The sequence below is a fragment of the Bos grunniens genome, chromosome 9, assembly GCF_055505025.1.
Source record: "Bos grunniens cultivar Pamir isolate PY7600 chromosome 9, Bosgru_T2T1.0, whole genome shotgun sequence".
Classification (NCBI taxonomy): domain Eukaryota; kingdom Metazoa; phylum Chordata; class Mammalia; order Artiodactyla; family Bovidae; genus Bos; species Bos grunniens.
In genome coordinates this window covers 11,270,669-11,342,757 of record NC_141173.1, presented here as the reverse complement: position 1 = coordinate 11,342,757, position 72,089 = coordinate 11,270,669, and the positions used below count along the sequence as shown (strand labels likewise).

The 72,089-nt window shown below is 42.8% G+C and overlaps 1 protein-coding gene across 3 annotated transcripts; it reads right to left on the bottom strand.

Annotated features, from left to right (window-relative positions):
- Positions 1-17,685: 17,685 nt before the first annotated feature.
- On the bottom strand, positions 17,686-40,270 carry OGFRL1 (opioid growth factor receptor like 1). 3 transcript variants are annotated; one of them, XM_086316219.1, is made up of 7 exons: positions 38,946-40,270; positions 33,721-33,807; positions 33,488-33,569; positions 30,542-30,620; positions 30,380-30,446; positions 30,127-30,272; positions 17,686-24,703 (listed from the first exon to the last, which is right to left on the bottom strand). In XM_086316219.1, exons 1-7 carry the CDS (start codon positions 39,192-39,194, stop codon positions 24,040-24,042), a joined length of 1,374 nt encoding a protein of 457 aa, XP_086172345.1. In that variant the 5' UTR covers positions 39,195-40,270; the 3' UTR covers positions 17,686-24,039. The 3 variants fall into 3 exon arrangements, with proteins under 3 accessions (XP_086172345.1, XP_086172346.1, XP_086172347.1); XM_086316220.1 differs by having other exon boundaries at positions 33,488-33,566; XM_086316221.1 differs by lacking the exon at positions 38,946-40,270 and adding an exon at positions 36,416-38,296 and having other exon boundaries at positions 33,488-33,566.
- Positions 40,271-72,089: the final 31,819 nt, after the last annotated feature.

Sequence of the window (72,089 nt, the reverse complement as noted above, 5' to 3'; positions counted from 1 at the left end):
GGAGTTGGGGTAGGTTTCAGTTCAGTTCAGTTCAGTCTCTCAGTTGTGTCTGTCTCTTTGCAAAACCCTGGACTACAGCACGCCAGGCTTCCCTGTCCATCACCAACACTCAGAACTTCCACAAACTCATGTCCATTGAGTCGATGATGCCATCCAACCAGCTCATCCTCTGTCGTCCCCTTCTTCTCCTGCCTTCAATCTCCTGTGTATTCTTCCCACCTTTTCCTCTGCTTCTGTTAGGTCCATACCATTTCTGTCCTTTATTGAGCTCATCTTTGCATGAAATGTTCCCTTGGTATCTCAAATTTTCTTGAAGAGATCTCTAGTCTTTCCCATTCTATTCTTTTCCTCTATTTCTTTGCATTGATCACTGAGGAAGGCTTTCTTATCTCTCCTTGCTATTCTTTGGAACTCTACATTCAGATGGGTATATCTTTCCTTTTCTCCTTTGCCTTTAGCTTCTCTTCTTTTCTCAGCTATTTGTAAGGCCCCCTCAGACAACCATTTTGCATCTCTTTTTTCTTGGGGATGGTTTTAATCACTGCCTACTGTACAATGTTATGAACCTCCATCCACAGTTCTTCAGGCCTGCTGTACAATCATAAGGGATATGATTCAGGTTATACCTGAATGGTCTCATGGTTTTCCCTATTTTTCTTCCATTTAAGTCTGAATTTGGCAATAAGGAGTTCATGATCTGAGCCACAGTCAGCTCCGGGTCTTGTTTTTGCTGACTGTGTAGAGCTTCTCCATCTTTGGCTGCAAAGAACATAATCAATCTGATTTCAGCATTGACCATCTGGTGATGTCCATGTGTTGGGTCTTCTCTTGTCTTGTTGGAATAGGGTGTTTTCTGTGACCAGTGTAGTCTCCTGGCAAAACTCTGTTAGCCTTTGCCCTGCTTCATTTTGTACTCCAAGACCAAATTTGCCTGTTACTTCGGTTATCTCTTGACTTCCTTCCTACTTTTGCATTCCAGGTCCTATGATGGAAAGGGTATCTTTTTTTGGTGCTAGTTCTAGAAGGTCTTGTAGGTCTCATAGAACCATTCAACTTCAGCTTCTTGAGCATTACTGGTTGGGGCATAGACTTGGATTACTGTGATATTGAATGGTTTGCCTTGGAAATGAACAGAGATCATTCTGTCATTTTGAGCTTGCATCCAAGTACTGCATTTAGATTCTTTTGTTGACTGCAAATGGATTATTCCAGTTCTTTTAAAGGATTCTTGCCCACAGTTGTAGATATAATGGTCATCTGAATTAAATTCACCCATTCCAGTCCATTTCAGTTCACTGATTCCTATAATGTCGATGTTCACTCTTGCCATCCCCTGTTTGACCATTTCTAACTTATCTTGATTCATGGACCTAACATTCCAAGTTCTTATGCAGTATTTCTCTATGTAGCATCAGACTTTACTTCCATCACCAGTCACATCCACAACTGGGTGTTTTCCCTTTGGCTCTGTCTCTTCATTCTTTCTGGAGTTATTTCTCCACTCTCCTCCAGTAGCATATTGGGCACCTACTGACGGGCAGTTCATCTTTCAGCGTCATATCTTTTTGCCTTTTCATACTGTTCATTGGATTCTCAAGGAAAGAATAGTGAAGTGGTTTGCCATTCCCTTCTCCAGTGGAACACATTTTGTCAGAATTCTCCACCATGACTCATCCATCTTGGGTGGTCCTACACAGCATGGCTCATAGTTTCATTGAGTTAGACAAGGCTATGGTCCATGTGATCAGTTTGACTAGTTTTCTGTGATTGTGGTTTTCATTCTGTCAGCCCTCTGACAGATAAGGATAAAAGGCTGATGGAAGCTTCTTGACAGACTGACTGTGGGGGAAACTGGGCCATGCTCAGTAAATCTTTAATCCAATTTTCTGTTGATGGGTGGGGCTGTGTTCCCTCCATTGTTTGACCTGAGACCAAACCGTGGTGGAGGTAATGAAGATAACAGGGACCTCCTTCAAAAGGTCCTGTGCAGTCATTGCAGCACTCAGTACCCCCGACCCTGCAGCAGGCCACTGCAGACCCACGCCTCCACAGAGACTCCTGGGCACTCACAGGCAAGTCTGGCTCAGTCTCTTGTGGGGTCACTGCTCCTTTCTCCTGAGTCCTGGTGTGCACAAGGTTTTGTTTGTGCCCCTCAAGAATCCGTTTCCCTGTGTAAGTTAGTTCTGTAATCAAATCCCACTGGCCTCCAAAGTCAAATTCCCTGGGAGTTCTCAGTTCCTTTGCCAGATCCCCAGGTTGGAAAATCTGTTGTGGGTCCTAGAACTTTCTTAACAGTGCGAGAATTTCTTTGGTATAATTGTTCTGCAGTCTGTGGGCTGTCTGCTCGGTGGCTCTATGGAGGGCTTAATGGCAACCTCCTCCAAGAGGGCTTATGCCACAGGCTCCATGACTCAGGTAACTTCACCCAGAGCCCCTGTCCCTATAGCTGGCCACTGCTGACCCATACCTCCACAGGAGACTCAAATAGGTCTGGCTCAGTAGTGGGGTCTCTGGGTCCTGGTGCACAGTTTTTGTTTGAGCCCTCCAAGCGTCTCTAGCAGGTATGGGGTTTAATTCTAAACACGATTTTGCCCCTCCTACCATCTTGCTGGGGCTTCTACTTTGCCCTTGGATGTGGGGTATCTTTTTTTGGTGGGCTCCAGCATTCTTCTGTTGATAGTTGTTCAGTAGCAAGTTGTAATTCTGGAGTTCTTGCAGGAGAAGGTTAAATCCCACTAGCCTTCAAAATGGAGAAGGCATTGGCACCCCACTCCAGTACTCTTGCCTGGAAAATCCCATGGACAGAGGAGCCTGGTAGGCTGCAGTCCATGGGGTCTCGAAGAGTCGGACACGACTGAGCGACTTCACTTTCACTTTCACTTTTCACTTTCATGCATTGGAGAAGGAAATGGCAACCCACTCCAGTGTTCTTGCCTTGAGAATCCCAGGGACAGGGGAGCCTGGTGGGCTGCCGTCTACGGGGTCGCAAAGGGTCGGACATGACTGAAGCGACGCAGCAGCAGCAGCAGCCTTCAAAGTCAAATTCCCTAATGGCTCTCAGTCCCTTTGCTGATTCCCAGGTTGGGAAATCTGTTATGGGCCCTAGAACTTTTGCAAAAGTGCAAGAACTTCTTTGGTATAATTGTTCTCCAGTTTGTGGGGGTAGGAATACTAGTTAGAAACTAGTTAGGAAGCTAGGACAAGACAGACATGAAAGAAATGATCAAAAAGCAAATTCAAGAAATTCTTTGCCTTATGTTGAACATGATCCAGTCATTTATATTGAAAATGCCATTAAAAAATGATGAAGCCAAAAATGTAACACTTTCGAAGACAGAACAAAAAACATTTGAAATTGAAAATAACAAGAAATACATTTGAATTTTAGCCATTTGATTTGATGTTTTTAAAGATGTTTAACTATTTTGTAAGCTACGACAGGCAGTAAATCTGAAACCCTGGGAAGGGTGCAGAAGTGTCCCGGATATGAAGAGGATACTGATGGAGAGAAAATTACTATCCCCTTCACTTCCTTGATGGATCAGATGGCAAAGAATCTGTCTGCAATGCAGGAGCCATAGGAGACTCGATTCGATCCTTGGGTTGGAAGATCCCCTGGAGGAAGGTACGGCAACTCACTTCAATATTCTTGCCTGGAGAATACCTGGGAAAGAGGAGCCTGGAGGGCTGAGGTCCATGGGATGGCAAGGAGTTGGACTTGACTGAAGTGACTTAGCATGCACTCACCACTCCTTAATTAAGGATAATTGCTTTACAATATTGTGTTGGTTTCTGCCATACATCAGCAAGAACCAGCCATAGATTATACATATGATCCCTCCCTCTTAAGACTCCCTCCCACCTCCCACCCTTTCCCACCCCTCTAGGTTGTCACAGAGCACCAGTTTTGACTCCCTGGAGTCAGACAGCAAATTTCCACTGGCTATCTATTTTACATATGGTAGTGTATATATTCCCACGCTACTCTCTCCATTCATCCTACCCTCTCCTTCGCCCATTGTGTTCACAAGTCTGTTCTCTATGTCAACGTCTCCACTGCTACCCTGCAAATAGGTTCATCAGTACCATCTTTCTAGATTCCATATTTGCACATTAATCCATGTATTTGTTTTTTTTCTTTCTGACTTACTTCAGTCTCTATAATAGGCTCCAGGTTCATCCATCCCACTAGAACTGACGCAAATGAATTCCTTCTTATGGCTAAGTAAAATTCCATTGTATCTATGTACCACAGCTTCTTTATCGATTCATCTGTCAGTGGACATCTAGGTTGCATCCACGTCTTGCATGTGTGCATGCTAAATGGTTCCAGTCATGTCTGACTCTCTGCAGCCCTATGAACTGTGGCACCCCATGATTTTCTGTCCATGAAATCCTCAAGGAAAGAATACTGGAGTGAGTTGCCATGTCCTCCTCCAGGGGATCCTCCTGACCCAAGGATCAAACCTGTGTCTCCTGTGGCTCTTGCATTGCAAGCAGATTCTTAAACACTGAAACACCAGAGGAGCACCTTCCATGTCCTAATTATTATAAACAGTGTTGCAATGAACACTGGGGTACATATGTCTCTTTCAATTATGGTTTTCTCAGGCACAGTATGTGATTGTTGGGTCATATGGTGGTCTTCTTCCTAGTTTAAGGAATCTCCACACCGTCTTGCATAGTGGCTGTATCAATTTACATTCCCACCAACAGTGCAGAGTTCCCTCCCTCTCCATCATTTATTATTTGTAGATATGTTGATGGCGGCCCTTCTGAACAGTGTGAGGTGACACCTCCTTGTAGTTTTGATTTGCATTTCTCTAATAATGAGTGATGTTGAGCATCTTTTCATGTGTTAGCCATCTCTGTGTCTTCTTTGGAGAAATTTCTATTTAGGTCTTCAGCCAACTTTTTGATTGGGTTGTTTGTTTTTCTGGTATTGAGTACATGAGCTGCTTGTATATTTTGGAGACTAACCCTAGGATTCTTTCCTGGAGAATTCCAAAGGAGCCTGACAGGCTACAGTCCATGGGGTCACAAAGAATTGGACATGACTGAGTGACTAACACTTCCGTTTCTGACTTTTTTTTCAGTCCTTCAAACTTAAAATAGGTTAGAGGGGCTTCTAGGCTGGGAAGGTAGTCTATTTCATTTATTTATTTTACCTTATCAAACTACTTTTTGCATATAATAAGATGCACCAATTTTAAGTTTGGTAAATTTAATACACACAAATTTAGTAAATTTAATAAATGCAAATTATACATCTGTACAGTCATCACCAAAATTAAGATACAGACTATTCCTGTCACCATCTTGCCCCAAAGTCCCTCCTAACTCTGCAGTCAACTCCAATCTCTACTCAAGCGGCTGCTGACTGGACCCCTGACATTATGGGTTTAGTTTCACCTGTTGTAAAACTTCATGGAAATGCAATCATACTCATATATCCTTTTCTGCCTGGTTTCTTTTGCTCAGAATGTTTTTGAGATTCATCATTGTTGTTGCATATATAGTTTTTTTTCTTTTTAAATTACTGAATATGATCTCTGAATATTCCACATGTTGTTTGTCCATTCATCTGTACGTAAGTGGATGCTTGGTTTTTTCCATCTTGGTGCTATTACAAATAAAGCTGTTTGAACATAGTTTACAGACTCTTTGTGGGCATAGATTTTCACTTCTCTTGAGTAAACACCTAAGCCTGACTTATATGGAAATTTATGTTTACATTTACAGGAAAATGAAAAACTGTTTTCCAAAGTTGTTGTAGTATTTAACATTCCAGCAGCAGTGTGAGAGAGTTCCAGTTGCTTTGCACCCTTTCCAACACTTGATATTGTCAATCTTTTCCAATATTAACATTCTGGTAGACCTGGGTTCACTTCCTGTGTCAGGAAGATCCCCTGGAGAAAGGAGTGGCAACCCACTCCAGTATTCTTGCCTGGAGAATTCCATGGACAGAGAAGCCTAGCAGCCTCCAATCCATGGGGTCGCAAAGAGTCAGACGTGACTGAGTGACTAATACACACTCAGGTTTGTAGTAGTGTTTCACTGCAGCTTTAATTTGCATTTTACTAATAATTAATGATATGTTCATGTCTTTATCTTCCTGTCCTCACTATATATACATATGTGTATATACATATATATATATATACACACACACATATACATATATAGTGTATATTCAAAAAACTAAGATCATGGCATCTGGTCCCATCACTTCATGGCAAATAGATGGGGAAAAAATGGACACGGTCATAGACTTTATTTTCTTGGGCTCCAGAATCACTGTGGACAGTGACTGCAACCATGAAATTAAAAGACACTTGCTCCTTGGAAGAAAAATTATGACAAACGTAGATAGCATATTAAAAAGCAGAGACATTATTTTGCCATCAAAGGTCCATATAGTCAAAGTCAAAAACCAAAAGACTATGGTTTTTCCAGTAGTCATGTATGGATCTGAGAGTTGGACCATAAAGAAGGCTGAGCACCGAAGAAGTGATGCTTTCAAACTATGATGTTGAAGACTTTTGAGAGTCCCTTGGACTGCAAGGAGATGAAACCAGTCAATGCTAAAGGAAATCCTGAATATTCATTGGAAGGACTGATGCTGAAGCTGAAGCTCCAATACTTTGGCCACCTGATCTGAAGAGTCAACTCTTTGGAAAAGACCCGGGTGCTGGGAAAGATTGAGGGTAGGAGGAGAAGGGGATGACAGAGGATGAGATGCTTGGATGGCATCATTGACTCAATGGACATGAGTTTGAACAAACTCCAGAAAATAGTGAAGGACAGGGAAGCCTGGTGTGCTGCAGTCCATGGGCTCGCAAAGATTTGGACACAACTGAGTGACTGAACAACAACATGGTGTGTGTGTGTGTGTGTGTGTGTGTGTGTGAAGTGTATATTCAAATCTTGCCCACATTTTATTGCCATTTGTCTTATTTTTAAGTTGCAAGAGTTCTTCAGCTCTCTGCAAATTCTGGATATGTCCTTTTTTGGGTGTATGTGTTGGAGATATTTTCTCCTGATATGTGTCTTGTATTTTCATTTTCTTAGTGGTTCCTTTGTAAGTTCAGAAAGTTTTGATTTTAACAAATTCCAATTTATAAGTTTTTATGGATGGGGTTATGGTCTCTCTACAAAATTTTGGCCTGCCCTCAAATCTCGAAAAATCCCTACATTTTCTTCTAGAAGTTTTACAAGTTTAGATTTTACTCTAGGCCACTGACCCACTTTGAGTTTATTTTTGTGTACAGTCTGAGTAGTGTCCAAGATTCTTTTTTTCCCTCTATTTCAATATCCAGGTGTCCCAGCACTACCTAATGACAGTTCTGTTATTTCCTCATCAAATTACCTTGACACTTTTGTCAAAGATCAATGGATTCTGTAAATGTTGGCCTATTTCCTGTCCTAACTCCCTTTTTCATTCCACCAACCTATTTGTTTATCCTTATACCAAGGTCACAATCTTGATTATTTAGCTCTGATGTAATGCTTTAAAATCAGGAAATGGAAGCCCTCCAAATTTATTTTTCTTTTTAAGCATTATTTTGTCAATTCTAGGACAAATGTATTTCCGTATATCCATTAGAATCACTTTCAGGTGATTCTACAAAGAGTCCTGGGGCTTCCATTGTATCTAGAGATCAGTTTGGGGAGAAATGACATCTTAACAATATGAGTTTTCTAGTTCAAGAATATCCTTTTTTTTTTTTATTCTCTAAATCTTTTACAGTTTTCAATGTATGTATTTTACACATGTTTTGTTAAATTTATCCCCCAATATTTCAAACAGCCTGCCTTAGAAGTTGTCTACTGGAGAAGGCAAGCTTCCATTACTTATTAATTTTATTAGCTTAATGCCCAGAATAACAATTTCTCCAAATTGATGGTAGTGGGGGAGGGGTGGTACTGGGGGAAAGGTCATTCCCATGGGAAGCATTTTTCTGTTACAAGATAATTCCCTGCCTGTATGAGAAAAAGAGATCTCTGGGTGAAAGCTCACTCCACCCACTTATCAGAAGGTCAATACACACACATCAAGGGAGACTGCAGATGTGAGCAAGTGTAGATGTCAATATTGAAGCTACTTGCTAAAGTAATTAGGTCTTTAAAGCTGAAAGCAGCTCTTTTATGGATTACCCAGGCTACAGATCTAATGGGAGTTACCACTAAAAAAATTATCTGATTTGGACACTTGGAACTTTTTTTTCCTAGGGCTAGATATTTCTTTTTGCAAAATTTCCATATTTCAGTTTGAATTGGTGATAGCATTTGTGCAATTAAAGAACACTTGTAGAAGACTAAAGATGAAGAGAAATGTTTATCAGCAGAACTTTACCTCAATGCACAAAATTCCCTTGAAAACACTTTCAGGAAATGTAACCACCTCACTCATCTTTTTGCTTTCCACAGAAAAATACTGATGATAAAGAGGAAACAATGATAAAGAGGAACCATCAGATATTGTATTATTCCTCTCACCAAATTCCCTGATGGGAAATTTATAGATTTTCCTTCATTTAAAAAGTAGATTATTCAAGATTCTTGAAAGAATTATATTACAAATATAACAATATCACATTAACTTACACAGTGCTTCTTCTGTAATATCAATGATTTCCTCAACTATCAAATTAGATAAAGAAGGATTAGGTGTTATTATCAAATCATGAAACCAACCCAACAGACAATGCAGAGAGCAATCTGAAATGTTATACAGAGACCTGGTTATGTGGTTTTCTTTTTTTTCCTTCCCTTTCTTCTTTCCTTCCTTCTTTCTCTCTTTTAAATTTTGGGCTTTCAAAGAAAAACCCAGAAGCCACAAATATTTAAGAAATACCAACAACAATTATATTAACTGCTCTGTTTCAGGAATAAACATTGCAATTCTATAACTTCATACTTCTCCAAGGTCAATATTACTGTCCCCATCTTACAAAGAAACGGGAGCTCATGGAGCCTAGTGGCATGCCCAAGGTCACATGGCCAACTGTGGAAACGGGACTCAAATCACGCTCTCTCACACATAGCTGCCTCTAAATGCAAAATATTTAATTAACTCAACCAAGTGAAAAAGTTGGTTTAAAACTCAACATTAAAAAAATGGAGGGACGTGGGAGGGGGGTTCAGGATGGGGAACATGTGTCCACCCATGGCGGATGCATGTTGATGTACGGCAAAACCAATACAATATTGTAAAGTAAAAAAAAAAAAGTAATTAATTTTTTTTTAAAAAAATGAAGATCATGGCATCCAGTCCCATCACTTCATGGCAAATAGATGGGGAAGCAATGGAAACAGTGAGAGACTTTATTTTGGGGGGATCCAAAATCACTGCAGATGGTGAGTGCAGCCATGAAATTAAAAGACGCTTGCTCCTTGGAAGCAAAGTTATGACCAACCTAGACAGCACATTAAAAAGCAGAGACATTACTTTGCTGACAAAGTCCATCCAGTCAAAGCTATGGCTTTTCCAATAGTCATGGGATGTGAGAGTTAGACTATAAAGAAAGCTGAGCACTGAAGAATTGATGCTTTTGAACTGTGGTGTTGGAGAATCCTCATGAGAGTCACTTGGGCTGCAAAAGGCTTAAACCAGTCCATCCTGAAGGAAATCAGTCCTGACTATTCATTGGAAGGACTGATGCTGAAGCTGAAACTCCAATACTTTGGCCACCTGATGGAAGCAACTGACTCATCTGAAAAGACCCTGATGCTGGGAAAGATCGAAGGCAAGACGAGAAGGGAATGACAGAGGATGAGGCGGTTGGATGGCATCACCGACTTGATGGATTTGAGCAAGCTCCGGGAGTTGGTGATGGACAGGGAAGCCTGGTGCTCTGCAGTTCATGGGGTAGCAAAGAGTCGGACATGACTGAGTGACTGAACTGAATTCAACCATAGGGTGAATAAAAAGGGAGACTCTAGCCTGGAGAATCCCAGGGACGGGGGAGCCTGGTGGGCTGCCATCTATGGGGTCGCACAGAGTTGGACATGACTGAAGTGACTTAGCAACAGCAGCATGTAGTTTCACAAGTCTTCCAACCTGCATCTATTTAGGAACCCACACATACAGAAAAGGCAGCCGTGCGTCACGAAAGTGCACAGAACTGCGGCAGGGAGTTACCAAATCAGATTGTCACAAAATCAAAGGAAAATCTTTAAACCTGTTCCTTTCTTTCTTTTTTCTTAAAAAAAAAAAAAAAAAAAAAAACACCTGTTTTTTATAAGTAAATGCAGATACTGGACTTCATGCTTATAAAGTCTATTCCAACTCTAGATTTTACCCCCAAAAAATGTGCCTATAATTAATTACAGGGGTAATATTCTTTCCTCTTTTGAGTCTTACATGAGTAATATTTTCAACTCATATCAGAGTTTTTGGAAACATCAGAGACGTATAAAGAAGCTGGAGTCCAGGCAGGTTCCCCTCTTTCCTGGGTGACCTCTGTGGGCTGAGCCTCCAGGAGATGCTCCCAGCGGCTGCTTCCACCGAGGCTGAGATGACCACAGAAGGTGGGCAGGAAAGCGGCCCCCATCAGTACTTCTGGTTTCCTGTTGACCAGGAGAGCCCAGGGGAGAGGACATATCCACAGCCCGAGGAGGTTTGGAACCTAAATGGTGTGGCTGCTGCTCCACACTGAAGCCTATCACCTCCATCACCAGCACCCCTGACCTAAGTTCAAATCCCCAGCTGAGACCATGAACACCAGTGGTTACCAACTCAGTAGCAGCCTAGCCTGCCACTCCACAGGGGCACCCAGAGGATACCCCAGGCATCTTCTCACCTGTTCTCTGCTGTCAAAAATTTCCAGTGAGACCACCTCAAGATCCCCCATAGCTTTCTTGAGCAAGAAAAGAGAGGGGGGTATAAAAAACAAATGACTAGTGCTTAACCAAAACAAATAGGGTCATTCCAAAGAGGCTGTCACTCCGTCTACGATCCAGATTTTGAAGAGTTGGAATGTTTAAACCAAAAGTACAATCCATAGGGTTGCAAAGAGTCGGACACAACTGAAGTGACTTGGCAGAACACACAGAAATGTGAACAACAGTGACAAAGATAGCTCCAGTTGGCAAGCCTACCACACCCCCATCAATCAGTGAGGTGGGACTCATGAAGAAGTTCAGATAAGCTAGGAAGAAATCAATGCTCCATCTTCTCTACACATCTGATTGTACTGCGAATGATTTTGTGACTTCATAACAATTTCAGAATTCGAGTTTCATTATAAAAAGCTGCTGCTGCTAAGTCACTTCAGTCATGTCTGACTCTGTGCAACCCCATAGACGGCAGCCCACCAGGCTCCCCCGTCCTTGGGATTCTCCAGGCAAGAACACTGGAGTGGGTTGCCATTTCCTTCTCCAATGCATGAAAGTGAAAAGTGAAAGTGAAGTCGCTCATTCGTGTCTGACTCCTAGCGACCCCATGGACTGCAGCCTACCAGGCTCCTCAGTCCATGGGATTTTCAAAGCAAGAGTACTGGAGTGGGGTGCCATTGCCTTCTCCATAATTAGCTTAAAAAGGACAAACAAAGCAAGGAACCACCCTCTTCGCAAAGTCAAGTTCAGCTCAGATGCTTTTCTGAGTATATTACATACTCAAGCCTTTCTTAGGCTTGTAAACACATGTTCTGAAGGTTAAAGGAATTTGGGTGACAACTTACTCCACCCCTGAGGAGTTCCATAACATTTTCATTTAATGAAATCTTTAGATAAGTGAGTTCTTAGTTTCAGTTTGGTTGTTAACATGAAGGAAAAAGAAAAACTCACATCACAGAAGCAATACAATCATAAAATTAAACATTAAGGGGAAAAGCCATTTCTTAAAGTGTAGCCTTTTATGTCAATTAGAATTTTGGTCTGAAATGTAAAATAGAGAGAAAAAGTGAGCTCTGCTGTGAACTGCCAAGGAATTGCCTTTATTCTGCCAAATGCTCCAGATGCTTTTCTTACAGGAATACTTCCATGTCTCACTTGCACTTATTTCCACACATCCAACTCAGCCAGGCACGGAAACAGGTAGTCTGCTAATCCACCAAATGTGATTTTTAAATGACTCCATCTTATCTCAAAGTTCAAACCAAGCAGGACAAGTAGGGCCACGTACTTCCCTTTCTTTTTTTAAACCTCCGATTTGGAACTTCTGTTAAATCAGTTTAAAACCAGTTAATGACATTTGTTACTAAGTGACCCAAGAAACCAGGAAGAAAAAAATTATGAGCTAGGCTTGTCAAACAAAGCATTAAATACTTAGGAAACGTTTCAATATTAATCTTTGTACTGTCATACAAGTGATTTATTTTGAAAGCTGTTTGTCTTGTGGAAGACATCTTATTTCAGAAATGGATCCAGTAATAGCTATACCTTAGTTTATGCATCTTGTTCCAAGGTGTCACTGCTAAATGTCTTTTTATTCAGTGGCCATTCATTGAGTGTTTATACACTGTGGCATCTTGGGAAGCCTGCATTATCTCAGGATAAAAGCCTATAGAGGAAACAAGGGTGCAGACAAAGGGGTGGGTGGGAGACAAGTTCCAGAAGGAGAATCAACAGAATTTTTTGTCAAACCGGTGTGTGTGTGCTGTGACTCAGTTGTGTCCGAATATTTGCAGCCCCTAGAGACCGTAGCTGACCAAGCTCCTCTATGGGATTTGCCAGCAGGAATGCTGGAGTGAGTTGCCATTTCCTCCTCCAGGGGATCTTTCCGACCCAAGGATCGAACCCACATCTCCTATGTCTCCTGTATTGCAGACAGATTCTTTACCGCTGAGCTACCAGGGAAGCCCACTGTCAAACCAGATAATGGGATGAATGAATATTCTGACACAGCTCCTGGTTTCCAGTTTGTTGAGGGGATCAGCTGATGCCATTCAATGAGATTAGGAATATCAGGGAGCATAAAGGCTACCCAGGTCTGCATCACCCCAGCATGAGTTCCAAGGGGCAGCTTGTGCAGAGAGGCACATGTGGAGACAACCACAGTCAGACTGCACTGGGGGTTCTTCCCAAAGGGAAGCCTTTGACCCAGCTTCAGAGCAAGTGCCCGGGGTGGTGAGAAAGCCTCCTTCTCAGACAGGACCCTAGCCTTGGATGACAGCACTGCACACACTGGCCCCGCTGTCCAGGCTGACACATTTGCATCCCTCTGACTCCCAAAGGGCACTCAGAGGTTCAAGGGCAAATACACGGAACTGAGCGCCTGGGGCTTGGGCTCCCCATGAACTCTTTCCCCTGCAGCATCTGAAGGAAGACAGTCTTGTCCCTTCTACACTGCCTATGACATTAGCAGCCACACTCACTGTGGATTACAAGAATCTGAAATACCCCTTCTCATTTCTGGACGTGGAAACAGATAACATGAGGGGTAATCGGTTGAAGTGAATGCTAAAGCATAAAAGGAAATGTCCAACTTCTATGATGTCAATGAGAACTCATTTCCTATCTTATTTATAGTGTGTGTCTGTGGGGTGCATTCTGAAAGGATTACTGGTTGAACAAGACGGCAGCCCTGTAACTCCAGTGACCCCATTTTAACTTCACAGTGTAAAGGTACCTACAGGTTAGAATTTTGAAAGATGAGTATTTATTTAGCAGAAGATTCACCCTCCTAATTCTGGTTGTCAGAAAACAATGGTAAGAAGGCCACCAAGTTCATAGCATTTATTACATACACATTTTTAAATAGTGTTAACTGTTAAACGGCCATCTACTGAGATATGAAGCAAATGTCTATTTGAAGGATTTTTTTTTTAATTTTATTTTTAAACTTTACATAATTGTAATTAGTTTTGCCAAATATCAAAATGAATCCATCACAGGTATACATGTGCTCCCCATCCTGAACCCTCTTCCCTCCTCCCTCCCCATACCATCCCTCTGGGTCGTCCCAGTGCACTAGCCCCAAGCATCCAGTATCGTGCATTGAACCTGGACTGGCATCTCGTTTCATACATGATATTTTACATGTTTCAATGCCATTCTCATCAGTGCTGATCGTGTCCTAAAATAAATTCAGATCATCTCCTAATCCTGACCAAAAGGCTTCAGCTCTGCCCCAAATGCCAGCTCTTTCTTGGCAGAGAAGGGAAACCAGCTGAAAGTTATTCAGTAAGTAATAAAGGGCTATTTTGTACATTTATTATATTCACAATAAGGGAATTTTTCTATCCTATCAATATCAGTATGTCTAATATAAAATCATCCATTCCATACTTGGTAGCTTTTATAGTAAGATTTACAATAAAATAATAAGCAAAGCTTACCATGTTTATTTTGATCTATGAGCTTGGGAAATGTAGATAAGGTCAGATGATCTCCATTGAGAGAAAAGCTGTACAATGTCTGCAGTGACCACGCATTTAGATTTTTTTCTAGAATGCTAGCAGTTAATATACAGAGGTGTCTTGACTATGTCCCTGGCATTTCAGCTACACTCTAATCCTCCCAAGAAACTCACAAAGTAGACACTGTTACCAACAGAGACCAGAGACCCCGAGGATTCACATGACCCATGCAAAGCCACACAGCCAAATTTGACAATGTTGCCATAGGGACCCAAGTCCATCTGGCCTCCAAGCCAGCTCTCCCCAGTAAGCAAAATACCTCCTTACCTTTACATTTTCCTCCTTTGGGGCTTTTCCTTAAATTTCCCTTCCCAACAAGAGTGAAATCATCCACTCAGGGATCTCAGACACCCTCAGGGTCCTAAGGTGAATTGTCAGGCCTTATTTGGGTCACATCATCCACCACTTCGCTGTTTATTCCTTCTCCCTCTAACCTCTTCCTTTTCTCAAGCTGAGAGTAGAAAAAGCAAGCTATTTGAATCCCAATAAAATTCGTTTTACACCATTTGAGAAGAACATATTTGTATATTCCTTGGTAGTGCTGAATATACACTAAGGTTATAAAAATAGTGGGATGCTAACGATTAGAGCTCCAACATCACCGCAGATGGTGATTGCAGCCATGAAATTAAAAGACGCTTACTCCTTGGAAGGGAAGTTATGACCAACCTAGATAGCATATTCAAAAGCAGAGACATTACTTTGCCAACAAAGGTCCGTCTAGTCAAGGCTATGGTTTTTCCTGTGGTCATGTATGGATGTGAGAGTTGGACCATCAAGAAAGCTGAGCACCAAAGAATTGATGCTTTTGAACTGTGGTGTTGGAGAAGACTCTTGAGAATCCCCTGGACTACAAAGAGATCCAACCAGTCCATTCTGAAGGAGATCAGCCCTGGGATTTCTTTGGAAGGAATGATGCTGAAGCTGAAACTCCAGTACTTTGGCTACCTCATGTGAAGAGTTGACTCATTGGAAAAGACTGATGGTGGGAGGGATTGGGGGCAGGAGGAGAAGGGGATGACAGAGGAGGAGATGGCTGGATGGCATCACTGACTCGATGGACGTGAGTTTGAGTGAACTCCAGGAGATGGTGATGGACAGGGAGGCCTGGCATGCTGCGATTCATGGGGTTGCAAAGAGTCGGACAGGACTGAGTGACTGAACTATTAGAGCAGAATTAATAAACGAAGCCTTCCTGTGTGTAGTCAGGTCCATACTGGCTCTCTAATCTCTCCCATGGGTAACCTATTTTAAAAATGCTCTTCCAATTAATCCCAAATATTCATGGGGATAATCCCAAGGAGAGGATCATCCTTCTTTGCTCAGTGTAATCAGCCTGACTCTTCAGTGAGTCACAATCCAGGGGCCTAAACTCACCCTTATGGCAGAAAGTGAAGAGGAACTAAAAAGCCTCTTGATGAAAGTGAAAGAGGAGAGTGAAAAAGTTGGCTTAAAGCTCAACATTCAGAAAATGAAGATCATGGCATCTGGTTCCATCACTTCATGGGAAATAGATGGGGAAACAGTGAAACAGTGTCAGACTTTATTTTTGGGGGCTCCAAAATCACTGCAGATGGTGATTGCAGCCATGAAATTAAAAGACGCTTACTCCCTGGAAGGAAAGTTATGACCAACCTAGATAGCATATTCAAAAGCAGAGACATTACTTTGCCAACAAAGGTCCGTCTAGTCAAGGCTATGGTTTTTCCAGTGGTCATGTATGGATGTGAGAGTTGGACTATGAAGAAAGCTGAGAACCGAAGAATTGATGCTTTTGAACTGTGGTGTTGGAGAAGATTCTTGAGAGTCCCTTGGACTGCAAGGAGATCCAAGCAGTCCATTCTAAAGGAAATCAGCCCTGGGTGTTCTTTGGAAGGACTGATGCTAAAGCTGAAACTCCAATACTTTGGCCACCTCATGCGAAGTTTGAGTTATTGGAAAAGACTGTGATGCTGGGAGGGATTGGGGGCAGGAGGAGAAGGGGACGACAGAGGATGAGATGGCTGGATGGCATCACCGACTCGATGGACATGAAATTAGGTGAACTCCGGGAGTTGGTGATGGACAGGGAGGCCTGGCGTGCTGCAATTCATGGGGTCGCAAAGAGTCGAACACAACTGAGTGACTGAACTGAACTGAAACTCAACCAAGAGAGGCCACCCTGCCTGTCATGACTTTTCCCCTGGCTGAGGTTTCCTTCTGTCCCCGGACACCAAGTTCGCCAGCTCTGTGAGCATGTGAGGCTTAAAATAAGGAATGTGTTTTATTGTAAATCTCTTCTGTGAACTCTCTCCCAGACTAGATTTTGCATCTTGAGGAAATGAAGACTCCATCCTGACGCTTTCACTCTACTGAGACTCTCTAATCTCATAAGACTGCCTGCCCTCTGACTTTGACCTTTGGGGAAAAGCAAACCTCTCTATTTTCTGTCACCAGAACATGTCCCTTCCTCCCTTAGGATGATAATTGCTTGTGCGCCTTGCTCTCTCCCTAAACAATTCATCTCAAGGTCAGGCAGTTACAATCCTGCTCATTCACCATTGCAGCTGTGATCTGTTCCTTTCCTCTCGCTGCGTTTCTCATTTATGCACAATATGATTTCATTACAATTTCATTCTTGAAAGTGTTAGTCACTCAGTCGTGTCTGACTCTGAGACCCCGTAGACTGTAGCTCAGCAGTCTCCTCTGTCCATGGAGTCCTCCAGGCAAGAATACTGGAGTGGGTTGCCGTTCCCTTCTCCAGGGGACCGTCTCGACTCAGGGATTGAACCTGGGTCTCCTGCATTGCAGGCAGATTCTTTACGGTCTGAGCCACCCTGGAAGCCCTAATTTCAATCTTAACCACAGTTTATTCTTTGTTCTGTCATCCACTCTTCACCTGCCTCTGCAGATCTGCACAGCCACACTACAAGGTAATGCTTTTCCTCACCTTCAACCCCACTGTCCTGTGGCATCTTAAGCAGCCTCCTCACTTGCACCTCACAGCTGCATTTTTCTTAATAAAAAAAAAAAAAAAAAGTTGTTAAAAGAGTAGCCCTACTAAAGTGAAAAACATCTGTTCCATCCGTTATTCATGTTGCACTCATTTATATTAAAAATACTTTTAAATCTTTGCATTAGAGAAAAGTGAAAGAGAGCCATAAACAGCCAGCTCACATATAACACATGTGAGCTGCCCTCCAATCATCCCTGACAAAAATAACTGCCTGTGTAAATAAGATTTCACCCTGCAAAACATTTATTTTAGAGGATAAAAAGGGAATAATGTTGATCTCATACAATAACCATAAGAAAGTCTAATCATAGAAAAACAGCAAAGTCATTTGTTCCAGCTCTTTAAAAATAGTTTAATCATGCAAAATCAACATAATGTACTCTAACATAAGGCCAAAATGTTAACCAAGATGAAGTGGCTTTTAGTCATTTTACAGGACATATATTTGGCACTAGTTATTAAAAATAATTGAAGGGACTCTAAACATATAGTTTCAGAAACGATCTTTTTAAACACAGCAGTAAACAAGAGAAACTATTGCTCTTTATACATTTTTGGCATAACACTGCCATACAGTTACAGGATTATAAAATAAGTGTTTCATAGTACCAGACATATCCAGAAACTGGTTACAGCTCCTACCACATACACATGGTATTGGTGCGCACAGACACGCGCAGCATTCTGTAATTCATCCTGCAGACGATGGCACATGGCGGAAGGCCCGCCGCTGCGGAAGAGACAGCGCTCACACCGGAAGGAAAGCACCCATCTTTCTGAGAATCATACCCATCCTCCTGAATACTCAAAATACAAAGGGCACTGAAGTTTCCCAACTGAAATGGTGACTGGACCCCTTTGGCCATCTGTCTTATCAGTTTGCACAAAGGAAGAGTGGACAGCTCACTGAGGAGACAAGCAAACCAACTTTGTACAAAGAGGAAAACAAAAGGCTTGTAAAAGGACCTAACGCTTGGTCCAGTTTGTTGCTCTTCGTTGTGATGGTTCGGGAGACACGGTTACTTTGCCATATGCAACCTATCACTGCCTCTCCTCCTTGGGTCTACAGCCAGCCCCCTCCACTTAACCCAGTTAAAAGCACCAGCAGAGGAATTAGACCTGGTTCCGGATCACGTGATTATTTCTCTCCGTCGTGCAAGGTCTCAGTCTACCGTGGAGTAAGCGGAATTCAGGCTTCAAAGGAGAGCAGGAATGGGACTGTTTCCAAATAGGTACTGATTCCCTCGGCACGTGTAACTCAGGGCACGTCCCCGCTGGAAAGCTCTGCAGAGCCTGCCTCATCTCGTCCTCACTGCAGCCACTCTGGCAGTGCACAGACCTACAATCGGTTACATCTTCGTTTCAGCAGGGAGTCTCTGTCTTCTAATTTTGTGTTTCAATCGTGTTTTCCTCTCCTCCACCTGACACTGAACCCAGCAGAACTGACAAAAGTGTTCATCTGAGCAGTGAGTGCAGAACTTGGATGTTTCTTAGGACCAGAGCTTATTACACAACTAATCTCTCTAGTTAATGTTAACTGTTCCACAAACTCCATTATAATTTAAAAATGAAAATAGGATAAACTTTATAACTTCCATATATTTTACATATTAAAATATATAAGGTTTCTGATTTTTTTTATATATACATAAAGGTCTTTCAGCATAACAAGACAGCACTGGTGCCTTTTCCCTTTCATTTCATCTTTACTTTGAACCATTTTATGAAGACTTTTATACAGAGGCCTGTGAAAGAACAACCCAAGCAATATTTGATTGGAGATCAGAAGTTTTGAACTGGTGGGGGAAGGGGCAGGCAGAACTGGTATTTCAATGTTTCCTGAGATACATTTAGCAGTAATCTACACAGCAGATGTCAAATTGCTCACAATTTTTTAAGCAACTACAAAATGGTGGCAAATGAACTACACCAGGTATTTTTATGAAAACTGACACCCACTGAAACAGTGTATGGAGTTATGGAGTCCCAGGTGGCCCTCACGCCTCAGAAATCAGTAATTGCAGAGCGAGACCCTGGTCACTCAGAGGAGGTTCTGGGGACCCTTCCTCCACTGGAGGGCCTGCACCCAGGGTCGGCTCCCCTTCACCCAGATGGTTCTCAGCCAACTCCCCTTCTCTGAACTCAACCTCCAGGCAGAGTTTGGACCATAAAACAAAGCAGTTAACTGTATCCTCCACATAGACATGTTAATTCAAGGAAACAAAAATATTAAGAAGCCATTTCCCACAAATAACTAAAACAGTAAACTTCTCAACAAAAGAAGAAAAAAAGCAGATGACAAAAAAATATTTTCTCCAACCTAAGGTAAAAAGCAAGAACAGTACTGTTTAAATGTTTCTAATAAAACTACAGCATAAAAGTCCAAATTAATTTCAGATTCCCCCAAACATCTATTGGAATTAAAGTTCTAAATCATTTCTCTAATTCCATTTTCTACATCCATCTGCATCTAAAAACAAAAGACAGATAAATATTACTTGTAGAAACTGAGACATGTTTACAGTGAAAATTACAGCATGTAGCAAAATTAAGGAGAAGCATAAATAATGTAACCATGTAGCTAATCTTTCTTACTGTAAAGGCCTTTTGTCAAATGTAACACATGTTTGAACACGGTGGCTAAGTATACTCACTTTTGAACTGATGTTACTGATACAAATGGAAATGTCCCCAAAATGCAAAAGCACCAACCAAAGTAAATTTCACTAAAATAACTGATCTTCGTGGTTTGGAATGTTTCTTATGGCAAGATTTTATAATGGAGTAAAAATTTAAACTTCTGAATGAAAGCCTGATCACATTAGTTAAGGCACATCTGGACACCCCCAGGCATTCATTTATTTATAACTATATTATCATCAACTTCAGTAATTAGGAATTTCTAAAATACAGTCTGTCCCCCAGCACACTCTGCTGGGTGGGCTGGAACACGGGAGGAGGCAGGGCATACTCACTGTTACCCTAGAGATACCCACACAGATCTGCTCGTGGAACAAACAGAATTCAGAGGTGAAAGACATCAATACATGTGCACCCCTAACTTTCTATATTCTACTAACCCGTGCCATCTTTCTCTACAACTACACCTACATTTGAAATGATTTCCAGTGTGTCTAACTCCAGCTTACCTTACATTTAACAGAAATACCCCAGGAGAAAACAGAATGGATATTTTTAAAGTGGGAAACAAAATAGAAATCTTCAAAATTATTCCTATAACAAAGAATCCCCGCTCACCCCAAATAAACTTGAGAGCCCACAGATGCAATCAGAACCAAACAAGATCAAGACTGTCCTTTCCTCAGGTTAGAAAATAAAGCTTTTATAAGAGTCTCAATTATAGAAAGACAAAATAAAAGGGTTGATTTAGTTGCTCAGTAGATTAAAAATCAACCATAACTATACTATAAACTAGGGAAATTTAACTTTAAACAATTAACCAAATAGTCTCTCTCCATCGGGTCAATCAATTTTTGACCACTTTGATACGGATGTTTACTTACTAAAATGATTTTTTAAAGAGTGACTCAGATGTAACACTGTATTGTTTTCCTTTTTCACCAGATCATTCCTTCTGTCAGATTAAAGTATAAAAACTAGAAACAAAGTAGATAATTATATAAACATAACATTTATGTTTTTAAGACTTGGCAAAAAAAAAAAAATCTTGGAACTTCTCTGCTAACTCCTGAGTTATAAGTTCTGTTTTCTCCTTGAAGCTGAAAAAAGCTTTTTATCACAATTAAAATTCAAAATAAAGCTGTATCATATAATTTTGAACTGAGAACTGGACCTGACTCAGAGAAAGCAGACATATTTTCAGTTATCATTATTCTTTTCCGTTTCTTGTAAGATTGAGCATGAGAATGTATAATGGTATAATATTCTTAATGTTATAAACTTTTTCTCTACTTACAGAAATATATCTTATCATTCATTATATATCACTTTATAGTATTTCAAAATATTTTCACGTATATTATCTCCTTTGGGATATGAATGCACAAAATATTAGAAATAGACTAGACTAACCAAGCAGTATAACATCTATTTGCCATGAAACGCAAATTAGTATTTTATCAATAGCCAATACTGAGTATCCTCACAGTCCATGGTACAATGATAAAGTCTATAGAATTGCAAAAATTCGATAGTTTCTAGCTATTTGGCCATGCTCCACCGCATTTTTATAATAGCTTCTCAGTAAGTTTCTGCAAGCACATAGTAGGTTTTTAAAATACAACACATCAGAGTCAAACCCAGAGGGCTGTTTCATGTCTAGCACACACATAAAGACACACCTATAGATCTTATTTTAAAACTACTGAATGTACAAAATATTCTTAATAGAAAAAAAATTTAGGTGTTTGTAATTTTTATCTGCAAAATGAATGGCACTCTCTTACTTCTTTCCACTGAACAATTCTCTCATAAGTTATTTATAGATTAAATGTAGAACTGATACTGTTACATGTGAATATACCTTTCAAAACCAGCATGATAGAAAAAGGCCCCTATTTTAAATGAAAGCCAGGCAGTTTTTCCCTTGAGACTAAATATTCTCAAATTAAATGGTACAATCTAATCAAATCCCTAATTAGGAATATTCTAAAAGTTAAATTATTGAATGAAACATTTTTACTTTTAAGGGCTCTGATATACTACTAGCTTCTAAGTAATTCAGATTATACCCATTTTAGTATCAGTCTGCTGCTTATTAATATTTTAATATCTGGTCACAAAATTTTAACATTATGTACTTAGAAAGTGGTGTGAACACTTTATCATGTATGCAAAATTGGTAAGATATTTCCAATGTATTATATTTCTACAATTCAGCCCAATGTGACAACCTACTCTCATGCCCTAACCCTGCAAAATTGCTTATTGAGTTTGATGAGGCCATTAAAGAAAGAATGGGGCCATGAAAGAAATCTTTTTTTACATTAAAGTAAAAAAAGAAACTGAAATCCAAAAGCAGAATTGTTTCCCAAATCCTAATGCTCACTTCAGAAAAACAGAAGAAACATAAAACTGCTGTATTATGAGAAATTATAATGAGAAAATATTCTATATTTATTGGAATACATATATAACACACGTTATTAACATTCTGACTAAATAAGTCAGATTTGAGAAACAGTGATGTTTTATGTAAATTTCAAGGCAATAAAATCCTTCTAAAAGCATACTGTTGGTGTGTTTAGTTTCTAGAAATCCTTTGCTAAAAATCCTCAGATCAATAAAAGTAACAGAAGATGATATGATGTGATTAAAAAACAGGACATAGTAAAAACAGTAAAAATTCTTTGGGGGTTAAAGTGAGTAGATCTTCCCTTAAAAGCCTAAGAAACACACAAAGGCAATTTCTTTCTAAATGAAATTAAGTTTTTAAAAAAGGTCTATTAATTACTTTCATTATATTTGTAGGTATGCTGAAGTTCTCACCACAGTGTTTAATTGTTTTCTAATGTGTAATAATAATCAGTAACAATATTATAGGAAATAAAGCTATTTGCTCTTACCCAATTTTGACACATTCTGTGCTTACTAAAACTGAATACATGGGATATCAAATCTACTCTCAATTTCAAGGTCTGACAACTGAGATGCAGCAAATTGTATTTTTTTAAAGATACCCTGTGGGCTAAGCAGTATGAACTTCATAGTCCACGTAACACTGAGATATTCATGGTTTCAGGGACTACTGCCTTGTTGCCAGTACAAAATGCATGCATTTTAAAAATGAATAATTTCTCCTCTTATTTTTTAATTCTTTAGTCATTTGCATTCAGACACAAGCACCGAATTTATACAGAACAGCCATAAAAGGCAAGATTTTTTTCTTGTACTTTTGCATCAAAATTTGTTTTTAAGCACGTTAATACAGAAAAACATGTTTATTGTTTTAAACAAAGCAAATTCTTGAAATCGTACAGTTGACATTCTCTTCCGTCCCGTGCAAATGTCACTGTAGGAGACCATCTGAATGTCTAGATGACAACACTAGAAACGCAGGTACCGGCCGACACAGGTGGCTGATGAGAATGAGGCCAAGGGTGGGGAGAGAGGACCGGGAAAGAGACTGACAAGCAGGGGAGGGTGATTCCAAGTCCCCAAGAACATCCATCCTCCTTACCAGAACCTGCAAGTAAACACGCTGAGGTGCTGTTAAAAAAAAAAAAAAATCCAAATTCCTTTCTGAATACCTCAAAGAAGACCACATTTTTTTCTTGCACCTTAAACATAGGAACCTTTAAATCTGGCAAAGGTGTGGCCACATAATGAAATTATCCTCTCAATTTCCTCCAGGTATAGTACAGTCCACTCCAAGAACTGATTCCTATCTCAGCTATATCAAACACTCCATGATTACTTCCAGATACACTGAAAATAATTTAAAAGGAATTGTGTACAGGATGCAAAAATTCACATCCCCAGAGTGTTACAGGATACACTTACTCACTGGGTCTCGTCTTCAGACTTCTTTTTAAATATTAAATTCACAGCCACACAGACTAAAAACCAGGTGACAACTAAATGCTGACCACAGAAAAATCACCAACCGCCGGCTGCGCTGAGAAACGCGGCCTCTACTGCTCAGGACACGTCACAGCCTCCCCTCCCGGGGATACACAGGCGTGGGGGCCTTCTGATAATTCACGGCAACGCGGCGTCATCATGGGAACCCGCATCGCCTGGACTTCCACCGTCTTGGTTCCGGGTGTCACTCGCCTCATCCTTCTCCGAGGGAGATGCACTCTCCTTTTGCTCCTCGGGATGAGTAACTGTCTTTTCTGCCCGAGGACTGGAATTGTTTGCAACCTCATCCTGCCCTGGGTCTCCGGGCTGGGCGGCCTCGCTGCCTGGCTCCTCACTGGGCTTGTCCGTCTCTTCTGACTCCTTAGAGGCCACTTTTTTGTCTTCAGCTGCTTTACTGATCCCATGCGCGGCTGAAGAGGCGTTTTTGGAGTCTTTGGGTTTTTTGTGCATAGACATCGGGCCGTGCTGCCCCGCGGTGGGCGGCCCGGGGGGCTTCTGGGCTTTGCTGCCCTCGGGCTGTGCCTTCCTCGGGGGTCCCCAGATAAAATTCTCTGAGGGCGTGTAATGTTTCTGGGCAAACCGTAGGAGCTTTCTCCTCTCCCTTCTGTCTCTGATTGTGTACACGAAATACTCCAGCGCGCTCTGTTTAATATTGGGAATAGTATTTTCCACCAGAGCCTCATGAAGGATAAATTTTACAAGAGGAGATTTAAAACTTTCATATCCAAGCTCGCCGAGGCTTTTCAGAATACGAGTGATCCTCAAATAGTTGTGCTGAGACCTGGAAGCAGGTTGAATAAAATGAAGGAAGAAAATTAGGTGGGGTAAGAAGCCTGGGAATGAAAACTACTGGGAAAGTACTTTTGATGGAAGTGTAAACCATGAAAATATGCCTTGTAATGACTTTGCTAAAAGGAGCATTAGACTCCATGAAGAAGCGTAAAACAGAAGGTATTAAACCTCTGTGCCTCAGTGTAATGCCAATCTACATAAAACTCAAGTATATAAAATAAATTCTCCCTGGCTTGTTAGTTCTTCACATTTGAAAAACATTTAGATTCAATATGTATCCCCACGGATGTTGAATTATTATTTATAAGATACAGTGAGGATGAATATCGACTACACAAAGGTATCATTCCTGTAACAGGTAACCAGTGCTGGGCATTAGCTACCAGCCGAATGTACAATTTCCAGGGTCAGCTGGTCAGCAGAATCCACCATAAGAACCAACTCAGAAGGGAAGCAGAAAAAGCCATTCTACCTGGCTAGAACAATTCCGACAAAGGATGCAAAACTGACTTATTTAGCACAGCAGGGAGCGTGGGCTTTGGAGTCAGAACTGAACTCACATCCTGACTCAGCACCTGCAGCTGCATGAAATGATGGCACCTTGAAGGCTCAGCATCCCAGTCTGCAGATGGGGAAAAGGGCCCACACCTCCCTGAGTTTGTAAGAGTCAAACAAGCTGACCCATAAGCTAAGAATGTGAAACTTAAATATTAGACACTATTTAACCATATAAATGTTGATACTGGTACACTAAGGAGCACCACGCTTGTACCTATCATAACATAATCACCCCAACTCTTTTCCATCTGTGACCTCTCTTGCCTCATCTTTCCCTATCACAGAATTGACAATTTTGCCTTTAATGCCATTGATTCCAAAGATGCTTATTTCCCCAGATTGCACTAGTATCATCTTTGTCTGAAAACTAAGGCCATTATCAGATGAAAGCCTTCCAAACCTATTCTGTCACAATTCATAATCTCACCTCCCTGACCTCACTCAGCCCAAGAGTTGCTTTATTACAAATACCTGGCTGTGTCCAAAAGGAATCATTAATACATGATTAATTTTCATGTATTAATCACACGTGTCATCAATAGCCCAGGTGAGTTATTCACCCAATGCTGCTGCTGCTGCTGCTGCTGCTAAGTCGCTTCAGTCGTGTCTGACTCTGTGCGACCCTATAGACGGCAGCCCACCAGGCTCCCCCGTCCCTGGAATTCTCCAGGCAAGGACACTGGAGTGGGTTGCCATTTCCTTCTCCAATGCATGAAAGTAAAAAGTGAAAGTGAAGTTGCTCAGTCGTGTCCGACTCTTAGCGACCCCATGGACTGCAGCCTACCAGGCTCCTCCGTCCATGGGATTTTCTAGGCAAAAGTACTGGAGTGGGGTGCCATTGCCTTCTCCGATTCACCCAATACTGCCCCACAACCACTACTTATTCCTAACCTCCCTAAACCTCTTTACACCTCAGGCATTGAACTTTCTACAACCGTCACATATACTTGCTTGGCGTCCACAAATGCTTGGTATTCACTTAGGAATAACTAGCAACTTATTTGGGAAAAGTGGAGGATGCTGAATATTTGAGGAGTGGAAGGACCTGGTTCCAGGACCTTATAGTTTGAGACTTAGTTTGGACCAAACTAAATAAACCCTGAATGATTCAGGCTCACCAAACATTGGAAAAGACAAGTACAACAGTTTTCAATGTTTCCATCTTTCTGGGTGTTTACCAAAGTAGTGTTCTCTTAATAGTCAATAGTGTTCTCTTAATAGTCTTTGAAGGCCAAAGGATAAAACATAGCACAGATAATGCTTCAGTTTTATGAATCAAGTACCAGTCTTTTGAGACAATACCAATTCGAGTGAAGTTAAAGACAAGGTGCCATTATCAGCAGGACCAACCTAGTAGTTAGGTTAGGGTAGCATCTACATGGTCTGGCATTTCTGGTGGCTCAGACAGTAAAGAATCTGCCTACAATGAGGGAGATCCAGGTTCGATCCCTGGGTCTGGAAGATCCCCTGTAGAAGGACATGACTGCACATTCCAGTATTCTTGCCTGAAGAATTCCATGGACAGAAGAGCCTGGCAGGCTACAGTCCATGGGGTTGCAAAGAGTCAGACACAACTAAGCGACTAGCAGTTTCACTTTCGCTACATAGTCTAATAACTTGGTAGTGAAATCCCAACGTCTGCTTCCTAAGTCTATGAGAAAGAGAGGCATGGTAAAATGGAATAATATTTTCCTTTAAAAAATCAAAGAGGAGTTATATGACACAACAAAAAATTTGCAAGTAGCTCAATTTCACATATCCAATCCAAGATGAATGACCAAGATAAAATTTTCTCTATCAACACATTCTCCAATTTAAAAGTTTACATAAGAGTGGAAAAGAACAAACACTTGGGTTAAAGTGAATAAAGATCAGGACTATGGAACAGAATTACACAAGAAAGAAACTGGGTGTTTCAGTATGATTTGAAACAAATGTCACCAAGAAATACAAAACGCCCCCACTCTCCTAATGTTGTGAGTAGACTCGGGTGGCTTAGCAGATCAAAGACAGAAGCTGGGCTTGCAGACAGAGGTGAGGCCAATGGGAAAGGCTGAGATATGTTCCCTCTTTGAGTCATGGTCCTTGTTCACTATACTTTATTTCACTTCACTTTCTTTTAATATTTTTCTCTGCTGGACTACTATGCTGCTGCTGCTGCTAAGTCACTTCAGTCATGTCCGACTCTGTGTGACCCCATAGATGGCAGCCCACCAGGCTCCCCCGTCCCTGGGATTCTCCAGGCAAGAACACTGGAGTGGGCCACCATTTCCTTCTCCAATGCATGAAAGTGAAGTGAAAAGTGAAAGTGAAGTCGCTCAGTCATGTCCGACCCTCAGCGACCCCATGGACTACAGCCTACCAGGCTCCTCTGTCCATGGGATTTTCCAGACAAGAGTACTGGACTACTATAAACACACTGAATTCCCTGCTTACTCTAAAAGACTCAAGATACTATGCAGATTAAAACACACAAAAAAGCTGTACCCATGGAAAGGAAAACTGGTGGTGGAAGGAAGGAAAGATGACAGGGCGGGAAGGGTCAGGTAACAGTCAGGCTCCCCTCCGAGTCCCAAGCCAGAAAGTCATTTAACGAAAGCCTTCTGCTTCCAACCACCAATTAAGAGTGGTGGAGACGATTAAACCCCAAGGAGGATTTAGGCAGACAAACCTGGTTTGTTCACCACTTATTCGTTCAACAAATATTTACTAAACAAGAGTGCTATTCCAACCAAGAAAAAAAAAAAAAAACAAGTTGGAAATGGAAGTTCTCTCAAATGACATTCGTGAGCACACAGAAGATGAGACATCATCAGATCCTCTTCTGAGGTTGACTCTTGGCATCCTTCATGTCAACAGACTACCTGCACACAGCTGTCTTTGAGGGTAATCCACAGTGCTTAGAAACTGTGCACAGAGAGCTGGGGGAGAGCTCTCTGCATCGCTTCAGTATAAGTGCTCTGTCGTCACTTAGTCGCTAAATCGTGCCAGACTCTTTGCGACTCCATGGACTGTAGCCCACCAGGCTCCTGCATCCATGGAATTCTCCAGGCAAGAATACTGGAGTGGGTTGCCATGTCCTTCTCCAAAGTGCTCTCTATAAATCAAATTTAACTTGAGTTATGAGTTAACAGGTCTTCTAGTCAAGATCGTAAAGTTTTATGCCCACATCTTGAGTGTTTTACTACAAGTCACCATTTTAATAATGTTGATTATAAATAATAAATAGAAGGCTCAAACAGTAATGCTTCTACTCACTTTACCAAAGCAAGATCAAAGTTATAGAAAAATACCCACAAAAAATTAGTTTATCAATGTACAAAAATGCTGTTTGGTGCAAAGACATATTTCTTAGGTTAGTTTTAATTTTTCTTCTCTTGGTATTTGCCCCATTCAGCTAATTATAATGTGCTAAAAATGTTTTAAAGTTGTTGGTTTTATAGTCCAGTGCTCATAAGTCACCCTATAATTAAGAAGAAAAAAGAAAAGGCCAGTTTGCATGCAAAGAAAATATTTTTTTAAATTGGGATATAAGTATTAATGAAAGTTATAAATATCTAAGCAAAAGAACACAGAAAATCAGTTCCAGATAAACTGCTAAAATTTTCTTCACAGGTGTTTCGATTTACTAACAAAAACTGGGCTTCTGATTTTGACCTATAAGGTGATTATTCTAATTTTCTCTCTTTCTAAAACATATGAGTACCTCTCAGTCTTATAAAGTGGTTTTTACAGTAAGTCCCCTACATACAAATGAGTTCGCTCCAAGAGCATGTTCTAGGTCCATTTTGCTCAGAAGCCCAACAAAGTTAGCCTAGATATCCAACTAACTTAATTGGAAATTTAGTACTGAACTGTAATAGGGTTATAATACTTTTCACACAAGTAATACATAAAAATACACAAAAAAATAAAGAAAACATTTTTAATTACAGTACAGTACCTTGAAAAATACCACCTACACCACTGTCGCTTTTATGCTTGCTTCCAGATATCCTGGGCTGGAAATAAAGATACTGCCCTGCTGTACTCTACACAGTACTGTTCAGTAAAGTACACAAAAGCACCGCCAATCGTAGAGAATGCACACAGGCAACAACGCACACCAGACCCGTGAGCTAACTTACAACATGGGACACGTGAACATACGTTTGCACCTTTGAAAGTTCACAGCTTGAAGGTTCATAAGTAGGGGACTTACAGTATATGTCATAGGCTTAATTATGGATTTGATCTAAGAAGGCACAGTGCCTGAGAAGCAGCCCGAGCTACCAGAAGCATACAACCCAGGAGAGGGGTCTAGAAAAGCCTATACAAACAACCACCACAAATGCTGAGAAACACCGTATAAACAGGGAGTGAGGCTACACTTGACTGTGGGCAGTAGAGTGGCTGCACGAATAAACAGTTCCGAAACCAATGTGAACGTGAAGTCGCTCAGTCGTGTCCAACTCTTTGCGACCCCATGGACTGTAGCCTACCAGGCTCCTCTGTCCACGGGATTTTCCAGGCAATAGTACTGGAGTGGATTGCCATTTCCTTCTCCAAGAGATCTTCCCAACCCAGGGATCAAACTCCGGTCTCCCACATCGTAGACAGACGCTTTACCATCGAGCCACTAGGGATGTCAAGCAGCCGTATTTCTACCTGGAATCTCATTCCTTTTTTTTTTTTGCTATTGTTATTGTTATTTAGTTTTGCTTTAGAATATAGAATGGGGAATAAAGTGCATTTCAGATGAGCTTTTGAATTCAAATCCATGGATCCACCTGCTTGTGGCTCTATGTGCCATAGAGAAATCCAACCCAGAGAAAACCCCGTGCCTTGGGGACTCAATGCAGGGGCTCTACTTACTCATTCAGATGCTGAAACCTTTCCTGCCAGTTAACAGCCCGGGCAACGTTTCCAGTTTTATCTATCAGCTTTATTCCAAAAAACTCTAACATCATTTTATAAGCCAGGAGGAATCTTCTTATTGCTTCCTTTGTTTTCTTGAATTCCTAATGAAAAAAAGAAAAATTCAGCGGAATGACTCAGAGTTACCAGGGCCATCAAACGGCAACATTAATTTGGCTAACTCGCATGAAATGAAATCAGCTTGCCTCACCTCAATTTCATAGGTAGTTAGTTCTTTAGCATAGAAGTTCAAGCCTTGTTCTCTCAGAGGGAAAAGCCTATGTTTTAGAGAAATAACATTTGTATATTAGTGATCTCTGGGAAGCACACGTGATTAAACAGGTCACGGTTCGAGAGAGAGCAGGCGACTGACCATTGGATGTAGGTGTGATTGTGTTCCAGCTTCTCGTAGTCCCCTTTCCACTTATTGAGAACTTCTTCAATGTAAACACCTGAAGAGGAAAGATTCAGAACATGAACCAGGTGTTAGAACATTGTTGAAGGCATTTTGAGACTGAATCACTTAAGCTTTGTGTTAAAACTTTTTAAAACGTAATAACAGCACACAAGAGCAATGCAATGCCTTTATAAGATGAAAACCCTATGCCACAGACTCAGTGGTGAAATAAGCCTAATTGAAAAGAAAAATCATGGCACCTCAAATCGCAGAAAACTCTATTGGACAGTTACTCCAAAGTAGAAGCTGGCAAACTGTGTCCTGCCATCTGTTTTATAAATAAAGCTTTTTTGGAACACAGCCATGCATATCCATTCATGTATTATGTATTTAAACCGTGGAGCTGAGTAGTTGCAACAGATATGGTATGGCCCACAGAGCTGAGGATATTTACTCAATGGCCCTGTACCAAGAAAGTTGGCCAGCCCCTGAGTTCTTGAAAGCCACTGAGTTCTTTAAATACTAGAGCAAATAAAAATGAAATGTATCCCAGGCAAAAAGGAAGGAAGGGGACAAAGGTGGGAGGGAGAGAATGCAGAGAGAAGTCGGAAAAGGGGAAGGAAAGGGAGGAAAGGAAAAGTAAAGGCAAAGGTGTTGAGTGCTTCCTAGCGGCAGGACCAGCCTGCAGTGCAGCCAGCCCGCTGAATCTGCCCAGCACCGTCTCAACCCAGCATTTCTGGAGCATTGCTCCTCCTGCTTGACTACTGAGAAAACAGTGAGATCTGCTCAGTCGCACACCAGCAAAACCAGGAGCGGAACACAGGTCTTTATGGTCCTGAAACGTAAACCCTCTTCTTCACCATGTCCTGTCCTTCTCCTAGAAGAACTTATTCGGGCAAAATTCTGCTTCCCAAATCTGTCTAGGTCCTCACAATTAACTGTAGCCACTTAGTCAATTTTACAGACCAAGACACGACAACATAATACCATTCTAAACATAGCTCATCTCACTACTGTATCCTCCAGAGGTCACCGGTTTGTATCAGAGAATCTCACGCTCAAGGTTTTCGGTAAAACGTTGCTATTTAATCCTCAGCCTATTGAAAACATTTACCCCTATAATTTCCTATTTGTTTCCCCTTCCATCTACCCTTCCTCCTACTTAATAAGTAAAATATTGGGCTGGCCAAAAAGTTTGGTCAGTTAGTGAATATGTTTTTCAATAAAGTTCTTCATGAAAATTAAAAATAGTCCTTTTATTTGTACTTAAAACCTAACAAATTTTTAGTCAACCCAATACACGTCATTGAAGGCTTATGCTTACTAACAAGGGTGGTGTGTGTGTGTGTTCAGACATACTGGGGAGGAAAGTGTGAACAGATGTAATTTATATAATAAACTAGAATAACATTTTATGTGACCATACCTAAAACTTCTGACCCCCACTAGTCTTATAAGATTTCCAAATAAATATTTATGATAAAGATTACCCCCCAAAAATTAATTGCTTTAAGTTATTTCTCTAAATTACTATCTCAAAAATAAATTCACTGTTAGAAATTAAAAAAAAAAAAATTAAGTTAAACATTGTCATTGTCTCTATCCTCAATGTGTTCAGTATTTGAAGGCATTCCTTTGGGTAAATTTTATCAAAGTCACATCAGAGTCAAATTAACAATCTACCACTGCATTTCTTCAAAAGTTTTTCTTACCCCAGGTCCTAAAAAACCAATTAATTAATCTTATTTCAATTAGTATATAAAGCAGTTTCCACCATTAGTAAATAAAACAGAGCATTTTCACCTAGAGGGTTCCTTCCAAATCAGAGCAGACTTCTGGGACACCAGAAAATAACTAAAGTCAAGTGGATCGGGCCATGTCAGCAATACACCCTCCTTCCCAACTGGTTTGTCTGCCAGTGCACAATGTAGGGAACTCCTTAGGCATTTCTTCAGGCAGTTAGTTCATCAAGAACTAACTTGGTTCTGCTTTGCAACCCATGACCCTCATTCCCTGATTCACCCTGCTGTGAATTTGGCTCAGTTTTCACTGAGAGCAAAGAGCCGCAGCCAGGGCCATCTGGTCACCTCACAGAGACAAGGGCTCTATGGAAAGCAGCCATTTTTCCGGCTTGACCTGGATAAAGTGAGACTGCCCACCACGAAGCACAGTCTGGTGCTGGGGGCAGTCAAGCATAGGTACCGTGGGGACTGCACCCTCTCACTGTAAGTTTAGAAAAGACCCTGGGAAGGCACCTGCAGAGCTGTGGAGGGCAGGCTTATCTGACAGAGCTGTGTGGAGACCTGCAGTGTGCGTAGCTCCCTCCCTAGGATACTGAGACGCTGAAGTGAGGCTCCTCTAGCTTCCTGACCTTGAATCTGAAAACCAACAGGAAAGATGATCCCAACAGAAACATCAAGTTCAATCATGCTCTACAGACTTTTGGGTTATGGCACAGTGAAAGGAACACTAAATTCTGGAACTGAGACCCAAGTCTATGATGGAGTGAACCAACCAACCAGTCATACCAGCCTCAAGATCCAGTGACTTCATCTTTAAATTGAGGAAACTGAATTTGTCCTCTGCTAATGTTTCTTAATAATCTGATACCCTAGCGTTCTAGAAATCTCCTTTTTTCCTCTCACAAAAATGGCCCCCACTACCTTCCAGACAGGAGTCCTCACTGTAAAGAGGTGGTGGGAAGGAATTGATAATCCTCAGGTTACTCCTCCGGAATCTGCCGAGTGGATGCTCACAGCTCAAGGGTCTAGACTCTGGGGACACAACAGACTGCAGGGCAGAGCCAAGCCAGACAACGAAACAACACACTGAGAATGGACCGAGCTGGGAATAAACAAAGAACAGCTACTGCTACTACTACTATTTAAAGTTTGCTTTTTACCAAAGTAGCGGATTACTCACCATCGGGCTTAAATGGAATTTTATTCTTATAAAAACGAAGATTGCTCAAGTCATTTTGATATCGGATATCTTTGAAGTTCTGCTAAAGGAAAAAATAAATCAATCTCCAGCACATGGACATATAAGGAAGGCACAAGGACCTTCCTTGTACATTTGCTCATTGGCACCATAAAATAACAGAAACAGAAGGGAAATATTTTACAGTTTAGAAAAAAATCATTCTATAGTCTTACTGGGTACTGGTGTCGGTATTTGTACAAATCCCTCGCAGCATAAAAACTTCTCTTTGGCTTGGCAGGTGCTTCAGTGGAATCAGTCCCCTAAAATAAACGGGGAAATTCCATTTACATTTTGAAGCAAGACATTTTCGCCAAGGAATTTTCAGAACAAACTTGAAATAACAAGCACACATAAAGAAAGGCTGAACAGTGTCCAGCTATCCATTGAGTGAAGATATTTTAAATGTCCTTTTAATAATGCTTACTAGCAACATTTGTTGGCTCTCTCATTTGCTGACTTGAAGCCAGTAACATTTGTTCTGAGGTGTTTTACTAAATAAAAAACTTTATTATTTACCAAAAGCCTATAGAGGCCAAATATTATGGATCAGTATCTATTAGAAACAGAACTTACAATGAATTAAAGACCAGAGGTTAGACAAGTGATTTTACGACAAAACTTATTTTTAAATATTTTACATAACATGAAAAGTGTTAAGATAATAAGTCAATCCTACAAAGAAGATTGTCATCAATCTTGCAATGTTTAGCTGTACTTGGAAGTCAAGTAATATTTGTGAAGGGAAAGGGGGCTTTTAAAACAAACTAGCTTTCTAAACTCCATCCTTTACAGTATACAACAGGCACACAAAGGCATGAATAACCTTTGTGTTAATTCAGTGATAATACAACGTGATATAAGGTGTGTGTGTGTGTGTGTGTGTGTTAGTCACTCAGTCGTGTCCGACTCTTTGCTATCCCTCAGACTGTAGCCTGTTTGACTCCTCTGTCCATGGAATTTTCCAGGCAAGAATACTGGGGTGGGTAGCCATTCTCTTTTCGAAGGTAGCAGATTTCAAACATATACACACAAAGTAGTGTAACTCTCAGTTGGAATGAACTTCACATTGTAGTAACCTGTACGTGGTAGTTTACTTACACTTTTAAAATTCTAAACAAAATTCCCAACCCCACGGCAATTTTTAAAGGATAAGATAGAAGTCAGTATAATCAGTTCTCATGCTCTTAACTCCACGTGCTATCATAGTGTACAAGAACGTGCTTTGGGTCCAGAGTCACGCAGAAGGGCAAAGAGACTGCTGAGGAAGATGAAACAGATGACAAAGCTGAAGTCTGAATATTCATTAAGAGGTTCACCCACCTTTCCTCATCAGCCCCCGCCCCTGTTGGTGCTGACAGACCGGCATCCACCAAGCAGTTTCTGAAGCGGCATGATTCTATTACTACAAGTACAGAGTGACTTACTTTAACTCCAAACTAGCTGATGTTTAACAATAGCTGCTCCTTACATAAGCAAGGAAAAGCTTATATTCTGGTCCTCACCACACATTTCAAAATAGCTCTGCCTAGCAGGTTTCTGGATCTCTTTAGCCTATGCTACAACCCCATGACTCATCATCCCAGAAGCATAAGGAAAGCACTTTTCCACTTACCAGGCACATATATTATTTCATTTGATTCTTATAACCCACCTGGAAGGCCATCAGGAGTGCTTCCATCTTAGAAACAAGGGAACCCAGGCTTGGAATAAAGTTCAATAACTATCGCCCAGAGCCCAGCAATAGGGCCAGATGGAAAACTCCAGGCTGGAGGCTCCAAGTCTGACTAATTGGGTCTGAATCAATTTCAGCTCCACCCAATGCGAAGGACTGTCATAGAAACCATGGTAGAATATCAACAGTTCAAAACTAGGAGTCAGGACACTCGGGCTGAGTCTTTAACTCAGCTGCTGATGTGTGAGGATGTTAACTGCATCTTCATTTGATCATCAGCGAAATGAGAATGACTCACGCCCTACCTATATTTCCCAGGGTTATGCTGAGAACGCCTGCCTCCTCCAGGCTCTAAATGCGCCGGCCTGCCAGCATCATCCATGCTCCCTCCCCTTCCTGTTCCTCCAGGCTCTCCTCCCCACTCCCTTTCACCTGCTCAGCCACAGATTTTGTTCCTTAATATTTTATCACTAATTCCTGTGTCCCCAAAACTTCCCTGTTTTCTGGGTCATTGCCTTCAGCAAACATGCTGTAGCATCTCTAATCTTAAACATGTATCAACTAGGACTGACCCAAACTCCCCTCAAGACAGATCCATAGCTTTGCTCTGGTTTATAGCAAAACATCCCCAGAGAGTTGCCCATAGTCCCTGCCTGTCTCCCCTTCTCTCACAACCCTCCCCAATCAGGCTATCATCCTCTGCACGCCATCAAAATGGCTTTTATGAACATCACCTAACACGTTCCCACCTCACTGAGCAGCTTTCCCAGTGCTCCACCCAGGTGACTTCCCAGCAGCACTGGGCCAACTGACATCTCTCCTTCTGAAACACTGTCACACGCCACACCTGCCCCAGTTTGCTTCTGCTCCATCTCACTGGTCCCCCCTGGGCAGCCTCATCTTTGACTTCTCTCCCTCACATGGTCTCCATGGAGCAGTGCCCAGAGCCCGTTCACATTTCTCATGCTCCTTGATGACCCCAGATCTTCCCATGAATTTAAATACCTCCATTCTTACATGCTGACGATTCCAGTCCTGGACTGAGGCTTCACTCATAATGAACTACTCATCAACTCCCCTTGGATATTTTATAGGATACTAAACTCAAGGGCATTCTTGATTTAACCTCTGATGCTGCTTGCTACCTTAGACTTCCCCATCTTGGTTAATGGCACCGTCATTTGTCAAATACTCACTTGCACTAGGAATACAGCAACAGAGCTGGTGAAAAGCAGTTTTTCTACTTTTTAGCAGTCTAAAAAGTAGACTGGGTTAGACTTTAAAGGTAGCTCCATTAGTTCTTGCAAATGACCATGGGGAGTAGGGAGCAGGTAAGGTGGACATTCAAAAGCAGCATTAAAGAGTAGACATTACATGGTGATCCTGACAAGAAAAATCAGTCGTTAAAGGGGAAAAGAAAACATTGAAGCCATCTACCATTTACTGGGGTTGTGATTAACTGATTGAAACATGAATTATAAAACTGTTTCATATAGATGGACCAGGTTAGCTGGACGGAATCTGAGATGTTTTTTTGTTTTGTTTTGTTTTTTTGACATCCCAAACTTCTTCATTGAGATACAGATCAGATCAGATCAGATCAGTCTCTCAGTCGTGTCCAACTCTTTTCGACCCCATGAATCACAGCACGCCAGGCCTCCCTGTCCATCACCAACTCCCGGAGTTCACTGAGACTCAAGTCCATCGAGTCAGTGATGCCATCCTGCCATCTCATCCTCTGGCGTCCCCTTCTCCTCCTGCCCCCAATCCCTCCCACCATCAGTCTTTTCCAATGAGTCAACTCTTCACATGAGGTGGCCAAAGTTCTGGAGTTTCAGCTTTAGCATCATTCCTCCCAAAGAAATCCCAGGGCTCATCTCCTTCAGAATGGACTGGTTGGATCTCCTTGCAGTCCAAGGGACTCTCAAGAGTCTTCTCCAAAACCACTTCAAAAGCATCAATTCTTCGGCGTTCAGCCTTCTTCACAGTCCAACTCTCACATCCATACATGACCAGTGGAAAAACCATAGCCTTGACTAGACGGACCTTTGTTGGCAAAGTAATGTCTCTGCTTTTGAATATGCTATCTAGGTTGGTCATAACTTTCCTTCCAAGGAGTAAGCGTCTTTTAATTTCATGACTGTAGTCACCATCTGCAGTGATTTTGGAGCCCAGAAAAATAAAGTCTGACACTGTTTCCACTGTTTCCCCATCTATTTCCCATGAAGTGATGGGACCGGATGCCATGATCTTCGTTTTCTGAATGTTGAGCTTTAAGCCAACCTTTTCACTCTCCACTTTCACTTTCATCAAGAGGCTTTTCAAGTGGAAGGGAAAAACAATGAATTCACAAGGCAAGACAACCAGCTGCTGCTGCTGCTGCTAAGTCGCTTCAGTCGTGTCCGACTCTGTGCGACCCCATAGATGGAAGCCAACCAGGCTCCTCTGTCCCTGGGATTCTTCAGGCAAGAACACTGGAGTGGGTTGCCATTTCCTTCTCCAATGCGTGAAAGTGAAAAGTGAAAGTGAAGTCGCTCAGTCGTGTCCGACTCTTCGCAACCCCACGGACTGCAGCCTACCAGGCTCCTCCGCCCATGGGATTTTCCATGCAAGAGTATTGGAGTGGGTTGCCATTGCCTTCTCCAGACAACCAGCAGCAGGGCCAAATTGACAATCAGGTCTCCGGTTCTGCCGCAGGTGACAGGCAGACTTGGGTCTGCACCTCTTTCCCTGGATAATCCTGGGCAAACTTCTCTTTCTAGGCCTCAGTTTTCTCCAAAACAGGAGTTCAAAAGAGCAACTGCCACCACACTCCACTCCAAAAATTGCAGCTGGAAAGAACATGTGTATAGCACAGAGCCTGTACAGTTTGCTGCTGACCCAAACAGATGACTGTCAAGAGGGATGAGGCAGCCTTCCTGTAAAATATACCTGCTGATTCCTCTGCTAGAGCCGAGACACCTTGGTCTCCACTTCCCACCCTCTTCCCCTCAAGGCCGAGGAGGAGGGCCTGACCCAATACCCCGGCCTGTTAGAGCTGAGCCAGGCACCCTTCAGAGGCTTGGCCATGCAAGTCCTCCCTTCTAAAGTTTCCTGATTTCCTGATTTTTCAGTCCATCAGAGGTTAGAAGGGTTACTAACCTCTCCTCCGAACTGAAGGAGGCAGATGACTTCAGCATATCTGGATCAACAAGTCTTCTGGATGAAAAAAAAAAGATGTTTGGAGCATGCCCTGAACTCCTGGGTTAGAAGGCCTGACTTGGAACTCTGGCATTTTCACGTCGGATGTGGACCTTTCAGAGATTCCTAAAGGCTGGAGACCCCGCTGCAGGGAGAGGGTTCGCTGCCCCCACCTCATTCTAGGTGATTTTTTTTTTTTTTTTTAACCAATAACACGCACTAGACAGGTTTTCACCATCCTCTATTCTCAGGCAGGTTACCCCCACCCCGCCTTCCATCACCCGGCTGCGCTGCGGAGGCTGAGAAGACACTCCGCCAAGTTGGGTTCTGCTCGGGGTGGCGGGGGGACCCTCCGGCCGGTGCCCGCGCTCAGGCCCCAGGCCGTCCGCGGGCGGCCCGGGGCGACCCCAGCGCGCAGGGCCTGGGTCCCGGGGCGGCCGCAGGAGGACGAGCCGCCGCGCCCGCGCGCGCCCGGGCCCTGCGCGCTGGGGTCGCCCGCGGCCGCCCCCCGCCCCACCCCGGCCCGAAGCCCCGGCGGCCGCCTACCTGCTCTGCGCCTGCCGCCTCGGGGTCCGGCTCCGGCGCGGGGCCGGCGCGGAGCCGGCCGCCGGCTCGCTCCGGGGGCTCCTCGGGCTCCGCGGGCTCTGGGGGCTGCGCGGGCTCCCGCCCGGGGCCCTCGCCGCCGCCCGGCCCTGGCTCCTCGAGCTCGGGCTCCGAGTCTGTCTGCCAGGTGGAGTCGCAGTCCTCCACGGTGGTGGGCTCGCGCACGCTGACCCCGCCGAGCAGGTTGCCCATCGGAGAGGCGGGCGCGGGGCGCGGCGGGGCTGCGGGGCGCCGGCTCCGGGCTCCGGCTGGCGGCGGCGCTAGGGCCCGGGCAGGGCCGCGGCCGGGGCGCTGGGCGGCACCTCGGCGCCCGGCCCGCTCTGCCTGCGCGCGGCGAGCGGCGGGCGCAGGGCGGGGAGGAGCCCGCGGCCCCGGGGCCGCCGCCCGCGCCCGAGCCCGCCCATCGCTCCCGCCTCCCGGCCCGGCGCGCGCCGCTCCCGCCGCGCTGCCCCTCGGAAAGCCCTCTGCCCTCGGCTTCCGATCCTCCCTGGGCTTGGACCGGGGTCAGAGGAGGTGTCGCCGTCTGCGGGCGATTCCCGTCCGCACTCCGCCTCCTCTCCCGGCCGGTCCTGGAGGGAAAGATGGATTGGCCGCGGCAAGAATTCGCAGCTGCTGGGGACCGGGCAGCAAACCCGAGCTACGGGGACTGCGTCTGGGCTGACACTCGCAGCGCCGCGGACACGGAAAGTCAAAGCTGTATCCACCTCATCCAGGCAGCAAAAGCAGCGAGAACCACCAGACGCTCACACGCATCCGTGCATGGTTTCGCTAATACCCACTCTGCATCGGTGCTCGAAATAGAATGAAAACTCAGGAACCTTGACCCCTTGTCTGTTTGAAATGGGAGGGACAGCCAGGGAAAGGGTGTCATAGAAGTAATTAAAGCGGGCTTCCCTCGTGGCTCAGCTGGTAGAGAATCCGCCCGCAATGCGGGAGACCTGGGTTCGATCCCTGGCTTGGGAAGATCCCCTTGGTTCGATCCCTCGGTTGAGAGAAGGGAAAGGCCAGAAATATTCTGGCCTGGAGAATCCCATGAATAGTCCATGGGGTCTCAAAGAGTCGGACACGACTGAGCCGCTTTCTCTTTCACTTTCAAAGGTAAAACAGCACAATCTGATAGAACGAGTGGCTCCTGTTAACTTTGTATCATGACCTTCTGACTAGAGGCGACCACGCCTGCACACCCACCCTGTCTGCTGACCGTGGACTGAAAAGAAAAAGTCCAATGTATAAGACTAAATTGCTGTGCTTGAAATAAACAGTTTCTTTCTAAATGTTTCGTGATGTAATAGGAGACTGCATCAAGAATGATGGGCCGCTCCTAGGGCGAGAAGAGGTGACAGGATGCCCATTCAGGATGGCTTCTCTTCAAGCATTGCAACTGCGGCTCCGCCCATAATCAGTTTCTGACCTTGGCCAGGTCACACAGCTACTTTAAAGCTAAATTTCCTCATCTATAAAATAAGACCTGAGTCTCTCTTCCGCATCCCTTGTAGCCCTGACTTACTATGATCCATGAGTGACCTGAAAGTAATAGACACACAAACAGACCGCAGACATAAAAAGACTTGTTGGTCGTAGGGCTTAGTGAAGGAAAAATGGGCAGCCCTAGGATCTGGGAGTTTGGCGTCGTCTTCCACTGGCAGAGGGCCAGAAGGTGGCTCAGAAGTAAGTGGTGTCCGTCTAGCCGTGGGCATCCTAGAAAAAAAAGTGTAACGCCAGTTGCTGCGCCCGGGTGCTTCGGCAAATGGTCTAGAGGTGTGTAAGTTAGAATTGGCCTCATGTTCGTTGCGCTCCTCCCATTGAGAGGTACAGTCTAACTCTCCACCTTTTGAATTAAGGCTGACTCCAGTGGCTTGCTTTGAAAAACAGAATATGGAGGATTTTCCAGAAAATCTGGAATTTACAAGATTAGGGTGAAAGGAACCTTGCATCTTCCCCTGAGGCCTTGGGAACCTACTCTTGTGTAGCCCTGAACTGACATTTAAGAAGTTCTCCTCCCTTGAGACCACTGTACCCAAAAGGCCACCCTATCTGTCTTCTGGTCACCAGTGCCAGCTGGAGGTCCTACCTTCCAGGGTCCCCTGCTGCATCCTTCTGGGTTTTATTAGCTCCTCCAGACTTGCCCATCTGCCCGCTGACCTCTTAGTGACCTCCACTGATGCCATGTGCAACAAAGGAACCACCCAGCAGAGTCTTGCTCAAATTCCTGACCCTCAAAATAGGAAAAACAGTAAAGGGAAAACTATTTAAAGTCACTGAATTTTGCAGTAGCCTGTTATACAAATGATGGCACAATGAAAAACATCTGTAAAAGCCTGTACATATTTGTATATATAACTGCTGCAATTATGTCTTTAGCTTTTCCACCACCTTTTGGCAAATGTATCAGTTTTTATGGGGCTATAGATTTTGTGCCATTGTGCAATGTATTTTCTAAAGAATGTAATTTACATGAACTATTGCCAAAAACCTTAAGTAGTGATTCTTAAGTTTGGAAGCAATGCTTGATCACATTGTGTCCAATATATGTGTTTAAGAAAGTTAATTCTGGAGGTCTTTCATCTTTTAGGTTCTGTACACAAGAATTACCCTACCTGAAAACCTAAATTTTTTCATTACTCCTAACTTTGACAGTATTTAACATTCCTTCATTGACACCAAAGAAGCATGTCTTTGTTTCATAGGAAAAAATTCAACACTCGTTGCCATGCACATATTAATTTTTAATTGACATATATTAACTCTAATCAGTATTCACCCAGTGAATCTTCAAAGAATATTGAGTTCAGTAATTAAATAAATATACATGCACTGAGGAGAAAGTACTGTCATAATGGCCTGTAACGGCTGACTCCCTGCACCCAGAAGCTGTCCTAAGCTCTGCAGATACTATAGCCGTGTTCCAGTGCAGCTGTTTCCCACCTTGTCACGGTTTCAGCCATGTCCTTGAAGGGTGAGGCGACGATCAGGGGAACCCACTACTTCAGGATCTAAACTTTTTTGACTAGAATCCAAGACATATGTGCCATAATTTTTTTTTTTAATAGTGAGTTGTGTCTTAGGGACTTTAATAGAGAAGGTTTATTGTTATACATTTCCTTTAAGAGCTTTTCAAATAAAAGGAAAAGGCAGACCAAAGGCCATGTTATCTAACCTCAGGAGTTAATGTCTCAGTAGCTCTTGGGAACTGAAGACCCATGGAGGAAAAAATATATATATGTTATAAAAAGAAAAAAATCACTCTCTTTTAACAAAAGCAACTCCATTGCCATTATTTCCAAGGGGACACTTTTTGTTTTGTTGTTTTAAGAGGAAAGATCTTCCCTGGTGGCTCAGACGGTAAAGGATCTGCCTGCAATCCAGGAGACCCGGGTTCAATTCCTGGGTGGGTAACAGTGCAGGGAGAAGTAACTGACATCCTTGGCAGACCTGGGAAGTCAGCTGCCCTGGCTGTGTCCATCACGTGTCCTCTGCAGCCATTTTCAGGCCGCTGCATACAGCTGGCTAAAATCCCAAAGTATGAACACAACATATTCAAGGAGTCTAAGAAGCAACGGATTCTATGATGCATCTTATTCTAGAGATATTTAGATGTGAAGAGCTGTACATTCTACAATTCATGCATTATGATGGTTTGCTAAAAGAGAAGTTTAACATTTTTAAAGGACTCATTTATTTCTAAGAAACAGTTTACAATTCAAAGGCCGACTCTAGATCCATATCATGTACTGAGTATTTTCATAGCTTAAAGCCCTCTGTTCAATCACAGGAAAATTATTAATAAAGCAAAAGTAAATGTTTATAGAATTTATGAGTGTTTAATTAGTGTATAATAAGATATCAGTGAAGGCAGGTTGAAATTAACCTGATAAGAATTTGGTAGTAAATCATCATTTGCATGAATATGCAAATAAATTCAGCCTGTAGACTAAAAATAGAGTCATGTTTAAATTTAAAAAGTAATAACATTTGTTCAATAACAGTGATTGGAGTCTTTAGTTGAACAAGTCAGCAGCTTTTAAACCTATACTTTGGGTTTTCATTTCAGACACTGTACTGAAAATAGAAATGAAAAGATCTTTTCTAGCTACACTTTAAGAAAACAAAACATTCAAAAATTTTTAAAGAAAATTGGCATAGAAGCTATTAAATATAGGAATTTTTTTACCTCAATCAAAAAAGGAAAAGAAATTTTGCCTATCACCTCTAAAGTTATTTTTTATTTTCCGTGAATAAAAATAGATATGTAGCCCCCATATTTCCTTTTTTCAATTATTACTATTAAGTATTTGTTATTATTTTATATAATTCTTGTTTGTAGCCCTTTAAATTTATCTGATCACCTAAAAACACTACAGTGACAGTAAGAAATGGGTATGTAAACACATTCTGGACTGTCTACCAGATCAAAAGGGCGCTTGTTATTAAATGCACAGCTGGGGAATGTGTGATTCTTGTGGGTTCCTCAGAGTTTTTGCCCTTCTCTTTTACAGTTACTGTTCGCCTTATGAAAAGACTCCCCGAGGCATGCTGTAGGGGTGGGTCTCCTCCAGGCTTCTCAAAGCCCAGATGCCCCTGGAGGACACAGCAGAACCAGCAGAGGTGCTGTCACTGAGACCAGGGACACGTAGAGAGGCTACAGGGAGACCCGAAGGCAGGCATCCAGTCTAGGCCAGGCCTTGAAGGCAGCCTCAGTACAGCAGGGGAACCAAGTCTCGCTTCTGCCCAAAGACGAGTGTCTTCAAGTCTTCACCAACCCCAGACTGCAGACTGGCCTCCCAGGAGATGGCTGTGCTGTTTGCGAGGTTAAAGAGTCACTTCTTCTAGACTCCATTGGAAGTCTGCAACTCCATCGGAAGAGAACTTGGGCCTGGGTGTTGGTGGCAAGGTACCCTCCATCCAGATGGCCGTCTCTTCAGAGAGCCACAACAGTTTCTTCCAGGCTTCAGAGCTCACAACCGCCTTCAGATGAATGCCTAGGGAGTAGCTTTGTCTCATTGTTTTCCAATGGCTAATCGTGTACTCTGCCCAGTTTCCAAGATGGTTTTGATGATCCTCACTTCTTGATATTCAGGCCCTTGCAAAGTCTCCTCCCATGCCAGATGAGGACTGGCCATGTGGGGTCAGTAAAACACGGGGACAGGACAGCATGGGACTCCTGAGGCTAGGTCACAAGAGGCGCTGGGGCTTGCACCCTGACCTGTAGCACTTGCCTGAGGGGAGGCCACCTGTCACATCCTAATGATGCTTAAGCAGCCCTATGGAGAGGCCTACAAGGAGGGGAGCAAGGGACCCCAGCCAAGAGGCAGCACAGACTTGTCAGCCATGTGAGCGAGCCTTCCTGGATTCTTGGCAAAGCAGAAATCATGAGGAAAAATAATAAGTGATTATTGTTTTAAGTCACTACATCCTGGGGTGATTTATTACAAATCATTGGAGTAACTGGAGCACCGTTGCTGAGTCACACCAGTCCCCAGCTTCATTTATGCCGCAGACTTTTCCTGAGAGTCTATTATATGCCAAGCCCTGTGCTAGGCCGGGAGCCAGTGGATGCTGTACACCCCTTGGGAACACAAATGAGGAGTAATAAGTGACCACAGAAGATCTTAAGCAAAATGCTATGGGAGTCCAGAGAAGAGGTGACGCTTGTCTTTCCTTCATCAATAACAATTATTCATTCTTTCAAAAAATAATGTATTGCATGCTTTCTGGGAATCAGTCACTGTGCTCTGTGATAGACACTGGGTGGAAACATCCATTCCTGCTCTCAAGGCCAACATCACAGGCAGAGGAACATCACAAGAAAGTGGAAATGGGGTAGTTGAATTTGGCAAGTTGTGACTTCAGTGAAAGCAGTTTCTGCAGAATGGTGAAAACAGACAATAGAATAAAAAAAGGAAGTTGAGACTGCTGGCGTAGAATTTTTTTTTTTCCCCAAAACTATTAGTGGCAGAGAAACAGAATGAGGTCAACAGCTTGGTTCTCCTTCCTGCCTGTACCCTGGTTCCAGCTGCTCTGCGGGTTTCATCCCCATGCTGGTCTCTGTCTCTTGTTCACAGTCAGCAGGCTGAGATGATCAGAAAGGTTGATTGGCTCTTACTGTGAGAACTTCCCGGGAATGGGGGAGGGGAAACAGGCAGCATCTGCAAGTCTGAGATGCCACCCTCAGCCCAGGCCCAGAATCTCTTAACTTGTCAGCATCACCCAGTTGACCTAGCTTGAGGGCATTTGCTCATTACCAGGACTCTCAAAAGATTATTCCATAAACCCAGGAGGCCTGTTCTTCGTTCTCACAACTGTAACTGACAGTTCTAGCATATACCGGTGTCTGCCCACCAGGCCTGGTGAGTGCTTCTCAGAATTCATAGGTTGACATCCATCCCCTAATGTGATGATACTGGCGGGGGGTGGGTACTGGGGGTTGATTAGGGCATGAGGGTGGAGCTGTAAGGAAAGAGATTAGTGCTCTTCTAAAGGAGACCCCAGAGGGCTCTCTGGCACCTTCTGTCATATGGGGACACAGTAAAAGATGGAAGCTTATAAATCAGGAAGTAGACCCCCACCAGGTTTCAAGTCACACCTTGATCTCAGACTTATTAGCCTCTAGAACTGTGAGAAACAAGAGTCTTGTTGAGGCTTGTTTTGTCATAGCAGCCAGCACTTACAGAGGGAATGAGCATGAATCAGGACAGGGACACTGCGTATTGGATTCAAAGTCTGAAGCCTCTTCTTGTGTGTGATGGGGGCACGGCGGGACACCTTCTAGTCCAGGCACTGTTCCGTTAGGTCTCTGTGCCTCTGGGACTCTGGTTCTATCTGAAGATCCATCAGTGATCGAATGATCCACTGTTCATAGGTTGGATTATTCAGGGAGGCTATTCCAAGTCTCTAATGTGTGCGTGTGCTAAGTGGCTTCAGTTGTGTCTGACTCTTTGCGACCCTATGGACTGTAGCCCACCAGGCTCCTCTGTCCATGGGTTTTTCCAGGCAAGAATACTGGAATGCATTGCCATTTCCTCTTCCAGGGGAATCTTCCCAAGCCAGGGATCCAACCCGCATCTCTTGTGTCTCCTGCCTTGGCAGGTGGGTTCTTTACCACTAGCACCACCAGGGAAGTCTCTCAGGACCCATTCAAACGGGCTCTAGCCAAGCTGAATGCCTGAAGGAGGGCTGGAGGCCCCCTGCCCTGCCAGCTGCTGGGTTTGGGGAGCTCCAAGGTGGCTGGAAAAGGGCAGGACTCCTGGGAGTGGCAGTCATGACTGTCTCAGTTTTCAGCTCCTTACAGGCTGACTGTCAGCCTCTCTTGTGTATGTGAACACTTTGATTGGGACAGACTCCCTCAGAAGTCTTAGTCTTTGTGGTAATTGCTCATTTCAACCCAAAACTATTTAATGCTGAATCAAAATGTGGTTCTCAGAGGAAAGCTCAGTTTCTAAGTTCTTGAAAATACACCATTGTTGCCCCAGGTATTATTTCTAATAAAAGGCAGCAAATTGCAATGGGTTGATATTTTTGTTCCTCAGAGCCCTTCACAGTAGGTGACATATTACAGGCACTTTTAAATGTTCTCTGATGAATTATTAGGTTAATGAACAAACAAGACTAACCCAGTAACAGCATGTTCCTTCAAACTGATATCTATGACTTTCATCAAAACTTGTTAACAAATAGAGTATTAATACAAAGATAGCTCACTGGTCTCCTTCTCATTGGGAACCCTGAACGGTTCATGGATTTCAACAGTCATTCAACACCTTCACTACAATCCATTCACACACTGTGATTGTAATGGCATGATATCTTTGCCATTACAAAACACACAAAGGAGTGATTTTTATTTTGATTTTCAAAAGTATAACAAAAATTAAACAAGGCATAAACATTTAATGTGTCTTGCTATAGGTTGATCATTCAGAAATCCTTGGAGGGATCACAGAGCCCAGTCTGACCCCAAGGACCAATGAACCACAACTGCTTAATATTTTTAAATGTATTTTTAAATTTTAAAATAATTATTACACCATCCTGTCATTTTTCCTCCCAAAGTAATGGCACTAATCATCAGTCGTGACTAACCTCCTATTCATGTAGCACTTCATCTAGCAATCCATTTAAGTGGAAACTTTCTTCTTTAATTTCTTCTTTTATGTTTTGTAAGATAGAAGGAACAAAAAAAAATCTCAGAGTGTAATAGATTTCTGGGCTTGCACTTAGGAGTCATGGAAATCTATATGGAATAATTCCCAAGACAGCATTTTCAAAGTTCTACCATAATAAGTAATATGTCATTCCTAGGAATTTATAGTAGACACCAGTCAGCCTCCACTGTCTTTAACCCCTGATACAGGAGTTTCTTAAAGAATATTAATTGGTGGTGGCAGAATATTACATGAACTGTTTTAAGGTGAGAAGAAGTCGCCAGTCCAGGTTCGATGCATGATACTGGATGCTTGAGGCTGGTACACTGGGAGGACCCAGAGGGATGGTACGGGGAGGGAGGAGGGAGGAGGGAGGAGGGTTCAGGATGGGGAACACGTGTACACCTGTAGTGGATTCATGTTGATATATGGCAAAACCAATACAATATTGTAAAGTTAAAAAATAAAATAAAAATAAAAAAGGTGAGAAGAAGCAAACCTGGGTAACCTCAATAGAGGAAATCGATCTTGAAGTGTTAATTCCATTTATTAAGTCAGTTATATCCTACAGTATTTCAGTAGTCCTTCAGAAGAATGTAAATGCTCTAACAGTTTTACAGTTTGGTTACAGAGACAGAGGTGAAAATTGAGGTAGAAAATAGAATGTTGCAATCTCCTTCCTGCAAAGTCCTAGGGGACCTTGATTTAATTTCTCCCACTCTTCTTCCAAGATTGTCAGTCTCTCCCACTTTACTGGCTCTCTCTCTCTCTCTCTCTCTCTCTCTCACACACACACACACACACACACACACACACACACACACAGGTCTTCCTCAGCTTCAAAAAAAGTCATAGACTTAAGCAGATGCTGCTGTGGATACCATCCCGGTCTTCACCTTCCATTCACTACCAAACCCCTCCACAAATGCACATGTTTCCACGTCCTCATGATTCACTCCCTCCAAGGTGGTATTCCATTCCCCACCACCCCACCAAAACTGGAAGCAGTCGCTGCAATAAGTTTTGAAATCTCTGTGACAAGTCATTCTGCTCGCTGCAGTGACCACTGGTGTGACCTGCTCCATCTTTACCAGTGTTCAGGATCCCCCCTGTCCAGGCTCTCCTCAACCTCCCAACCTTTCCTTGGCTGCTGACTCTTTTCTCCTTATACCCACTCCCTTAAGAAAGTCATCAGCTGTCACAACATCAGCTCAAAAAATCTGACCTCTCTGCTGAGGGCCACCGTTATATACCTTCACCTTTGTCTTCTCATGAGGGTTCTATTGTTGTTTCAAAAGTAGAGAAAGAAAGCTGGTATTTAATTTTTTTTTAATTTTTCACAAGTTGAACTCTACTGATCACTTCTTCCTGAGTAAGTTACAGGTTTGTTTATGAAAACCAGAGACACAAATCTAGGGAGAGGTATGACAGGGACACATGCGTTGATGAAAAGGCTACATTTTGTGCCCCATTCACTGCCATTTGCACTGAACGTGTACTTCTCAAGAGGAGCAATGTAATGAACATGTAATTCATGTCACTGTGTATATCACAATACCCAAACTGACATATTATGCATGATTGCTATGTCTCTAGACCCCAAGACCATCCTATACTTCTGTACCTTTGAATGACGAGAACATAATCCTATGGGATACTTTCCACCGTCTCAAATTCTCAGCGACATTTATCTGAAGAACAAGTGTTGAGTATCAGGTGCTGTACTAGGGGCTGGGACACAAAAATGAATGACCCACAAGCCCTGTTCAAGACATCCTAATTTAAACTCATGACCTTTCTTTTCTGAAACCACAGACTGTCTTAACTTCTCACCCAAGTTAAAAATCTTGGCCTCATACTTGATTAGTTCATGCTTATTTCTCATACTGATAAATCTTCATATTGGGTTCATTTTTCACTTAAAAATGCTTGCCCTCTCCATCTATTCCTTTATGTTTCCATAACCTATTGTCACAATGCTAGTTTAAGCTCCAGACCCTGCAAGCCTGGATTTAATAGTCTCTCAGTTGCTCTTTACCGTTCTACACATGCCCCTTCTTCTAACCCATGGAGTATATCATTGCCAGAATAATCATCCCTGAGAGTCCATTTAAAGATCCTTATTTCCTGCTCATCTGGCTAAGATGGGCTCTTGACTTTGTTGACCTGTCTTTATCTGTCATTCAAGCTGAGAGATTTGGTCCATTTGTCTTCTCACGGACACCTTGGGTTAGTCAATGAATTTTTAGGTGTGAAACCAAAAGCACAATTCATAAAACTTTTTAAAATCCATAAATTATTTTTGGTCAAAATTTAAAACTTTACTCTGAAAATGATTCTGTTAGGAGAATTAAGAGACAAGCTACAGATTGGAGGAAAATGTTAGCAAATCATATATCAAAAAATTAATTGTCTATGGGCTATATAAAGAACCTTCAAAATTAAACAATAAGAAAAGAACCACAATTTTTTAAATGGGCAAAATACTTGAATAGGCACTTCACCAGAGAAAATATACAGATGGCCAAAAGACATATGAGCACATAAAAAAAAAATGTTCCATAACATTAGCCATTTATGAAAATGCAAATTAAAATTACAATATGATACCATTACATGTATGCATATGTGCTAAGTCATTTCAGTTGGGTCTGACTCTTTGTGACCCTATGGACCAAACCCCACCAGGCTCCTCTGTCCATGAGACTCTCCAGACAAGAATACTGGAATGGGTTGCCATGCTCTCCTCCAGGGGATCTTCCTGACCCAGGGATCGAACCCAGGTCTCTTATGTCTCCTGCATTGGCAGGTGGGTTCTTTACCACTGGCGCCACCTGGGAAGCCACCTACCTACTTGGGAAAGTAGCAAAAAAACAAAAAACAAAACACTGACAATACCAAGTATTGAGGATACAGAGCAGCTGGAGCTCTCACATATTGCTGATGGAGATCCAAAATGACCCAGGCACTCTGAAACCAGCTGGCAGTTTTTTACAAAGTTAAAAACACACTTACCATATGATCCAGCAATCCCATTTAACCTAGAGAAATAAACACATATTCACAGGAAAAAAAAAAAAAGCTAGCAACTTTATTCACAATCACCAATCTTTTAAAAATGTTATTGGGGTATAGTTGCTTTATGACATTGCATTAGTTTCTACTGTATAGCAAAGTGAATCAGCTATATGTAAAGTGAATCAGCTATATGTACATATTTATCCCCTCTTTTCTGGATTTCCTTCCCACTGAATAGACAGAGTTTCTTGTGTATCCAGTAGTTCCTCATTAGTTACCTATTTTATACACGGTATCAGTGGTGTAAATATGACTATCTCAATCTCTCAATTCATCCCACCCCACACGTTCCCCTTTGGTACCCATAACTTTGTTCTTTACATCTGTGTCTATTTATTTGTAAATAAGATTGTCTATACCAATTTTTTCAGAGTCCACTTACATGTGAAAATATACAATATTTGTTTTTCTTTTTCTGACTTACTTCACTCTGTATGGTAGTCTGTAGGTCCATACACATCTCTTCGTATGAGCCAATTTCATTCATTTTTATGAATACTCTGTTGTGAATATTCCGTTGTAAATTACTCCACAATGAGTAATATTCCACTGTGGGTGGTAAAGAACCCACATGCCATTGCAAGAGACATAATAGATGCAGGTTCGATCCCTGGGTTGGACAGATCCCCTGGAGAAGGGAATGGCAACCCATTCCAGGATTCTTGCTTGGAGAATTTTGTGGATAGAGGAGTCTGGCAGGCTACAGTCCATGGGGTTATAAGGAGTCAGACACAACTTAGTGATCAATAACTTTTTCCCTGTTTTCACAGGAAGGAAGAACAGATGAGGAGCTGCAGGAGCTAGGGGTGAGGGAAGTGGTGAGTAGAGATTGTATTAATATTAGAGAAGCTTTGGCGGTTATAGAATTGTTCTCTGTCTTGATTGGGTTAGTGATTATTTGAATCTATACATGTATTAGGGCTTTCCTGGTAGCTCAGTGTTAAAGAATTTGCCTGCAATGCAGAAGACACAGGAGACACCAATTTGATCATAGGAGACACCAATTTGATCAAGAATACCCTCTCCAGTATTCTTTCTGGGAAAACCCCTTGGACAGAGAAACCTGACCAGCTACAGTCCATGAGGTCACAAAGAGTCAGATATGACTATGCACGCACACACAAACACGAATTAAAATACATAGAGGTGTATAGCAAAAGAGTTATTTTATGGTTTTTATTTTTGCGGTTATTTTTATGGTTTAACAGAATTTTAATAGCAATAAAAATAATAAAAACTTAAATTTTGTGCCTACATATAATTCTAGTGCCATGTCAATTGTTATTTAGGTTATTTAGAATGTTTTTCTATTTAAAAAATAAATGTGTTTAGTACCAGGTGATACAGATAGCGGAAAAATCTCTATGAATTTTCTTCTACAAGTCTTCCCAATACAGAGACTTGCACAGAGTTGAAAATCACAAAATACCACCCTTGATCCCCAAAAGGAAGATATCAAGATTTTCCATAAAAACTCAATATATACTTCATATTTCTAATACACCTTACTCTTTGTAAGACATTCAGTATGTATTTATTGAATACATTTGAATTAATCTACTGCAGCGACTAAACTAAATAAACAATGTAAATCGAATTTGTGGGGGAAAAAACAGGCCCTAATATACTGAGAGAGAGGCCATCACCATGGTGACTGTTTTCTAGATGCCAAAGAACCTTCCACAGTCTTCCTGGTCAGCATGTAAAAGAGACATGGATAGGACTCTTCTTCAGGATCGTCCAGTGAAACTGCAGCCAAACCTGCCTGCTTCGAGATGGACATGCCTGATGGAGGCCAATGACGGGTCCACTCGCCAACCCACGGCCGTGATGAACTGAGTGAGTGGAGTCTGTGCGTGCAGTGTGTGTACAACTGAAATGTTTGTATTAGTACAACTGTTATAAACCAAAGATTTGGCTCAGGGACGTAGAGCACTTAAAAGAATGTCACTTCTTCAGCGCTCATGACAAAAAATAAAACTGTCAAAACGATTGTTAAGTCCATCACTTTTCTAGAACCCATCTGAGAGCTGAGGTTGCAGGCCATCAACGAGGCCCAAACCTAGAGATTAACAGGCTTCTCCTGGAGGGGTGAGCCACGGCCACTGCTTCCCCAGAGCAGACACAACCAGACCCTCAGCCAGACCAGCCGGCAAACTGGTACAGGCTGAGTGTGAGCTGGTGAGAGACGTGGAGCCTCTGAAAACTGCAAGTGGAGGAGGGCTTGCACTTTTGCAGGCTCTTCTCCATGGACCTCAGAGGGGACTGAGAAAGCACCCTGGTCGTGGAGGTCTGACAACCAGAACAGCAGTCTCTGCTGGAGGAGTAAAACCACCCTACCAGGACCTTTCTCCCTCATCTTGCCTTGGCAACAAAAGCCTTAAGGACTCTGCGACCCCGTGGACTGTAGCCCTCCAGACTCCTCTGTCCATGGGATTCTCCAGGCAAGAACACTGGAGTGGGTAGCCGTTCCCTTCTCTGGAGGATCTTCCTGACCCAGGGATCAAACCCCAGTCTCCTGCATCGGCAGGCAGATTGTTTACCATCTGAGCCACCAGGAAACCCCCAAAAGAGTCAGATAGCAAATGTTGTCACCCATAGGTTGTGGGTGAAAAACTGTTGCAGCGGAGAAAAGGAACAGAAAATAATCCTTCCACCCCTAGTTTCAGTTCACCTTGGACAGACACGGGGTCTTCAGCACTAAGACTGGGGAAGTCCCTGCAGACTGAGAGGAGGTAGTTACCCTAAGCCTGGGCAAGGCCTGAGAATTCCTTCGGGATAAAGGATCACCATGTGGCTGAGCACTATGGAAACCACAGCCCCAGATACTGTGCCTGTCGAACACGGAGGTGTCACAGCAAAGAACTTCCTCCCCCACCACCAGGCTCACAACCTGAGGGACGGGCTGCTGCTGGAAGAGGGCCTGAGGCTGCAGACAGACCCTCCCCAAGGGGCAGTGCAAAGGGGGACCGAGGGCAGAGGGTGAGCAAACAAAACATCGAGCAAAAACTATCAGCAACTTGCCCTCGATGGAAACGTGAGAAGTCACTAAGGTGTCTGATGCCTGTGGGCACACCAAGGAGGGAATCTTAGACTCATCCAAGCCCAACTCAAAGTCACACAGCTGAAATTCTAGCAGGAGGACATGTGCACACATTCCTAGGCATTTTTGTTTTTGTTCAGTTGCTCAGTCATGTCCGACTCTTTGAAACCCCGTGGATTGCAACACGCCAGGCCTCCCTGTCCTTCACTATCTCCTGGAGATTGCTCGAAATCACATCCATTGTGTCAGTGATGCCATCCAACCATCTCCTCCTCTGTCATCCCCTTCTCCTCCCACTTTCAATTTTTCCCAGCATCAGGGTCTTTTCCAGTGAGTCAGCTCTTTGCATCAGGTGGCCTAAGTATTGAAGCTTCTGCTTCAGCATCAGTCCTTCCAATGAATATTCAGGGTAGTTTCCCTTTAGGATCTACTGGTTTGATCTCCTTGCTGTCCAAGGGACTCTCAAGAGTTCCAAGCTATTTTTCTCATCTCAAGAGTCCTAAACAAGGTGTCTGGCTTTCAACAAAAAATTATGAGGCATGCGGAAAGGTGAGAACAGACAACACCCGGTCAAAAATTAAAGCAATCAACAGAACAAGATTCAGGTATGGAGATATGTGAGAACTACCTGATGGAGATTTAAAATAACTCTGAGTAATGTGAAAAAGCTCTAAGAGGAGAGGAGGGCAGCATGCAAGATCTGAGGGGTCAGGTCAGCGGAGAGATGAGAAGTATAAGAATCAACCCACTGAAACGCAAACCACAGAAATGAAGCCACAGTAGATGCCTTCAGTGGGCTCGTCAGTAAACTTAACAAAAAAATCAGTGAACTTGATGAGTGATCAGCAGATATTACATAAACTGAAACACAAAGAGGAAGAAAATATTATTAGGTTGGGCAAAAAGTTGGTTCGGGTTTTTCCAAAACCAGAATGAACGTTTTGGCCAACCCAAATAAATCCCCTAGGTATTTACCCGAGAGACCTGGGAACTTGTGTCCACACAAACACCTCTCCTACCTCTATTCAGAATCACCCCAAATGATTTCTCATCTGTGAATGGAAGACCAAGGTGTGTCACCTGTTCAGCAGGTGAAGGGACTGAACTATTCACTATGGTGACAACACTGATTACTCTCCCATATATTTGCCAGTGAAAGCAATCAGACTCCGAAGGTCATAGAGTCTATGACTCTAATTTTGTAACTTTCTGGAAATGGCCCAGAGACAGAAAATAGAAATGTGACTGCTTCGGGCCGGAGGTGGGGCCGTGCTTGTCTGCACAGAGGCAGCCAAGGGAACTTTGTGGGGACAGCATGAATTACCCTGCCTCATGCTTGTGGTGGTGGATGGCTGGATTGAAGCATCTGTCAAACCCAGAGAATTAGACACCATGACGAGTGAAGTTTATTCTAAATAAAAAGATAGCAGGGTGTATGGGGCACCTCTAAATGGAATACAAACCCTAACAAATGTTACTTATCTAACCTATGAATATGTAACATCACTACCTAATTCAGGTGGGGAAGGAAGGACCCAACCCAATAGCTTTGGAAAGCAGCATTTTGATTGAATACTATTAAGGCTAAAAACAAAAAGTATTCTAGTTAGTAAATGTGCTCCTCATGGAGTTATGAGTTAGCAATTCTGAACCTACTTTGTGTGAGCTAGAGTAGGAGCTTGAATAAAAAAGCAAATTGTACTGTAAACCCTGAGCACCAGGTTTCTAAATGTCAGAGAAGGAATAAACTCTGTTGTATTGGTATAGGGCTGAAACAGGATTGAAAGATAGCTAGATAGACCAAAATATTACAGACAGACCAATAAAATATAGAATAAGCATAAATGTGCTTATATACACATACATGTAAAATGTATATCTTCATCATAAGTATGTATTATGGGGTTAATCACTGCAGATGGTGACTGCAGCCGTGAAATTAAAAGATGTCTACTCCTTAGAAGAAAAGCTATAGCCAACCTGGTGCTGGTAAGCCGCTTCAGTCGTGTCCGACTCTGTGCAACCCCATAGATGGCAGCCTACCAGGCTCCCTCGTCCCTGGGATTCTCCAGGCAAGAACACTGGAGTGGGTTGCCATTTCCTTCTCCAATGCGTGAAAGTGAAAAGTGAAAGTGAAGTCACTCAGTCGTGTCCGACTCTTCTCGACCCCATGGACTGCAGCCCACCAGGCTCCTCCGTCCATGGGATTTTCCAGGCAAGAGTACTGGAGCATATTAAAAAGCAGAGACATTACTTTGCCAACAAAGGTCCATCTAGTCAAAGCTATGGTTTTTCCAGTAGTCATGTATGGATATGAGAGTTGGACTATAAAGAAAGCTGATGCTTTTGAACTGTGATGTTGGAAAAGACTCTTGAGAGTCCCTTGGACAACAAGGAGATCCAACCAGTCTATCCTAAAGGAAATCGGTCCTGAATATTCATTGGAAGGACTGATGCTGAAGCTGAAACTCCAATACTTTGGCCACTTTATGTGAAGAACTGACTCATTTGAAAAGACCCTGATGCTGGGAAAGATTGAAGGCAGGAGGAGAAGGGGATGACAGAGGATGAGATGGTTGGATGGCATCACCGACACTATGGACATGAGTTTGAGTGAACTCTGGGAGCTGGTGATGAACAGGGAGGCCTGGCATGCTGCAGTCCATGGGGTTGCAAAGAGTTGGACACAAATGAGCAACTGAACTATGTTACACACACAGATATGTGTATATATACATATTATCTACCTTTGTTGATTCAGATTCATGTGCCCCAATGCCACCTCCTTCACAAAGCTTCCCAGTTACAGCTCTGCAGATTCCCACGGTGCTTTATAGCTCTCAAAACACTGATCAGATCTGTCTTATGCTTTTGTTCATGTCTTGGATATCCTTCCATAAAGCAAACTCCAAAAGGTCTTGTTTGACTTTTTTCTTTTATGACGCGCCACCACCCCACTCCCCACCCCCACCATGACCTCTTAAATGGTAGATTTCCTCAGAAAATTTACTGAATAGAAGTCATGTCAGAGGTGCCAAGATACATATCTGAATGTCTAGGGATCAACTGTGCCCTTGGGGCAGCAGTTCTCCTTAAGCTAGATTGCCAGGGGCCTTAGAAAGTCCCAAGAGCCTCTCTAGGCTTCAGTCCTGCAGCCTCGACTCTCCGCATTCTCTGTGGTATCATCTAGTCCCAACAGCCATGGAATGAAAAGGCAGCCCTGACGACCCTGCGTGGACACCTCCAGCCTTCACTTCTCCTCGCCCTCCTGTGCCCGGCCCATCCCGCTCTCCCCCAGCTTCTGCTCCACAAGAATGCTTGTGCCACCCCTCATCCCGTTCTCCCCAGTCACCCTCTCCTGTCCATTGCTGCCAGAGCCTCTCCTGGAAACTTGTGAAGGCTTGTGAGCTGATCATCCTGTTTCGTACTCTTTACTTCAGCTCACTCTGTATATGGCAGTTAGAATGATTATTTAAAAATCTAAATCGTATCATGCATCTGTTGCCAATTCTTCAGTAACTTCCCACTGTACTTAGAATAAAACCCAGTCACTTTTTATTTATTTTCGTCCTCAAGGCTCTGCACACAACTACACACCCAGTCATGAGCCTCCTCTCAGTTCCTGAAACTCAGTTGCTTCTTTCCTTCTTCAGGGCATCAGGAATCACAGGCTACTTCCACTAAAGCAGAGCATCTTAAATCACGCACTGTGAATTAGCGACTGAACAACAAGGATCAGATCTCGTCTCCTCAGTCTATTGTGGAATTCTATTTTATAAAATATAGTAAAAATTGAATACCAGAGAAAAATTATAAAGACGTTTTGGTTTTAGGTTGAACAGACATCAAGGTAGTCTATCAAATCATTACAAATGTTTTCAGATGGGCAGTCTCAATTTCTGTACAGATCGCCTTAGAGTTCAAGAACAGCTTTCTGATGTGGGCTACTGAGTTACCCTGTGTCTGTTCCATCTGCTCTTTAAGGTCACAACTTAAATGTCATTTCCCTGATGTGTGCCCTGACCATACAGTCTAATTGGGCCCATTCCCCTCTATAATGTTTTCTATCATCACATCCTAGTTGTTTCATTCATAACACTTACCTAAATTACACACGCACGCACACGCGCGCACACACACACACGCATGCACGTTTCTCTGCTGACTGTGTTCCCTGCCTCTTCCTTGTAAATTCCAGATGGCAGGGACTGTGACCAATTTCTTTCCCTAATGCATATCAATTGCAAAGTCAAAAATGTCAAATTCTATTGGAGACTAATGGATTTCTCAGAGGCTTTCATGTGCTAATATGAAGTGTGACATTCCAAGAACAGGTTATAAAGTGCAGAGTTTCCCAAACTCATTTGCCCAAGAGACCCATTCTTAGGATGTATTCTGTGAAGTATATTATAGAAAATACTGACCTAAAGAAACATCCAGAAATCTTATTTATGCTGAAACTGCTTTCATTAGGTTATAAAATTTAAGTTGCACTGATATTTGAACTTAACCTGTCATCATCATTTCATGGGTGGAGAAAGCAGAGAACTGGCATCATACCAAAGACGTGGGGGGACGGGGCATGTGACCTTCATTTGCCCATTTTGCTCTCAGACTCCTTTCTACCTTTTCATATTCTGGGGTTAAAACACTTAAATTTCCCAGATTTCTCAGCCAGATGGCTTCTCTGGACAGGTTCTTCCAAAAAGAGGTGATAGAGGAGACTGGAAAGCTGAAGGAAAAGGAACCTTTTTTTACAATTCTGCTTCTGACAGCTGTGGGTGACCTTAGGCTTCCCCAGCCTTGCAGACGCTGGCTGGTGGCTGCTGTTCTCACATCGTCTGTAGGTCCAGCCTCACAAACCGGCCACAGCCAGCCAGCTGTGCCTTCCATAGCCTTCCGCGGCTGCAGCAGCAGACAAGGGGTTTTGCAGTGGAGTGACTCCCAGCCTTCAGCAGTGACTCCTGTGAGCATCCGCCCACGTCTGGCAACATTGCCTGTTCCCTGGGGTTCCCCAGCCAAGGCTGGGAGTGACTTGCTGTCATCACTGACCCTTCATTAGTCCATCTTCCACTCTGTCAGGCCTTTCAACACTGTTGACACCAATTCCTCGTGTGAAATCTCTTCCAGCTGAAATACGTATACTGAGTTCTGACACTGACTGATATGGGGTCAGGGTGGGAAACTGTTGGGCAGTGTTGAATAATATCCCCTGAACTGGGAGAAAGAACTTTGAGAAAAGGGAGCAGGCAACTCCATAAAGTATAGCCATGAAGGTTATCATGGAGAAGTTACCTACAGGCAGGATCAGGCGGATGACAATGCATCGGCAGCTGCAACTCTGCACCTACAGAAAGGGTACAGGGGACTTGAAGGGGCCAAAGTTACAGTCCGAATCCACTAGAGAGACACATGTCTGCAGCAAAGGGAACTGGGGGCTGCTCCTCTTCCTGAGGGGTCTCATAATCATTGACCATCTGCGTCAGCAAAAGGCACCTGTCCAGTTTTCATGTCACATGAGAGCAAAGGTAAAGGTTAGTGGGGACCCACCTGTCATGGGCACATCCCTTGTGAGTTAGGCTAAAGCTAGCTCAGTGCTGCAGAGACGAGGGGGTGTGACTGGGAGCCTAAGACGGAGCTGACAAAGTACAGCCAGGGCGGTTCCTCACACAAACCGATTGCGTGAGGATAGAGAAACGTCAACTGCTGTCTGATGTCAGTATGAGTCAAGAAGCAAGCATTCAGAGAAACTTCTGGAGCGAAGCAGAACAATGAATCATGGAAACAGAAGCACGAGTGAAAACAGCTGCCCCGGCACTGATCCCTATCAGTCATGGAGTGACTTCTGCAGTCCCTTCACCGTTCTGAGCCTGACTGTCCTTGCTTCAATCCTCCACGATTGTTCCAGTACTCCAGGGTGCACAGAGGCCCATAGCCCCACCATCTCTACCAAGCCACCCAAAGCCACCCCAGCTGGATGAGCTAAGTCTATGTCAGCTGTTCACTCCGCCAACACCACTGTAGGACAGGGCCCCCAGTTCCCAACTCTCTGTCCAACTGCACCATCACGCGGAAGCCTGAGTAGACAAGCTGGAGTGGCCACTTTTCAACATTTATTAGGTACTTCTTTTGTGAGGCACTGGGCAGCGATAAAACCAGCTCACCTCATGGTGTGCAGGAGACAACAACATATACAAACAACAGTAAAGCTTAGAGGGAAGCAAGAGCCATCACAGAGATACAAACAAAGGCAACAGGAGTGGCAAGAGGGAGCAGTTAATTCTAAGGGGATCCTTTCTTCCAAAGACTCCACAGACAATTCATTGCATGTGCTAGAACACAGTTCACTCCCCAGAAAGATGGAGGGGGTCCGACCAGGTAGGACCATCAGAGGCAGAATTAGAGTATCACTGTTATGGCATCAGGAAGCTGTGCTTAGTCATGTTCGACTGTTTTCGACCCCATAGACTGTAGCCCATTTGGCTCTTCTGTCGTGGGATTATCCCATCAAGGCTATGGGAATGGGTTGCCATTTTCTCCTCCAGGGGATCTTCCCCACCCAGGGATCAAACCCATGTCTCTTGCATCTCCTGCATTGGTAGGCAGATTCTTTACCACTGAGCCACCTGGGAAGCTACATGAGCCTTCTAAATTAAAAAAGAATGTGAAATATATAAAATATATAATATATAAAATATATAAATATAGTAATAATGTTATTTGAGGAAGAAAATATTGAGCATTTCACATTATTTTTATGTCTCTGTTACCCTTAGAGTACATGTATGGTATCCCACCAGTATACCAGGACACCAAGTCATAATCAGCAAGAGGGCTGCCCCATAAGAATGATACAACCAGGTCAATGGAAATGTTTTTGGAAAGAAATAATTATGTTGAAAGACTAAAAATGCAGTTGCAAGAAAGAATGTAATAGCTCTGTGAACAATCTAGAATGAAAATGACATTTAGGTTTCCATTTATTACTGATTTGGAAGGACAGTGAAACATAATAGCTTATGGATATAAAGAATTTAGAAATATGATTCAGCATTGCATAACAAGAAGCAAAGTCCAGAAATATATCCCAAACTGATTTAATTCCTGCATATTCCATGATCAACGAAGAAATAGTAATGCCACAGAGATTTAGAATGCCATTACATGGGAAATTAATTATGAGCATTCAAAGTGAAATGGCAGAAACACTGATAAAGTCAGCACTATTCAGAGCTATGTATAAATGAGGAACACTAACCCAGGTGAGGAAATTTTAAACCCTTTCAAACAATCTTAGGATAAATTGCTCCCAAAATATCTCATTTACCTTTGATTACCACTATATCAAAAAGATGGAGACAAGTTGAATGGAGAACTAAGAAAAGCAGCTGAGTATTGAGGAAATTGATTTATGAAAAATATTATAAGAAAAAAATAGGCACCACTTTGTAAAGAGATGACTAAGGAATGATGACACTCTATAAATATTTGAAAGGTAAAAACATCCAGTAGGGGAGGAATTATTTAGCATGTTATAAAGAGCTATAATTACAGTTTATGGAATGAAATAAGACAACCAAGATTTAAAGCATTCAAAACCACTTACCTCAAGATACTGGAGAACCATATTTGAAAAGATAGTGTGCTCTTTGGGGACAGTGGAATGCTTTTGTCTGGTTTGTTTAAATGTCTACTTTAAAAAAAAAATCAATGCAATGAAGAGAGATAGGCATGAATCTCTTCATAAGTATATTTTACTTTATTTTGTTATTTTATTAATTTTGCACACTCTTGTTCTAAAAGAATATCAAGTGGCTCACTCAGTTGTTTGACAATAAAAACAGAAGACAGAAACAGAATCCATAACTTTTTCCCCAATTAGATGTTACTCTTTTTTACTAGACCTACTTGCTAGCACTGAGCAAAACTCACCAACTGGAATTTTGCCTAAACATTACTAAAGGAATGTAAAACCATTGATCTAGACTAATTGGAGTTATGTATCTAACTAAGGTAAAGACAAATGCTGGCTGCTTTACACTGAAAAGACTGAAGACTTCATTAGCACTTGACACTAATTACCGCCTCTTTCCTGAATTCTCTCTCTCCCTGGGAAAAATCTAAATGTGCAGCCATAACCACTTTGTGGCACCTCGTTCTATATCTTATCCTGGATATCCTGCTGTCTCCTCCGACTCATTAGACCTCAAATCAAATTCATTCGATGAACAAAATAAACTGTGCTGCTCATTTTGTGTGTGTCAGGCTGCGGAGTCCAGCCAGAGATAAAACCATGGCTGTGAAAGACTCGTGGGGCTGTGCCCTAGGTCTTATCCCCCACCACGAGCCACTTCCCAGTTTTAACCTGCATTATATTGTCTTAAGCACTATCTGAAGCTGGGTTCCCAAGAAGTGCATAATTTGTTGAGATTATGGGTCATAACCTATGGAGAGAGTATCTTTGGAGAAAAAGAATATGGGAAGCAAGAGACAGTGGAGGAAGCAGCTACTGGATAAGGCTGTGGTCCCAGCCGGAAGCCCAGCTTCAACCTGATCTGTGGGGAACTCTGAAGCATAAGTTGTACCGATGAGTTGATCCCACCTTGAGACCAGAGGGACTGCGTTTTGTATGTTCACATCAATTAATCATGAACCGTTGGCGGCTGTCTCCCCAGGCGGCAAGTACCTTCTCAGCAGTTCTGCTCTCATTCTTTGAGCAGATGACAATTTTCTGTGGAAGTAAGGCCACTTTGAGTAATTACAGGCAGCTCTGTAAGCAACTGGGGATCAGCATGCTCTCTGGTGCACGGCGCCTGACTGGCTCCCAGCCCTGCCTGCTACAAACATCACCCCTGCCCAGCCGCTTAGTGACACAATTCCTATTCCTACCAAGTCAAACTGGAGCAGCCACTAAATCTTGAAAATTCTCCCTTTACACTGTACTTCTGTGTTCTTCCCTTCTTATTTTTTCCCAGTCACCATTTGAAACTGCCCAAGTTCTTCACTGACTCACACTTAAGCTACAAGCACATTTTCCTAATGAGACTCCAGATTTCCAAAGACAAAAAGGCATCACTGCTGGGCAGAGCCATTAGGTGGGGATGAGGTTTCCTGGAAAGGACATGCTGTGATGAAAGCCACAGGAGACACAAGTTCGATCCTTGGGTCAGGAGGATCCCCTGTGGCAACCCACTCCAGTATTATTGCCTAGAAAATTCCATGGACAGAGGAGCCTGGCAGGCAGACAGAGGAGCCTGGTGGGCTGTAGTCTATGGGGCTGCAAAGAGTTGGACATGACTGAGCACCCCACACACACATATGCTCTGATGAAAGGTACAGCCATCAGCTCCAGATGCAGTGCCACAGATCTTCTGATATTTCAAGTCAGAAATCCAAAATGTGTTGTGAGGTCTTCTAAATTTCATACGGGATACGTAATTTCCCAAGTTACTTGTTTTTAAGTTCTATGTGAGGTAAAAGGGAAAAAGAGAACGACAGGTCAAATGGACCCATCACAGCCATTTTGCAAATTCTGGCCAAGCGCTCATGAGAGGAGACAACATTTAAACTGATGACTATATTTCAAAGTGAGGAGAGGTAAAAGATTCAAAGGAGCCCAGGTAAAGTGCTGAAGGGGTTCAGGAGAAAGGCATCCGACCCTGAGCCTTCATGAGCAAGGATCTTGTCTTCATTAGGGTTCCCATCTCTGGTTTCCAGCACAGTGAATGTCACATAAAAATCCTTAACAAATGTTGGAGTGAGTGAATGGACGAAGGAGCAAACATAGAAACGTGTGTCTCTACATATCCTCAAGAGAGAAAGAGGCCATGATCTAGTCCATGACAGAGCGACCACCCCAGCACCCACCAAGCATCATGTTAACCCCATCACACCCTGTCCTCTAAGAGTTCTGTCAGCCTGGGTGGCTCAGAACCTCCCCACTCTCCTCTCCTTTCAGCTGCACCTCTAGTACAGAAAGCACATATCAGTTTAGTATTGCTGAACACTACTCCCAAATCCACCGGCAGTAGCTGCAGAGAAGTGGCTAGAATTCATTTCTAACTGTAGACGTGGGTCAGGTCCACTCTTGGTGCACAGCAACGGCTCCGACAGCTGCTGCTGCCCACATTCTCCACTGAGGGGAGCTGAGGGCAGGGAAGCACCATGCCCAGGGGTCTCCCTCCAGGAATTTCAACCCTTTTCCAGAACAATCCACGTTTTCATGCATCCTTCCCACCACAGTGGGTGGAGCAGCTCCATGTGCATGCGTGCATACTAAGTTGTCTCAGTTGTATCCAACTCCGTGCAACCCCATGGACTGTAGCCCACCAGGCTCCTCTGTCCATGGGATTCTCCAGGCAAGAATACTGGAGCAGGTTGCTATTTCCTCCTCCAGAGGATCTTCCCGACCCAGGGATCGAACCCACGTCCCTTATGTCTCCTGCAGTGGCAGGTGGGTTCTTCACCACTTGCGCCTCCTGGGAAGCCCGGAGCAGCTCCTTGGCAGCGTGCAATCTTTCCCCGCCCTAACTGGCGCCTATACTGGAGGTTTCCTCACCCAGTGAGCCCACCTCTTTGTTGTCTGAGTCTACTTCTCTAGAATGATTCTGTACTGTCCGCTAAGACTGAGTTTAAGTCAGAGAGAATTCCTACATTCTGAGACCATCAATTGGCCTGGCTTTAGAAGGGGCGGGGGGAGGGGAAGCGGGCAACTTCCCTGGTGGCTCAAAAGGTAAAAGCGTCTGTTTACAATGTGGGAGACCTGGGTTCGATCCCTGGGTCGGGAAAATCCCCTGGAGAAGGAAATGGCAACCCACTCCCATACTCTTGCCTGGAAAATCCCATGGACAGAGAAGCCTGGTAGGCTACAGTCCGTGGGATCTCAGAGTCGGACACTACCGAGCGACTTCACTTTTCTTTCTTTAGAAGTGGGGCAGCCCCGAGTTAGGTTAGTAAATCCTGAGTGGTTCTTCGAAATGCACATTACAACCTTCTTATCTCCTGCTTTGCATTAAAAAAAAAAAAAGGTTTATTTCATTACATAATTGAAATTCTTTTCACTATTTGCTGAAGCAGGTTTTGATGAGTTAGTCTTTTCCTAATTGTCCCACCTCTGTCTTCCTCCCCTTGTGCTCCCAGAAAATACCCCTTCACCTTCTGCACTACCTGGCAAAACCCCAGCCTGAAGGAAGCCAGCCATCCACCCGCCTGACCTCTGCGCTGGATGGCTGAGCCCCGAGCACATCACACAGCAGACGCAAACCTAACCCGAGAACCCTTGCTTCTCCTTTTTCCACAGATGCGGGCAGGCCTCTTCCTTCCTTCACAGGAATTAGAAGCGGTCACAAGGCACTTCCTCCAGTTCCTGCCCCCACATAACCAGCCACAAGGACATCACCTGCCCTCTCCTTCCTCCTGCTGCAGAGAGGAATTCCTCCTTGCTCCCCGGAGTCTGCCTATCACCTCCTTCCTCTCCAACCGCTCCTTCACTGCGGCCACCTTCCCAACAGCCTGTGAACACGTCCTTCTCCATCTACGCTACAGAACAGACCTTTGATCTGGGGTCATTGTTCGCCTGCTACATGCCTACTTTCCCTCCCTTCACCCCCAAACTCTGGCACCCCCAAGCCTGCTGCCACCGTGCCTCATCTTCCTAGTTCACACCCTGCTCGCTGGCTCCAGCCCCCATCAACCTCCATGCCACTAAATCCAGCACCCAGCCCCACTGGGCTTGCTTCATCACAGCAGCCTCTGATTCAGCCACACTCAAGCCAGCCAGTCCCGTGGCTTTCTGGTGACAAATGCCTTCCTCTTTAGCCCTCTTGCCTCCATTTTTGCACTTTCCTTTTAACCTTTGATCTGCCCTGGGATCCCAGCCTGGTACCTCTCTTCACTTTTCACTGCACTCTGTCTCAAAGTAATTTAAGGAATTCTTATGATTTGATTTGTCATCCGTATGCTGATAGCTTTTGAAAGACTTTTGTGTTTATTTTTTCCTAAAAGTGAGATACGCACAAGAAACCAAACAGTTCTGAAAGCTTACATAGAAAACTCTCTGCTCCTTGTGACTTTCACCTAGGGCCCCATGGATCAGAAGCACCCTTTTTAACTATGCGGCTTATCTTCACCACTCAATAATATTATTTTATTTCTGATTCATGATTTATCACATTGAGACAATTTCCCATTGTAAAAGGTGAAATTAAGATTCTGAACATTGCCTTCTCCTCTTTACTTTAATATCCATTATTTTTCCCCTCGTCCGTTATCCTTGTAATTTTCAGTTCAATCATTCAGTCGTGTCCAACTCTTTGCAACCCCACGGACTGAAGCATGCCGGGCTTCCCTGTCCATCACCAACTCCCATAGCTTGCTCAAACTCGTGTCCATCAAATTGGTGATGCCATCCAACCATCTCATCCTCTGTCATCCCCTTCTTCTCCTGCCTTCAATCTTTCCCAGAATCAGGGTCTTTTCCAATGAGTCAGTTCTTCGCATCAGGTGGCCAAAGTATTGAACTTCAGCATTAGTCCTTCCAATGAATATTCAGGACTGATTTCCTTTAGGATGGACTGGTTTGATCTCCTTGCAGTCCAAGGGACTCTCAAGAGTCTTCTCCAACAAGAGTTTAAAAGCATCAATTCTTCGGCACTCAGCTTTCTTTACAGTCCAACTCTCACATCCATACATGACTACTGGAAAAACTATAGCTTTGACTCTATGAACCTTTGTCAGCAAAGTAATGTCTCTGCTTTTTAGTATACTGTCTAGGTTGGTTATAGCTTTTCTTCTGATTCCTTTAACTTTAAATATTAAGAATTAAATCTCTATTTTTTTTTTCCATCAACCTTCAACAAGTATTTCTTAACTGCTGCCTCAGGGCTGACTCCTGCATCCTCCAAAGTCTCCCATCCTGCACTGTATTTCCCAGGACACAGAACCTTGGTAAAAACTTACTACTATGCAGCTTGTCCTGCCAGAGAAACAGGGAAAGAAGACAGCATGTGGCAAGGAAGAGGGAAGCATGACTTAGAAGTTTGCAGCTGCTCCCCCAGCTGGCCGCTGGGCTCCATTTGGATATCCCCACGGTCCCTCCAGAGGGGAAGTGTACCAGCCAGTCCTATCTCCTGTCAGGGACTGTCCCATGGGGTAACTTCTCCACTGTTGCAGGCATGTATTTATTTGTGGTGAGAAGTTCCTCGTAGCTACTAGAAATGCTGGGGTGGGAGGCAAGGTGCTCTTAGCTGTTCCCTGGGTGATCTGAGGGATATGGGAGACAGCAAGTCTCTTTGTAGCAGCAGCAGCATGAACCTGGCTCCATAACCGTGTGAACAGTGCCCGTTGGGTTGGGGGTGGTGTCTAAACTGAATGCTCATGCAATAGCATGCTCTTTTGTTGTGTGCATGCAAAGTCATTTCAGTTGCATCCAACTCTTTCCAACCCAATGGACTGTACCTGCCAGGCTCCTTTGTCCATGGGATTCTCGAGACAAGAATACTGGAGTGGGTTGCCATTCCCTTCTCCAGGGGATCTTCCTGACCCAGGGATCAAACCTGCCTCTCTTAAGTCTCCTACATTGGCAGGTGGGTTCTTTACCACTACTCACCTGGGAAGCACCTTTAGGATATTGTTTCATACATCTTTTATTGTTTTATTTTTCTCATTCAGATTTTTAACCTCTGAGAACATTTTTACAGTCTCTATTTATACCTTTCCTGTTCTTGTTTTAAGGCTGTAATACTTCTCTTAAGATCCATTAGAATATTACTTAAGCCTGTCAATCACAATTGGCACTTGCCATGGGCACTTTCCATTTACATCTATAAGCATTAAATCACGGGCCGCTGCAGCTGCTGACCTTCCACACGCCCTGAAGGAGCTCAGGATGGAACAGATATGAGGCACTCTGAGCTCCAGGAAAAATGGCAGGACAGATCGTTAGACAGATATTCTCAGGAGCTGATTCCATAAGCCCAATTCTTGTATCTCCTCATATCTTGAAAAGCACTAAGATCCTTCATGGTGACAATTGTTTCTCGCTACAAGCAGATGCTTCATGAGACCAGCAGACATTTTCTACAAAAAAATATGTACTTGGTTGCATGTTGTTGTTTAGTCCCTAAGTCACGTCCGGCCCTTTGTGACCTCAGAACTGCAGCATGCCAGGCTTTCTTGTCCTTCGCCATCTCCCAGAGTTTGTTTAACCTCATGTCCATTGAGTCAGGGATGCCATCCAACCATCTTATCCTCTGTTGCCCTCTTCTCTTCTTGCCCTCAATCTTTCCCAGCGTCAGGGTCTTTTCCAATGAACTGGCTCTTCACAACAGGTGGCCAAAGTTTTGGAGCTTCAGCATCAGTGCTTCCAATGAATATTCAGGGTTGACTTCCTTTCTGATTGACTGGTTTGATCTCCTTGCTATCCAAGGGACTCTCAAGAGTCTTCTTCAGCACCATAGTTCGAAAGCATCAGTTCTTTGGTGCTCAGTTTTCTTCATGGTCCAACTCTCACATCCATACATGACCACTGGAAGAACCATAGCTTTGACTCGATGGAGCTTTGTCTGCAAAGTGATGTCTTTTTAATACACTGTTTAGGTTTTTCATAGCGTTATTTCCAAGGAGCAAGTGTCTTTTAATTTCGTGGCTACAGTCACCATCTGAAGTGATTTTGGAGACCAAGAAAATAATATCTGTCACTGTTGTGACTCTTTCCCCGTCTATTTGAAGTAATGGGACCAGATGCCATGACCTTAGTTGTTGAATGTTGAGTTTTAAGCCAGCTTTTTCACCTTCATCAAGAGGTTTTTTAGTTCCCTTTCACTTTCTGCCATTAGAGTGGTATTATCTGCATATTTGAGGTGGTTGATATTTCTCCTGGCAATCTTGATTCCAGCTTGTGCTTCATTCAGCCCAGCATTTCACATGATGTACTCTGCATATAAGTTAAAAAAGTAGGGTGACAACATACAGCCTTGGCATACTCCTTTCCTGATTTGGAACCAGTCTGTTGTTCCATGTCCAGTTCGAACTGTTGCTTCTTGATCTGCATACAGGTTTCTCCATGATAACAGTCAGGTGGTCTGGTACTCCCGTCACTTGAAGAATTTCCTTCATTTGTTGTGATTCCATGTATTCCCCTTTTACCAAAGTCACATATACACTGTCTTTCCTCCCTCCCTCTTTGGAACAGTCTCTCAGAGCTATCTGAGGTGCTGTCTCCCAGGCTGCAGTCCTCATACTGGCCTAAACAAAACTTCACTCACATCTCTCATTTTGTTCATTTCTTATAAGTCAGCACATCTTCAAAGCCGTCTGCTGCAGGTGTATAGTGGTTAAGAGGCTGGACTCTAGAACCAGACAGTCTAGGCTGAATCTCAGCTCTTTTATGATTTGGGGGAACTTTCCTGTGTTTCAGGTTTGGGCTTTTTTTGTTTGTCTGTTCTCATTTTCTTTCTTTTTTTCCCATCAAGCAAATAGAAAATGTTTATTATACAAAAATTCACTAATTCCCAAATTATCAATTTGTTAAATTTGTAAAAAAGCGTTAACTTGTTTTATAACTCTAAAAAGAAAACTTCACGTTTGGGGGACTCATACTAACTTACATCCAGGTTCTAAAAGTTGTAAATTTGGGGTTTACAGAATGTCCCTCTAACCTTGTTCCAATGAATTTTGCCATAAAAGTGCCATTAATATGCCATAAAATCTTCTAAATGATTTGTGCTTTAAGTGAGTAATGTTTGTAACATAAACTTAATTAAATAGCTTTTACCTCAGTAATAGACCAATCTGTAAACCAACTGCCCTCTCTGTATAAATAGGAAATACTAATGGCAGGGTCAGCAGGGAATGTAATATCTATCAATTCACAGGGAATGTAATGAATAATCAGTTGTTTGTCACTATGCGTCCCAGAATAACTGAGGATTAACATTCTCATCAACTGTATGCCAAGTTCATTGTCTCATATTCTCTATTCTCTTTGCAGATTAGAATAGCCTTGTGTAGAATGTGAAGAAGTAGCCCTAGAACTTGAGTGTCCTGCATCTTTGGGCCCTTGTTTCAAAACTTTGGTAAGTTCTGTAAAGCTTAGAGGAGTTCAATAACATGTTTTCACTGTTTTCTTGCTTTTATTATACTTTTCCAGTCTCTTTTGTTCTTTTTAGTTTCACTTGCCTGTCTATAAGAATTTTCAATTCAGGTTTATGTAGATCTCTTTCTTGAAACTTGAAAATTTCATCAGCATCAGTTTTTCTTTTTCCTGCCTTGCATGAATTTTCACTTACTTGTTTTTCAAGCCTCAAAAATTCTTCTTTTCAATTCTTCTTGGTATAACTCAGTAATAGTAATCTTTGTCTAACGAGTATTGATGCTCTTCTGTTACTTTTGCCCTTTCTCTTCCTCTATACTTCTTTTAAATATGATGAACATATCTCATTGACAATTAGATACTTTTCTATTTTTCTTAAGCTTCAACTAACACTTTCTGATTCTTCTCTGTTCCTGCTTTTTCTTTCATCATTATCACCAGTGTGAAGAAGCATCATTATATTCTGTCTTTAACTTGAAAGTTTCCTCCTTTTCTGCTACTTTTAGTTTTCCAATTCTTAACAGATTTTCTTTTTTCTACAGTAAGGAACTTTCATATAATTTCTCACGTTGTTGCATTTAATCTTGTATTCTTCCAAGGTGAGGTTCTAGAATTTCTCCCATAAATGTTGTCTCCCCTTTATATTGTTTCTCACTTTTACAAAGGTCTGATGAGCATAATAATTAAGGGCCCTTGTGGCCCTCCTGTTCGCAAAAAAAATTTTCAAAATCTACTGTTTTTTCTGGAAGCATACGTGATGATACTTTGTCTGCATGAAGTTTGCTTGACATTGTTCTAAAAAAATCTGTTTTTGAATGACCAAAAGTCCATGTGTTATTTATCTGGATATGGAACTCAATTCTGTTTTAGTTGTTTTATTCAATAAACTCTTTATATGTCAGTCTCTGCTCTTATCTAAAAGTGCTTGTTGCATTTTCCATTTTTTTTCCTATTATTTCTCTGAGCTTTCAATAAAATCAAGTCTAAGGGGTGCTTGTTTCAACAGATGCTGAAGTCTATTCACAAAATTATGTATTTTTGCTAGGACTTTTGCTCTTTCTGTTTTTCCTGCTTATAATTTATTTTTAAATTCTTGCACTACATTGTGTTCAGTCTCTTTTTTTTTTTGGTGGCAGAAATAACTATCTTTTTCTATTAATAACTTGATTTTTTTTAATTTTCTGCTGCATGTCTGGTTTTTGCTTTTCAATCCAAGTAGGTTTCTGCTTTCATATTTAAAGCTGAAAAGGTTGAATTGCATCCAAAGTACTAAAGCAGCCATCATTCTGTGTCATGAATGTGACCGTCTTTTCTGATAGAATAGGACCACACTGGACACATAGCTGAGGCTGTCACACAGAGGGCACTACAGAACCAGCAGATAGTTCCATGCATGCACGCATGGGACTGTGGATGTGTCAGAGGGAGAGGGAGAGCTGTGCCTTAGTTTTGTCATTCATGGAGAGAAGCAGGAAGACACTGAGCCCACTTTCTTCCACAGGCAAATTAAAACTACAGTGACATATGGAGAAACTGTTGATGAGAATGATCTGAAGACTTTCCAAGCTAAAGATATAAAGAAGGCACCATTACGAGATGTCCAAGACAGATGGAGACACTCTCTATGGTCAAGACCCACATTCCCAGGTAAGTGACCAATGTGGGGATAACTACAGTTTCAGAGGTTATCCATAGGAAGCAAGGAGTACGACCCCCACAATAGACTCCCTAGAATATCTGGCTTTGAAGACCAGAAGGAGCTGCATATGAAGAGTCAGAGGGCTGTGGGAAACAAACTCCAGTCTTAAAGGGTACACACAAAATCTCTAATGCTCTCAGGAAAGAAACAGTAATTTAAAAGGAGCCTGGTTCAGACTCATTTGCTGTTTTTGGAGAGCCTGATAAAGACATAGGAAGCAACCCCCCTCTCCCCAGCCAGGGATATAAACATGGCCGCAACCATATTCAGGGGCTTTTTCTCCCATGAGGAAACTGGTACTGCTAAGTCCCATTTGGAGTCTTCCCTTTAGCCTATAAACACTAGGGACTCACCACCCACCAGTGGACAGCAACAGGTCTGGCGTTCCCCAGCCACGCAACCCACTGCACCAGACAAGGCACCACCCACCAGCAAAGAATCTTAAAAGAAGCAAAAAAAAGCAACTAGTTACTTGCAAGGCAAGTTCCATAATATGATCAGTTAATATTTCAGTACAAATTCTGTAGGTCAAAAGGAGTGGTGCAATATTTGTAAGGTGATTAGTACAACCAAGAATATTCTACCTACCAAGGCTGTTATTCATATTTAAAGGAGAAATAAAGATTTCTATAGACAAGGAAAAGCTGAAAGAGTTTAGAATTACTAAACCAGCTTTAGAGAAATGTTAAAGGTACTTCACTAAACGGAAAAGAAAAGACCATAACTAGAAATATTAAACTTAGAAAAGGAAAATCTCATTGGTAAAGGTGAACATACAAAAAGATGTAGTACCAGAACTTATATGGCTAGTGGGAAGGTTAAAAGGTAAGAGTAGTAATATCATCTATATCCAAAATAAATAGTTAAGGATAAAACAAAGCAAAAAGTTATGAAATATGATGTCAAAAACATTAAACGTGGCCAGGGCAAGTAAAAATTCAGGGTTGTTGCAATGAGTTTGAACTTAAGAGCTCATCAACTGAAAATAATCATTCATATATTTATATTAACTTTTATATATGAACTTCATGGTAAT

What these genes read in the sequence shown, in the direction of transcription:
- OGFRL1 (XM_086316219.1), bottom strand. Translation starts at nt 39,194, where the DNA reads ATGGGCAACCTGCTCGGCGGGGTCAGCGTGCGCGAGCCCACCACCGTG. An exon ending in AATCACACCTACATCCAATG is followed by an intron (nt 30,447 to 30,541) that starts GTCAGTCGCCTG and finishes TCTAAAACATAG; the next exon opens with GCTTTTCCCTCTGAGAGAAC. An exon ending in TAACTACCTATGAAATTGAG is followed by an intron (nt 30,273 to 30,379) that starts GTGAGGCAAGCT and finishes TTTTTTCATTAG; the next exon opens with GAATTCAAGAAAACAAAGGA.